General features: G+C 44.5%; 2 protein-coding genes across 6 annotated transcripts; one reads left to right on the top strand and one right to left on the bottom strand.

Moving 5' to 3' along the window:
* Window positions 1–3,507: 3,507 nt before the first annotated feature.
* On the bottom strand, window positions 3,508–41,094 carry HPS4 (HPS4 biogenesis of lysosomal organelles complex 3 subunit 2). 2 transcript variants are annotated; one of them, XM_040416554.1, is made up of 14 exons: window positions 40,991–41,094; window positions 36,479–36,629; window positions 33,710–33,800; window positions 31,367–31,510; window positions 26,670–26,777; window positions 26,361–26,474; window positions 25,532–25,626; window positions 23,204–23,270; window positions 10,609–10,636; window positions 8,865–8,961; window positions 7,335–8,229; window positions 6,623–6,755; window positions 4,700–4,805; window positions 3,508–4,044 (listed from the first exon to the last, which is right to left on the bottom strand). In XM_040416554.1, exons 2-14 carry the CDS (start codon window positions 36,517–36,519, stop codon window positions 3,873–3,875), a joined length of 2,091 nt encoding a protein of 696 aa, XP_040272488.1. In that variant the 5' UTR covers window positions 36,520–36,629; window positions 40,991–41,094; the 3' UTR covers window positions 3,508–3,872. The 2 variants fall into 2 exon arrangements, with proteins under 2 accessions (XP_040272488.1, XP_040272490.1); XM_040416556.1 differs by having other exon boundaries at window positions 36,479–36,626; window positions 40,987–41,061.
* Window positions 41,095–41,115: 21 nt separating this feature from the next.
* On the top strand, window positions 41,116–61,758 carry SRRD (SRR1 domain containing). Of its 4 annotated transcripts, none has more exons than XM_040416558.1 (9): window positions 41,157–41,266; window positions 42,857–42,954; window positions 43,623–43,781; window positions 44,340–44,380; window positions 47,729–47,946; window positions 51,507–51,605; window positions 58,331–58,482; window positions 58,564–58,609; window positions 60,872–61,758. In XM_040416558.1, exons 3-9 carry the CDS (start codon window positions 43,630–43,632, stop codon window positions 61,061–61,063), a joined length of 900 nt encoding a protein of 299 aa, XP_040272492.1. In that variant the 5' UTR covers window positions 41,157–41,266; window positions 42,857–42,954; window positions 43,623–43,629; the 3' UTR covers window positions 61,064–61,758. The 4 variants fall into 4 exon arrangements, with proteins under 4 accessions (XP_040272494.1, XP_040272491.1, XP_040272492.1 ...); XM_040416559.1 differs by having other exon boundaries at window positions 42,857–42,958; XM_040416560.1 differs by lacking the exon at window positions 42,857–42,954 and having other exon boundaries at window positions 41,116–41,266; window positions 47,750–47,946.
* Window positions 61,759–64,102: the final 2,344 nt, after the last annotated feature.

The raw sequence follows: 64,102 nt of genomic DNA, 5'->3' as shown, positions 1-64,102 counted from the left end.
CATATTACCCAGTGTGACACATGGACAGAAGTGAAAGTTCCCCAGTTTGGGCAACAGCTGATTAAGAAGAGTATTAGCCGGTCAGAGGAAGAGTCTACAAATTACAGAATAAGGGCTCATTCACACGATTGCGCCGTGTTTTGAGGATGCCGCCCACATGCGTTACGCAATTTGCGGAATAGAACAGGCAGCCCATTATAGAAATGCCTATTCTTGCCCACAAAACGGATAATAGGACATGTTCTATCTTTTTTTTTTTGTGAGGCCGCGGGACGGAACAACGGATGCGGACAGCCCACGGTGTGCTGTCCACATCTTTTGCGGTCCCATTAAAATGAATGGCTCCGCACCCATCCTGCAAAATTGCGGACCCGTTCATACGGTCATGTGAATGAGCCATAAGGATATTTTATAGTATAAGCCTGCCCTCAATACTTCAGCATACTAGAATTAGTCCCTTCTAGCAGTACTCTGGATCAATTACCAGCACTATTATTTTACTACTTTGAGAGTATTTTTCTTGTGTATTTTTTGGAATGTCACATTATTAATACATGCTGAATTTCTTCCATTTTTAGATATATAATTGTATACACTTGCACTGTATTTGTCTAGGAACTTGCATATATTTATTCGTGTTTTTAGGCCTGTTTCACATGAGTGATATGGAACTTTTCAGGGTTAGTTCTGTGAAAAACGGATGGTTTTGCATGCAAGTTGAGTTTTGTCTGCGACATCAGGATCGGATGCGTTTTCAGACGGACGTTAAGGAAAAACACATAGCATCTCCTAACCAGTGATGGCCAGTTCGCAGTGTTCGCCCGCGAACACATGCGAGCTGCCCTCTTAAATCGCAAGTCCGGCGATGCACAGGTAAGTCCTTACCTGTGCCAGGAGCCGGTCTGAAACAAATGCGGTCACCGGGAGCAGGCAGTTCCGAGAACAGCCTGATGAAGGCCCCCGTCTGCTGTTCTCGGAACTGCCTGCTCCCAGTGACCGCATTTGTTTCAGACCGGCTCGCGGCACAGGTAAGGGCTTACCTGTGCATCGTCGGACTTGCGATTTAAGATGGCAGCCCGCATGTGTTCGCGGGCGAACACTGTGAACTGGCCATCACTGCTCCTAACAACCATCAGTGAAAAATGGACTGCATCCGGATGCCATTGCATGTGGTGGCAGTTTTTTTTCAAGGTCACATTGACTTGAATGGACCAGTCCTCTGTGAAAAACAGATGATGATAGAACAGACTGCGACACAGCAGTGGTATTTGTCTGGCAGAAACCCACCAGATCCCATTACAGAAAAGGGGGATCTGGCTGTGCCCAGCTATGCCAGATAAGGTAACTCCGGTAGTCTGCTCCTCTGCCACAGATGTGAACCAGCCCTTAGGGATGGTGTCCAGCTTATTAGATCAAATACTGGATGAATTGGAGTCTTTTGCTCTCATGAAATTTTTGGCTCTTGTATTCATGTAAGGCCAAATGCACACGGCCGTGTCCCGCGGCCGAGTGCGGTCCGTGGTATGCCGGGCTGGATTCCTGTTCAGAGCAGGAGCGCACGGCGTCATTGGTTGCTAAGACGCTGTGTGCTTCATGCCGCCGCTGCTGTATAGTAATACACTCGTATAGATTATACAAGTGTATTACTGTAGTGCAACGGCGGCATGAAGCGCACAGCGTCTTATCAACCAATGACGCCGTGCGCTCCTGCTCTGAACAGGAATCCAGCCCGGCATACCACGGACCGCACTCGGCCGCGGGACACGGCCGTGTGCATTTGGCCTAAGACCTTATTTTCTGGACACTTTTAAGGCGCCTTCACACGTGGCAGAAAATCCTACGACTTAAAATCAGTTGCATTAAGATTAATGGAGCTTGCAGAAATCCATGTGCTTCCTGCCCTATTCAAGCGAATGGAACAGATTTTCAGTCGCAACATTTTCTGCCCCAAAATCTGCTGTGTGTGAAAGCACACTGAGAAGGGTGGACACTGAAGGTCATTAATGATCCTCCAGTAGCCTCTGTCTTATGCAACCAATCAGATTCCACCTTACATTTTTGACCGCTCCTGATTGGTTGCTATGGGCAACTAAGCCAGTTCTACTTTACACCAGCTTAATAAATGTTCCCCTTTATGTGTTTCGGACATTTTTCATGTGTTCTTAGTTGTCCATTACAAACACATCCTACACATACCAATTCTAAAGGCTCAAAGTAGATTCACGTCATATGAAGATATTAAAAAAAAAGACAAAAGTCCATCCAAATATGTAAAACAGAGTGGATCCCTTGATCTATTGCTCATAGGAAAACAATTAAATATATTATCTATCCTGTAGCCAGCGTTTCCCTTGGTATGTGAAGCAGACAGGGAATGATTTCATCTTCAGCACATTCAAAGGAAGGTTGGCACCCAGACTGACTATACATTCAACAGGTGTCAGTAAAGGTGCCCATACAGGTATGGCTGACAATACTCTAATGTGTAGGGGGCCTTGAAGCAGTGCTGAGGATTATATTGACAGCTTATCCACATCTGATCGGCAGTGGTTCAAAACTCCACCAATAAGATGTTTTCAAGTATCTCTGGCACTAAACACCCCCCCTCCCCCTTACAATCTGCTGTTCCCGAGTCTCTCGCGCGCAAAACTATACAGCTAAGGCTACTTTCACACTTGCGGCAGAGTGACCCGGCAAGCAGTTACGTCGCCGCCGAACTGCCTGCCGGATCCGTGAAAAACGTATGCCAACTGATGGCATTCGTAAGACTGATCAGGGTCCTGATCCGTCTTACAAATGCATTGAAATGCCGGATCCGTCTTTCCGGTGTCATCCGGAAAAACGGATCCATCATTTATTTTTGTCACCTTTTTTTCGGTCTGCGCATCATTCCAGTATTTTTTATGCCGTATCCGGCACAAATACATTCCTATGGAGAAAAAAAATGCATTCAGGCAAGTTTTTTTGGCTGGAGATAAAACCATAGCATGCTGCGGTTTTACCTTTTGCCTGATCAGTCAAAAAGACTGAACTGAAGACATTCTGAACGGATTGCTCTCCATTCAGAATGCATGGGGATAAAACTGATCAGTTCTTTTCCGGTATAGAGCCCCTAGGATGGAACGCTATGCCGGAAAAGAAAAACGCTAGTGTGAAAGTAGCCTTAGCCCAATGTATAGTCGGCGGAGCTGGTGACTGCAGCACTGCAGTAACCAGCTCCGTCCACTACAGGATCAATGATGCTGTGTAGTTTCAGCACTAGATACTTGGAAACAGCAAATCGTAAGGGGGGGTCTAGTGACAGAGATACTCGAAAACCGCACGGACCCCCACCAATCAGCAGATATTGATAGCCTATCCTATCGGTCATCAATATAAAAATCCTGGACAATGCCTTAACGCCAATGTTGAAACCTAAGATCATTGACCCAGGTTTACTAAACCTAATTAAGGTGTAAGCTTAGACTGTCTAGGCTGGATGATAAATGTGGTGCAGGGATAGAGAATTCTCTGGCTCTATACCAACTATTGGTTGGCTTACTTTACAGATTTTTGCACCACAATTGTGGCCAAATTTTGGCACAAAATGGTGCGTTATAGGCCCGCCCCTTCCTGTAGCTCTGTATTAATTGGAGACCATATGGAGCCATAAGGTTGTGTGCATGAGCCCTTAGGGTACCAACAATCATATTCAGTTACAAATCAATACACGGAGTCCTAACCATCCTTTCATTTATGGCGGAAAATAGAAAACCAGCTTGAACATTTCAGACATAGATACATAACAGAGTATGGTCCATGTAGTTATTGCTGCTATCCAGTCTTGGGCAGGGTCCCATCGTTGCAATCTGATGTCTTAGGTTATTGCACTGTTAAAGCAGGTTGAGCCCATGTTTCAGTAGCTTCTGCTTGGCTCTGCTATGCAGCATGAAGGCAGTGTCCTGTGGGTCCGGAGCTCCAGAGTTTCTGTAGAGAGGACTTAGTTGCTGGAAGTAAGTTTCATGGACAATACTCTGACAGCCGTAGACAGATGAAGAGGCGTTCCTGTAATGGTCATTCAGCATCAACATTAGTGCAGGAGACAACTTTAGGCCTAATTTTATTTTTTTAATAACAGCAATGCATTCTGGTCATCATATGCTGTCCTCCTCTATACAATTGTCCAAGGCAGTTTTACACTACAACTAGAAAGTCTGTACGACTGGAGGTGAAGACATAAAGGGGTTGTCTCACTGCAGCAAATAGCATTTATTATGAAGAGGAAGTTAATACAAGGCACTTCCTAATGTATTGTGATTGTCCATATTGCTTCCTTTGTTGGCTGGATTCATTTTCCCATCACACTATACACTTCTCGTTTCCATGGTTACCACCACCCTGCAATCCAGCAGCGGTGGCCGTGCTTGCACAATATAGGAATAAACGTCAGCCTATCGGGTGGCCGGGACTGTGGGACTGCACACTAGCTAGATCTTTTTCCTAGTGTGCAAACACGGCCACCATTGATGGCTTGCAGATTGGAAACGAGCAGTGTATAATGTGATGGAAAAATGAATCCAGCCAGCAAAGTAAGTAATATGGACAATCACAATACATTAGTAAGTGCCTTGTATTCACTTCCTCTACATGATAAATGTTATTTGCTGAGGTGACACAAACCCCTTTAACACCTCCCTCAAGGCAAACCCCATACTCTTACCTTACAGTCATCTCCTGTAAAGTTGAGCATATGCTAAAGTCAGAGTGGATTAGGTTGGCAGCTCTTTGGAACTGGTCACTTGTGCTCGACGCTGATGGCAGATTGGCTGTAAGACATAAAGAGCATTCTTTTACTGATGCTACACAGATTAACGGTTATTAGGGATTGCAGTCTCATGAAATGATGGCAAATCCTAGCGATAGACAATCAGTAGGAGATGGAAATAGGCCCAATCTGTCAGCTTGGATCTGCATTTTAAACTAAGCAGAGTGGCAGGCAGGGCTTGAATAGACAATGAAGGCTACTTTCACACTAGCGTTTCTCTTTTCCGGTATTGAGATCAGTCATAGGATCTCAATACCGGAGAAAAACACTTCCGTTTTGTCCCCATTCATTGTCAATGGGGACAAAACGTAACTGAACAGAACGGAACGCTCCAAAATGAATTTCGTTCCGTTCTCATAATTGGAAAGCAAACCATAGCAAGCTGCGGTTTTCTTTCCTTCATGGGATGCGAAACAAAACGGATCCAGCGTGATTCCCCAATCCAAGTCAATGAGGACGGAACAGTTTTCTCTGACACAATAGAAAACGGATCCGTCCCCCATTGACTTTCAATAGAGTTCATGACGGATCTGTCTTGGCAATGTTACAGATAATACAAACGGATCCATTTCGTTTTTATTCCTAGTTTTATCTATGCCCCCGTTACTCCAGAAATATAACTTTTATAATATGCTAAATAGCCTCTAGGAGCGGGGGGGGGGGGGCATTGCTCCTGCTCGTAGAGGCTCCGTTTTCCCACCTCTGTCACCTCCCTCCAAGTCTTGATTGACAGGGCCAGGCAGCATTCGTCCTCCTGCCGGCTCTGAGTGCATGGCAAATCTCGCGCCTGGGGCGTGCCATTCAGTAATTAGCGCAGGCGCAGTAAGGAAGTCGGCAGCCAGTGAGCGTCCTTCCTTCACTATGCCTGCGCCGAATACTTAACGGCACGGCGCAGGCACGAGATTTAACATGCACTCAGGGCCTGCAGGATGATGCGAATGCTGCCTGGCCCTGTCAATCAGGACTTGGAGGGAGGTGACAGAGGTGGGAAAACGGAGCCTCTAAGAGCAGAAACAACGCCCCCCCCCTGCTCCTAGAGGCTAAATAGCATATTATAAAAGTTACATTTATGGAGTAACGGGGGCATGGATAAAACTAGGAATAGGCTAGTTAGGTTCAGCTGACACCCTTTAAGCAGTACATTTGTCTCTGTGATCCGTGGCTGCATTAGGTAGAAAAATATTTTATTTTTTTCTTATAAATATACCGAGATGTTCTGAGCCCCTCCTTTACTTGTAGACTGACAGGGCCAGGTATCTGTGTCCTTCTCTTGTCTGGCCCGTAAACTTACAACTGCGCTGCCTGCTGGAATTTCGCCACATGCTTAGTAAGGCATCTGAGTCCTGCGCAGGAGAGAAGGCCTGTCCTGCGCATGAGCCCTAGTACATCACAGCGCACCTGGAAGTGAAGCTCCGTGGTGTGATGAGCAGAAGCCTAAATTCTGGAGCATACACACGAGATCATAGGGCCACACAAAATCGGGATAGTGTTGACAAGGCTTAGTGAGAAGAGGAACACTCAGTACTCAGCGAGACACTGGTACCTTTTAAAACTGTGATTTTTCAGACACGGATTTCAATGGCAAAGATACAGTTTTACATGTCCTTTATAACACTCTACTTAGTATAATATAGATAGAAGCTGACCGATTCATTTCCGACAGGGAGTATCAAAAATATAACACTAATGGTAAGGTTATCGTTCTAGTTTCTGGACATTTCATTTAGACTTTGACCCCCCCCCCCCCCCCCAACACCCTGTACAAAACATTTCCAGGGCCCTCTGCTTCACTGACAGGTGGACAGGTGGTATACGTACCAGTAAGCGTGTTCTGAATAGAGTCATAGTGGGTAAAGTTGTAGGTGCTCTTTGATAAATTATTATTGTCTACTGGTAAAGTCTCCTTCAGATGAACTTCTAAGCCATTGAGAGAAGCCAGTGTGCTGTCATACTAAAGAATGAGACATAATGGAAATGTTAGCAGATCTTGTGGAAAACTGTTACTTACTATCCCAGCAGGATCTACGCGCATTGTAGGCTACCATGTAGAGAGAGTCAAGTCCTAAGGCCTCATATTTTTGGATCGTGTTCAATCTGCATTTTTTCCGGGTCTCATGTAGACCTATTTATATTTCTATGGGGGTGCAAAAAACACGACACGACCGTGTGCCATCTGCATCCGTGCGGTCATTCTTCAAATTATAGAACAGGTCCTATTCTTGAACCAGCGGGATGCACACGTCTGGTGTCAGTATTTTACAGATCCTCAGTTCTGTGGACTGCATAAATGGCAATGGCTGTGGGCACGGAGCCTAACGCATAACCACCAAGATCCTTGTCCTTTTTGGTCAACCAATATTGCTGCCAAAGAGAACTCAAGGGCAGCCATATGTTTAGGGGTTGCCACCACATATAGAATTGTAAACACCAACAGTGTTGGCAGCAGGAAAAATTCTGAAATACTCTTTATACCCATGTTATCTATACAATGCTCAATCAAAAACGGCTGAGAAACATGCTTCATACTTACCACATCTTGAATGGTCTCCTTAATGTATTTAAAATCACTTTCTCCTATGAGAGACAGCACTAAGCCTTTCACGTTATGGACATACAAGACCATCTGCACCAGTTTTGAGCTGCTGCTTGGCGGGTTAGAGCTCAGTGTCAATGTCCAGTCTGTAAAATTACAAAATTTGGCCGACTGACTGTTTTCAGTGTTTGTGCTCTCGTAGGACTCTGTAATCTCCTTAGAAGTTTCAGCATCTTTCCCATCACCTTGTGTGTCACCCTCTGTAATGTGCAACATCTCCAGTCTGCTCTCTGCACTCTTAACTACATGGTGGTCTCCAGACTTCTCTTCCATGGTTAATAAATCATCTTTCTTGTTCACGGTGACTTGGCTTTCCTCCAGAAAGGAGCTGACAGATTCCTCTCGACTGCTTTTCTCCAACTCATTTGTAGAATAGCAAGAAACAAAACTCCCTGTAGACAAATGTTCGCATTCACTTTGAAGGTCTTGTTTCAACACAAGCAGCTTCGTTTGGTCTTCAGAAGTCATTAGAGATGAGTTCTTCAGACTGTCTACGAACACATCATCTGAGCTGCTGCATTCTTTCACATTTATTTTTTTGTCTTCACCACCTGTATTAAGCGTGTTTGTAGGTTCACATAGAGATGAGCTCTGCATTGGAACGTGTATCAGGGTTCCCAGAAGCTCAGAATCTGAGGCAATACTGTCATTCTTAGCTCCGACATCTTCTGCTGACTCCTGGGAAACATCTTCCATTAGTAATGAAGCAGATTCAACATTAATTTTCTCTTTATCAAAGGATTCCCCTTCTGAGACATGAGACTGGTTAACTTGGGCTTCTTCGCTGAGGCTGTTAGAAATACTTGAACTTCTTCTTGAGGAACTTGGTATTCTAGAGATAGACATGCATTTCAGTATGTAGAGTATATGTATGTACCAAGCTATGATTAGGTTCTACAGGAAACACTGACTTTTGAGCCTCATGCATAAAAACTGTTGCAGAAAATAAATGCCTACTGTGAGAAAGCAATGTTGACTGGTGGGGTTCCTGCTGGGTTCAGTGGCCTCAGAACCACTTTCAACAATGTGGGTGTTTAAGGGGTTTAGGCCATGAAAATTATTTATTTCCTATCCAAAAGAAGGGCAATAAATAATGGATCGTGAAGTGACTGCTGGGATCCCAAGGTGTTCCCCTTCTGAATGGAGCGGTAGCATGCAGTTTGGTCCACAGCTCTATTCACTTCTCGACTGACAGTGTGAAGAAAGAGTTTCTGCCATAGGCCTGTAGATCACATGCAACAGAAACAACTGGTTTGGTTCCCACAGCAACCCACAGTCAGCAACCATGGTTCGATATTAGAAACAGTCCAATGCTAAAGGATGGAGAGAGAGAATGAAACAGAAGACACATGAAAGTATAGTAAGAATTTCTAAAAATGGTAAAGGATGAAATACAACAATGAGCCTCAAATAGTTTCATGCATCTCTTTGTGTTTCACCCATCTACTTTTTCATGATCAACAGTACCTGGTCATCCACTGAACTGGGTACTGGCGAAGTGCAGTGGCTTCTTTTTCCATGACGAACACTGGGATCATGTAGACATCCTGAGGTAATAAGGCATCTGTAACATAGAAGTAGGAACAAATACCTGTTTTAGATTTACTTAGCTTTTAGATGCCTTGATTTGTATGGGAGGGGGTCGACGATTATTCGGGCATCATTTTGGGGTACATATGGATCATTTATGATTTTTTTTAATGACAAAACTGCCTGAAAAAGGCATTTCCATCCTTTTTTACTGCATTCATCATGCAGGATAACTAACATTATAATTGTATATATCAGGTCGTTATGGATGCCAAATAGGTGGAGGGATTTTTGTAGGGAAAGGGTAGATTTAAAAAATTTTTTTTTTAATAAAACTTTATTTAATTCTTATTTTTACCACTATTTAGCCCCACAAGTGGATTCTGACATAGTGCAGTGTATTATACTGTCAGTAGAAAATGTACAGGCAATTTGGCCTAATAGGCATACACAGAAGGCAGACCCGGGGGACTTCATTAGACCCCCTGCTGCCATGTAAAAACATCGGCACTCCACGATTGCATTTGCAATAGTTGACAAAGGGAGCCTCCTTCCTCTGAAACTACTTAAATGCTGCAGTCACTATTGACAGCAGCATCTAAGGGCTTATTATGGTCGTAATCGGTGGTTCCTTCGATTCTTGGAACAGATGTCACCCGCTCCACCTGGCAATAGGACACCCATGCCAGGCTAAACCTGCAGTGCAGTAAAAACAAGTGTATGTGCAGGTTTAAAGCCCGTTACAAAGTGGCAAAAAAAACACATATGGGCATAAACTAACGGGTTAAAGCTTATAAACACCGAATATGAATATTATTAATTAATAAATAAAAAAAAATTTATTGTATTTTTTCTCCAGTTATTTTAGGCTACTTTCACATGAGCGTTCGGGTGTCCGCTCGTGCGCTCCGTTTGAAGGGGCTCACGAGCGGCCCCGAACGCATCCGTCTGGCCCCAATGCATTCTGAGTGGAGGCGGATCCACTGAGAATGCATCCGCCTGCCAGCGTTCAGCCTCCGCTCCGTGAGCGGACACCTGAACGCTGCTTGCAGCGTTCGGGTGTCCGCCTGGCCGTGCGGAGGCGAGCGGATCCGTCCAGACTTACAATGTAAGTCAATGGGGACGGATCCGCTTGAAGATGACACCATATGGCTCAATCTTCAAGCGGATCCGTTCCCCATTGACTTACAATGTAAAGTCTGAACGGATCCGCTCAGGCTACTTTCATAATTAGAAAATTTTCTAAGTTTTAATGCAGACGGATCCGTTCTGAACGGATACAAACGTCTGCCTTATCGGAGCGGATCCGTCTGATGAAACATCAGACGGATCCGCTCCGAACGCTAGTGTGAAAGTAGCCTTATATATGCATCAGAGAACTTGGTTGCGTTACTGATGACCATTACTAATGCTCTTCCTTTAAAAGGTGCTTGGCAAGACACATGTGGAGGATTTTTTTTATTTTTTACAGAAAATTGCAGATGCGGAGACAATGCAACTTTATCTGGATTGCTTTCATCTACCTTTTTTACTGTCAAGGCTCATGTACATGAAAGTATGACAAAGGTTTTTATTTTATTTCTGCTGGATTCTATATAAAATCAGACACTGTAGGATGCTACATCAGATACCAGATTATGGAGGACTGCTATTAGGAAAGATAATTCTACCACAATCCTACCTTGTCCTTGGAAGGTGCTCGAGGGTGACTGAAAAAAAGAAAAAAAAAAAAAAAACATTAAAGGGGCATTTCTGGGGCATGATTTGTGTATATATATATATATATTATTTTTTCATCTGCACAATGTATCATTTTGTGTAAGATGTCCTTGTGGTGCATGCGGTCCGCCCCGGCATCCTCCATTGTACGCATTTTTTGCTGGGGATTGGCGTTATGTGCGGACCGCATGCGGAGGAATTGCTCCCCCGGTTATAGACACGCCACAGTGTCTGGGTTTGGAGCATTTCCACCCGTTTAGGCCACTTTTTTCAGTGAGTTTTTCTCATTAAAGGGGCATTCCAGAATTTTAATACTCATGACTATTAATGAGCGAAGAAAGCTTCGAATGTTAAATCCAAAGTAGCTTCATTCAAAACTTCGGATTAATACTGTACAGAGATCCGTCTCAAAAGTATTAAAATGTACGGTCTCCGATGAGCCAAAGTTAGTTAGTTATTCGCGAAGTTGGGCAAATCAGTATATTGAGCTACAGGCCTGTAATAAATTATAATCTTTATCATTCATTATGGTTTTCCAACTTGTCTGTAAAATATGTTGGCTTCAGTTATTTTGGGATAAGTTGTCCAGAAAAGAGAAAAGTTTGGATTGACAACCCTGGCTGGTAACCACAGGCTGCTCCCATTGAAGTGAATGGTAGCAGAGCTGCAGCTACAAACTCTATCCCCTGCACAATAGATGGAGCTGTATAGTTCCGGTGCTGGAGCTACTCTACAATAGCCAATCAGCGGGGTGCGGGGCGTCAGACCCCCGCTGATCGGATATTGATGGCTTATCCTGAGGATAGACTATGAGTGTTAAAATCCTGGGATACTCCTTTGAAGTCAATGGACATAACGTCACATATTAGCAATGCAGAAACAGTATAATTTGTGTTATGAAGGCTATAACAGGTTAATGGCAATCATACCGTAAACTTTGATTTACTAGACTAAGTACTTCCACTATACACTTGGAATATCTGTGTCATCATTCAAAAACCAGCAACTCCAGTGTTAATGTAAAACTTGGCAGATTTACCAATAAAGAGTTTAGAAAAGTTAGATGACAGCCCGTGAGGGAGCCATGATGGATGTTACCCAGAAACAGGCATATACTGCCGACGCTAGCTCCGCTAAGATGGCACCTGCACTGGGTTCAGTAACTCAGAGGCTGGCAGGAATGCAGCACTAAACCTCATAAAATGTGAGCTATTTCTAGACTCTGCCGAGAAATCAACATATCAATATTAATATAATATTATTGCCCAATTTATCTAGGAAGACAATATTCATGTTAAATGCTAGTCACTGGAGGATGAGAGAGAAAACAGAATAAAGAGGTGATTTGGATTATTAATATTATGACAAAAATGCATATACAGCCGTGTGCTCAACACGTCCTGAGATACGTGGCATAAGATGACCAGCTTTTAAAAAAAGAACATGATTTACAATAATGTGTTTCTAGAGATCTATCCTGTATGCGTCTACGTGCGGCCACCCAGTGGTTGTGCTGCGAATTGCAGCCTGTCAAGGGTGTTGTGCAATATTTTTTTTTTTACATTTTCTTTTCATGAGAAAATGGAAGTCTTTAGCTGGATTTGAGCAAAGGTAATGATGGAAACATCTGTAATGGAATGATTCTGGGAGCCATTTATTCTAATGAAATAGTTCATTAACTAATGGAGTGTAGTGGATTAGTAAAAATAAGGCCCATGTACAGAAAAATAGTCAGACTGCAGCACACAGCGATTTAAAGCTGCATGCAATTTGTGGTCATTATTTGACAACTATTATTTCCTACGAGAAAGTCCTGTGCAACCTTGTAAGGCTACTTTCACACTTGCGGCAGAGTGATCCTGCCGGATCAGGCAATCTGCATGCAAGTGGGCAGCATTTGTAGACTGATCCGGATGCGAATACGTCTCACAAATGCATTGCAAGAACAGATCCGTCTCTCCGTTTGTCATACGGACAAACGGATCCGTTTCTATTTTTTTTCCACATTTTTACCGAAGGACAGATCCGGCATTGCGGTATTTTTAATGCCGGAACCGGCACTAATACATTTCAATGTAAATTAATGCCGGATCCGGCAACTGATCCGGAATTTTGGACGGAGATAATACTGCAGCATGCTGCGGTATTTCCTCCGTCCAAAACGCTGTTCAGTAACTGAACTGATGACATCCTGAACGGATTTCTCTCCATTCAGAATCCATTAGGATAAAACTGATCAGTTCTTTCCCGGTATTGAGCCCCTAGGACGGAACTCAGCGCCAGAAAAGAAAAACGTGTGAAAGTACCCTAACTATGCAATTTATTTTCCTGTGGAAAAACCCACAGAGCTGCTTCTCATTGAAGTGAATGGTAGGCTGTTTTGAGGCATTTTTTGGACCAAATTTTGAGGTGGGAAAAAATAAATAAAAAAACTTCAGTGTGAATATCAGAATTCCTTGGGAAAACCCTGATTGAGAGCATTAACAGTAGTGTTGAGCGAACTTCTGTTTTAAGTTCGGCGTCTAAAGTTCGGCTTCCGGTTAGCGGAGAATCCCGATATGGATTCCGAATTCCGTTGTGGTCCGTGGTAGCGGAATCAATAATGGCCGATTATTGATTCCGCTACCACGGACCACAACGGAATTCGGAATCCATATCGGGATTCTCCGCTAACCGGAAGCCGAACTTTAGACGCCGAACTTAAAACAGAAGTTCGCTCAACACTAATTAACAGTCATCTGTACATTCTATGTTCAGATCTACTGCCCTGAAAACATACAAAAAAATGGCAACCATACATGTACGTGGGCGTCTGTTTCTAAGTTCAGATCTACTGCCCTGAAAACATCCAAAAAAACGGCAAGCAGCGCATGCGACCGCTCTACTGCCCTTTCATCTCCAATATGACTGATACCCAGATACTTATGAGGATGCCAGTCTGAGCTCTGCAGGTACACACAGCAAAGGAGAAAGTAAGAATATTCCGCAGAGGAGGGTTTTTCGTTCGGATAGGGAATATTCTATATAGGTCAGCTAATCTGTTCATTACAATACACAGCAATAAACCTCACATGGATAGACAGCCTTGATTCACCATCATTTTAATTTGCATGGGTTTTTGTAAAGGTCCCTCCTGCGATGTACAGTCACTGCCGCCCGTTTGAAGTGCTCGACCATAGGCTGGAACTTCAATCACCACCATCAAGGTCTGCTGTACAAATAGCCCTGATAGGATTAATCAGGAGGAGCGTAGATCAAAACACATTCCCGCCAATCACTGGTGTGCGGACAGAACAATGCCGCTCACAAGGTGGCCCACAAACCTCTCTCATCCTCTTGCAATAATCTGCTCATCACATGTGTGGAAATGACCACGGGTCATGCAAATCCAGGCGCAGTAATCCCATTAGCTGCTTGGCCAGCTTCAAAGGCTTAGGCAATCTAGCAGGATAAATGTTTAGATTAAGCCATTAACACATAACTCCTTCCAAAAGAGCAAATCTAAGATGGTGCTTGGAATTCATTAGGAACCAATTTGTTGCAAATGCCTTTATACGTTGTAGGAACATTACATTCTTATCAAAGTATACACTGGATGGGTATAGCGGTGACATAGTGTTATCACGGGCAGGTCAGAATTCATTTTCCAAGCAGAGCTCTGTCATACTGTATTGGGTGGTGGTCCTCATGGATTACAAGGACTAAGGGGTCCTGGCACTCTTCCAATCTCTGTACCCCTTCAAGTTTTAGCTCAGAGATTCTGCATCTCCAAGTTAATGCTGGCGCCCCTGCTCGTGCTAGAGGTTTACTATAGGGACAGGCCCACAAACCACCTTAGGGGGCATTTACACAAACACAAAAGCACACGGAAGACATTTGTGTGCTGTCCGCATCTGTATGTCCATCCCGCAAAAGATAGAACATGTCCTATTCTTGAGCATGGACTTATTGAAGTCAAAGTGTCCGCAAAAAAAAATGGATGCAAAATGGACATCACACGAACGTCATCCGTATTTTGGGGACTGAAAAATTGGTCGTGCGAATGCCTCCTTACTCTGCAAAGTACCGGCATACACAAATGGAAGCCGTAGTAGATGGCAATCATTAACCCATCATTTTGGCATGTGGGCAGAATACCACCTGACTCTCTCTCTCTCTGCAAGCTGTAGTTCTCTGCAATTCTGTACGGCGCTGCAATTGTAATCCAGTTCCAAAAAAGACACATCTTTGTAGTTTTGTTTTCCTCCCCAAGATGCTCAATATTAGTGCTTCCTCCCAATCCATTTGTAAGGCTACTTTCACATTGGCGTTTTGGTTTCAGTTTGCGAGATCCGTTCAGGGATCTCACAAGCGGTCCAAAACAGATCAGTTTTGCCCTAATGCATTCTGAAAGGAAAAGGAGCCGCTCAGAATACATTAGTTTGTCTCCATTCTGCTTTGGAGGCGGACACCAAAAGGCTGCTTGCAGCGTTTTGGTGTCCATCTGACGAAACTGAGCCAAACGCATCCGTCTTGACACACAATGTAAGTCAATGGGGACGGATCCGTTTTCACTGACACAATCTGGCACAATAGAAAACGGATCCGTCCTCCATTGACTTTCAATGGTGTTCAAGACGTATCCGTCTTGGCTATGTTACAGATAATACAAATGGATCAGTTCTGAACGGATGCAGACGGTTGTATTATCTGAACGGATCCGTCTGTGCAGATCCATGACGGATCCACACCAAACGCGAGTGTGAAAGTAGCCTAATAAGCGGAACATCCATCCTATCCCCCTCAGAAATAAAGTGCAAATTTGGTATGTAACTTATGGTTCCCACACTATAGCCCCCAAAAGAGGGAGCTGCAGTGTATTCAGCCGTGCGAGGACTCGGCATCACTATTTACATGGACAAGCAAAGAATAATACGTTTCTGTTCAGCCACTATAGCGAATGATAATCCAGAAGACCCGCCAGAGATGAGGAACACAGATACGGGACGGCGGACCCAGTAGGGAGGAAGGAGGGGGACCGAAAGCACTGTAGTACATTCTCAAATCTAATATCTCTGCATATAACCGCTATAAATTACAAAACAATTGAGCGTGGTGATATACGGTGGGTGCTATAAAATAGATCCCTTAATAAAAAAAAAAGGGCAATTTTTTATCTCCCTGCATTGTATGCATGTCGGAGTTGGCAGAAGACAGACCCTTTAAGAATATTCCAGGAGGCAGCGGTTATGGATGCAGCACTGCATACTAATTGGAATCATATTTTATTAAATAATGAATATAATTTGTTTGCAGTGCCTTTCCACAATTCCTTGCACCGCAGTGTTTCGCAGTCTAGCCTTTTTCATCCGAACTTACCCATGGCAGAGGACTAACCTACAGCCCTGCTCACGAGTTCTCAGAAGAAGCGGCAGAGGGAGAACAGGAGCAGAGAGGCAACAGTAGAAGACTTCACAAAAGAGGTTATTTCCGATGTTTTACAGTACATTACACTGTGTCCATGAAATAAACCCCTACAGGACTGTGTTCATATATAGTTTATGCTATGCATTAAACAGGAGAGGACACAGGCTAGATTCAAGTTCTCTCCCAAAGAAGACTGATCCAGCTCAAGGGGCTAAGAGATGATCCAAACATTATTACAGTAGCATTAAAAGGAATCTGTCACCTATCTGAGGGCAGCGTAAAATGGTGACAGAGATTCTGATGAAAAGGCTTAGGCCTCATTCACATGACAGTTGTGAGACGTCGGATCCCCATTGACTGCAATGAGGGTCTGGTGGAGATCCGGACGATATCCAACATAAGTGCCAGGTTTCAGCCTGACAAAAACCATTGCATGCAACATTTTTTTTTGTCCAGCCAACAGCAAAAATGGGATTTTTTGTACTCACCGTAAAATCCTTTTCTCGTAGTAGGCATTGGGGGACACAGCACCATGGGTATATGTCCAACTACCACTAGGAGGCGACACTAGACATAAAAAGTGTTGGCTCCTCCCCGTTGGGCTATACCCTCTCCACAGACACTAGGCAGCTCAGTTTGTACCAAAAGCAGTAGGAGAGAGAAGAAAGGCAAGGAACCAACAACTCCCGTACCGGGAAAGATCAAGAGACCATCCCGGAGAAGCGGAAGTAAAACAACATAGGGTGGGATCTGTGTCCCCCAATGCCTACTACGAGAAAAGGATTTTACGGTGAGTACAAAAAATTTAAAATTTTCTCGTGCATGGCATTGGGGGACACAGCACCATGGGACGTCCCAAAGCAGTCCCCGAGGGTGGGAAGAACAACCATGCCACCTGTTGGGCATACAGGTGCGGGAGAACCATATGACCCAGGAGAAAAGCACGGAATAGGCAGGAAGCCTCATAACAAGGGAGAAACCCCAAGGAGGCCACAGTGACGACTGCCAGCACCCCAGGACAAATGCCTGGGAGAAGGTCCCAAATGCACGAAGAAGGCAAAGGGGAACACCCAGCTCATCCAAAGGCTGAAGAGAAAGTAGGACAGCATCGCGTATCGGATCTACCTAACATCCCAATTGTCTCAGGCGAAAGCACAAACACCCTGAGGTCAACCCCTGAAGGGCCAGGGGAGCAAGGGAACATGGAATCACTGAAGGCCAACGAGTGAGGTAAGCCATAGCAAGGCTCACATGTGAGTGGAGCGGGTCTCCCCTCACCGCAAAGCAGGTGAAAAAATTAAGCGCCCTATTGAAAGGAAAAAATCCCAAAGGGAAACCGCCAACCCCTGGAAGGGGAGGGGGTAGAAAGTAAAAACCAGGAAAAGAGAAAAAATAAGACCTGCATCCCCAAACCAGGAGACGAGGAACGAGCCTCTGAAAACAAAATATCGCTGAGAAGCGCAAGACCGGAGAAACTCCGGCAAAACGAATTATCAGGGAAGAAGGGAACCAGATGCAAGCCCAGGAGATCTCAGCAGGGGCACACTGGAGTGAGGGAAGCCATAGCAAGGCCCCATAGAGCAGCAGGGCTGACCTATCTGACCCCGGATGCCACAGTTCCCAAGAGGTGCTGCAGCAGCAATATAGCAGGTGGCAGGGCTGCAGGAGAATGCAGCAATCGAGAGGGGAGAGAGGGAAAGGAGCCTGCGGAGCAATTCAGCCAGAGGCTGCCTACCGGACCCCAGGAGCTGTGCAGCGCACCCAGAGCAGAAGATGGCAACCGGAGATAGCAGGAGCCGACAGCCGGAGGAAGAACCGCCCCTCAGAGAGAGAGCAGGGAACCTAGGGCAGGCAGAAGAGGCCCCTCCCAGGCTCCCCCCACGGAGGGGAAGAGACGGAGTAAGCCCGTGAAGGGAGAAAGTGGGCGGGGAGTTGCGGCCTAGTAGGCCCGAAAAGCCGGGGACTAAATTAGTGGAGCGCGGCCGGGAGCGAACGGCCGCGATCGCGATAGTGCCCCAGAACTGCCGCGAACGGGGGCCTCTTCTGCAGGGGAGAGAACTGAACGAACGGGGGCCAGGTGGGGGAGAGAACTGAAGAAGAGACCCCCAGGGAGAGAAAAAAAACAGAAGGCCAGGGGGCTTCTGGGGCCAGAATACAGCTGAGAGAAAAACCCACAACCTAATGTAACAGAGGCAAGGCACTTATCAGAGTCAAGGCATTTACCCACACAGCAATGAGAGCTGTATTAGGAAAAGTTTCTCCTGGGATTTGAACTCTCAACCTTTCACATCAGAGGCAAGGCATTTTACTGTATTATCCGGGAAGGGAGTATGAGGGGGGAATGCGCCCAGGCCCGGGAAGGAGGGTGGGATCCCTAATCTAACATACTCACCCTCAGACGTCTTCAGGCGCAGCAGTAACCACCCCCTCGGCGGACTCAACACGGGAACCGTGGGACTGCCGGAATTCCACTGCGGAAGCAGATTTGGGGACTGGATGGCTGCCAGGTACCTGAGTACGCGCCCGCAGGGGGGCAACTAAAGTGGAACACGATGGAGCCACCCCTGCCGCAGGCCGGAACCTGCAGAGAAGAGAAAGAAAAAATGATTGAAGAAAAAAATAAAATAAAAAAGTAGCAGGAAGGTCTGCACAAAAAGCAGGTCAGGTCTGCCTCCTACGGACACTAGAACAAGACTGAGCTGCCTAGTGTCTGTGGAGAGGGTATAGCCCAAAGAGGAAGAGCCAACACTTTTTATGTCTAGTGTCGCCTCCTAGTAGTAGTTGGACATATACCCATGGTGCTGTGTCCCCCAATGCCATGCACGAGAAAAAGAGATGTGAACACAGCCTTACTAGAATTGATGCTAAAATCTGTGCTGGAGTCTGCTTAACACACTGCACATGCTAGGTGGTCCTCATACTCAGAAGCTCTCTTCTCTTGGCAGCCCTCTGTTCCTATACACAGTACACGGGAAGAGTTGTCCCTCATCCGAAGGAGGGGCAGAGACAGCCGGGAGCTCATGAATATCAGGACTCCTGGGCGAGTGCACTGCGGACTCCACCACTTAGCTCATGCTGGAGCTGCTCAGTGAAAATTCATGCCATTAACCCAGCTTGACAGATTCCGTTTAAGAACCACAACACATTTCCGGACAGCTCATCAATACCTGATCAGAGGGAGTCCGATTCCCAGCACTCCCCTTGATCAGCTGTTTGAATGGCCTCTTCATATTCTACCACGCACAGCACCATACATTGTACCGTGGCCGTGCTTGGTATTTCAGCTCAGTTCCCACTTGAATGGAAATAAGTTACATAAAGGCCATGTGACCGATGGTCGGGACATCACAGGCCTCTCACTGGAGGCAAGCACCAACCAGGAAAAACACTATAGATGGTACATGGCTTTCTGAGCAACTGATGTGTGCCTGGTGTAGTTTAGCCCTGACGTCACATATTCTCCAACAGGTGTGACCGCTACACTGCATTTGCACACTGGTGCACCATGATAATCATTTACAAAACTGAATTTTGGGTTTATTCCGTTTCTTAGGCCGCATGCATCCATTTTGCAGTACGCAAATGGCAGATCCGCAAAATACGTCTGCATTTTTTTATGCAGACTCATTGACTTCAAGGGGACTGTGGTGCGCATTTTTGTCCAAATCTTTTTGTGGAACACACATATATTTGTGGACCGTAAAATACATAAGGTTAGGGGAAGGTTGAAATCAAATATTTTCCCCATGCTTCTGATGAGATGCCCTTGGCATACACATGTACAATAGACTGAAAATACTGCTGCATGAGCGTTCCTTTAGGAATGCCTTATTAAAAGGGATCCCCCGGGACTGTATTGATGTCCTATCCATAGCAATAGAGCGGAGATGACGGGGAAAAACACAGATCTGCTTCTTTGTAATGATCTTTTATACCTGTAACCATGACAAGGGGGTATCCTCTACACCTGGACGCATTTCTTGAAAGTAATGATATCACAAGTTGGGGGACATTTATCAAGATCAGTGCTTGCTTTCTGCTGTGGTCTTGACATTCCCTGCTGGAGGAGGTGCTCGATTTATGGTGAGGCGCAGGCCTCGTCATAAATTAGGCGCACCCTCCGGCAGTCCGTGTGTCTAAACAGAAATCTGCGCCAGCTCAGATAAGTGAATAAGTGGCGAGGGCGGAGTAAAAAAAGGAGGCACTTGTGACTTTTTGAGGGGGAAAAAAAAAAAAGTCGCATTTAAAAAGTCACAAACATACAGGGGCACATTTATTAAGAACAGTGTTTTAGCCGTCAGTCTTAATAAGCCCTATAGCTGGTGGCAGATCGCCGAAGTTATGTAGAGGCGCAGGCTGATTCTAAATGAAAGACCGCTTCCTAGCAGAGACCGCTGGCCCGTTCCCTTCTCCGTCCCCCTTTTTTAGGCCTGGTGTGAGCGGGGAAGAAATTGCAGATTCTGCCGCTCCGTGGTGTGTGACAGAATCTGTGCCAGATATACGCTAAAAAAGTGGCGTATATGTGGACATAATGACCCCCACAGTTTGTGACTTTTTAAAGCCACTTTTCTGGCACATGTGAGACAATATATTTTAGGAGGTGGGACGTTGATCCAGGGATCTATTAAGATTGATATATGTGGAGTCGGGAATTACTTTTTTACTGTGACATGTGACAACTGGCATCTGCCTCAGTTTTTTTTTTATTCCTCTGGATCAACACTGTTTATAGGTTGGGCTTAATGGCCCGTCCTTAGCAACGTCATCAATTATTTAACTGCATTTCTAGAATATTAATTTTATTTTAATAAATTATATGGCACTAACATATTTTGCAGCGCTTTGCTGTCTCCAGTGGAGCTCACAATCTAAACCTTTTAAATTACTAACTGGTGGTCACTGAGGACCTATTTACGTTTTTGGATCATGTACTGTTTCTTAAAGAGGACCTTTCACTTGTAAAAACTATGTGAACTAAGTATGCTGCCATGTAGAGCGGCGCCCGGGGATCTCACTGCACTTACTATTATCCCCGGGCGCCGCTCCGTTCTCCCGTTATGCCCTCCGGTACCTTTGCTCCTTAAATTATAGTAGGCGGGTCTTCCCTTGTCCTGTGGGCGTCTCCTTCTCCTAGGCTGTAGTGCTGGCCAATCGCAGCGCACAGCTCACAGCCTGGGAGAAAAAAACCTCCCAGGCTGTGAGCTGTGCGCTGCGATTGGCCAGCGCTACAGCCTAGGAGAAGGAGACGCCCACAGGACAAGGGAAGACCCGCCTACTATAACTTACAGAGCAAAGGTACCGGAGCCTATAACGGGAGAACGGAGCGGCGCCCGGGGATAATAGTAAGTGCAGTGAGATCCCCGAGCGCCGCTCTACATGGCAGCATACTTAGTTCACATCGTTTTTACAAGTGAAAGGTCCTCTTTAAATTAAAATTTTACTTTTATTTTGTTATTTAATATAAATTGTCCTATATTTTCACTTATATCAACTATTAAACTAAAGACTTTAAAACTATCAGTGATGCGGAGCTGCTCACTCCTAGTGTTTATTATATTATATATATATATATATATATATATATATATATATATTATTCTCCTGTATATTGCATGTACCACAGTTATAGCTGGTTTGTTGTTATATAGGATTTGCTACTTCCATCTCTTATATTATTTATATTTTTTATTTGTTATATAAAAGGAAAGAAGGAAGAGTTGGGAGGGAGGGGGGGAAATGGGGGAAGATGGAAATAGTTTTAAAGTCTTTAGTTTAATAGTTGATATAAGTGAAAATATAGGACAATTTATATTAAATAACAAAATAAAAGTAAAGTTTTAATTTAAGAAACAGTACATGATCCAAAAACGTAAATCGGTCCTCAGTGACCACCAGTTAGTAATTTAAAATACTAAAACGTTGACATGCACTGTGAGGTCAAAGGTTTAAAATAATTGAACACAATCTAAACCCACACAAACTCCACGCAGATGCTGTCTTTGGTCAGAATAGAATCAAGGACCCCAGCGCAGCAAGGAGCCAGCTCTCTCTACTGAGCAGGCATGGGATTCAGCCAGTTCCTTCCACTTCTCCAGATCCAGTTTTTAAAATTGCAACCAGATCTGAGAACAGGGTTAGGCTACTTTCACATCTGCGTTTTCCCTTTCCTCTATTGAGATCCGTCATAGGATCTCAATACCGGGGGGAAAAACGCTTCAGTTTTGTCCCCATTCGGTACAAAACTGAACTGAAGGGAATGGAGGGCACCAGAATGCATTCCGTTCGGTTGCGTCCCCATCGCAGACAGAATAACGCTGCAAGCACCGTTTTTCTGTCCGCTATGTGGTGCAGAGCAAGACGGATCCATCATGACTCACAATGAAGTCAATGGGGACGGATCAGTTTTCTCTGACAATAGAAAACGGATCCGTTCCCCATTGACTTTCAATGGTGTTCATGACGGATCCGTCTTGGCTATGTTAAAGAGAATACAACCGGATCCGTTCTGAACGGATGCAGACGGTTGTATTATCAGAACAGAAGCATTTATGCTGATCCATGACAGAACCAGGAAAAACACTGGTGTGAAAGTAGCCTTACCGGCTGAGTTCCGATCCGGAGTTATGGCGGAGGCAGGACAGATAGAGATGTTCACTTCTATTGCTTCATGCGCCACTGTTTAGTTTAGCTCCTTATTTGGGTGGTATGTGTGTGTAGTGTATATATGGTGTATTTATGTATGTGTACCATGTATATGGTGTATTTATGTGTGTGTGCGTGGCATATATATGGTGTATGTATATGTAAACATGTGTCGTGACGCCGTGTGTCCGCTGTTGAGTAGGGAACCTGTTAAAAATTTGAATCCCACCCCTGCCACTGAGTCAGTCTGCTGCCCATATAATGACAGGGAAAGCGATTGGGGGTTGTAAGATTTTCCCATGATTTCTCATATGTATACTAAGCTCCAGGAAGTATCTATCCGTATAAAGTGAACATAGCACACAAATGTTTTTACTAGCATCCTCGGTGTAGGTCAGGAGAGCTGAAGGGAGTCCTTCTGGGCACATATGGGAAGAGCGACAGTAACTGAATATTGCTATACAAGCAGACCCTTTATACCTATTCGTTTCTTTTGGGGACATACTCACTTTTTGCACAAGGCTCTGAAAGAGAACCCTGGAAGTCAGCGCAGGAGGCAGCTGGGTACTCACTATTCTAAAATGCAGGAGACAAACATTTTATAATATGGCATATCACAATCATTTTCAGTTTATCGAGATGGGCTAAAGCTTTGCGGTCATGAAGAGGGATGCAATGATTCAGTCATTAGTTCCGACCTTGCATAGGCCACTGCCTATCATACATCCAGAAACTAAGACGATCCTCAAATAAGGATTATTTCCTATACAGGGCGACTCAGAAAGAATGGTGCAAAATGATAGCCTCAGTATTTGTAACAGAGAGAACACAAATATATTAATGTGAAGACACACTATCCATCCACGGTTTATCTATACTACAAATGATCCATGTGAGCTCCACTGGCGGCACGGCGGCTGTCCAGTTCTGTCCAGATACGTCAGAAAATCCTGGGATATGGGCTCCACTATTTCAGTCGTCTCAGGTCATTCGGATCCTGTGGCTGGGGAGAGATACACTGAGTTCCTGGTGGAGTCACACAGAAAGAAGTCGCAGGGGGTTAGATCTGGTGATCGAAGAGGCTGGCACAACATCAGTAAATTGTTTATTGCGGTGCAGATGATCCAATGTTCCGGTAGAGTTTTATCCAACTGGAAATGAGGAGGATCCTGCTGATAGAGGACAATCTGCCAAACAGTCTACCTGTGGTAGAAGCCATTCCCTTAACATTTCCAGGTAGCAGTGGCCAGCGACCGTACCCTCAGCAAAAAAGGAGGGACCGTAGACTGTGCCTACTCATTGCATGGGGGGGGGGGTCTGAGCCCCAGATTTTAACATTGTGGTGAATGACCTTTCCACTGAGGTTAAAGGTCACCTCATCACTGAACACCAGCCTGGCAGCAAATTCCTCTTACTCCAATCAGCTCTGCAAGTTAATGCAAACGTCACGGCATTTCGGTTTGTCATCCAGTTTCATCCCCGGAAGAATTTGTCCTCTGTATGGTTTACAAGCAGACATTTTCCTAAGATGCACCATACAGTGGCTTGTGGCACTTGTACTTCCATACTAGTCAGCCTGCTCGACTTTCTAGAGCAGGGATCAGCAAACCTTCAGCAATCCAGCTGTTCTGAAACTCCCAGAAACCGTGCTGGAGTGCCAAAGGTTGCTGATCCCTATTTTAGCACTATGCTCGTAAACAGCTGAACCCGGACATCCCTCCATTTTCACCCAGGCAGCCCCCCCTGACTTGAGCATCGGAGCAGTCCATACTCTGATGCTCTCCTTTGTCCTGCGCTAAATCGCGCAGGACAAAGGAATTTTCAGGAGTTCCAGTGAAGAACCGGGCTCTCCATGGGGCTGCCAGGAAGTCCGGTGACGTCACCGGCACTGATGGGCGAGCTTTAGCGCTGCCCTAGCCAGTAAAACAGCTATGGCAGCGCTAAAATACGCCCATCTGAGCCGGTGACGTCTCCGAACACGGTGCCGGGCGGATGCCTCCACCAAGCAGTGTGTTATTGTAAACAAAAGCCCGTGCCCTGCGCGATCTAGCGCAGGGCAAGGGAGCGGATCGGAGCATGAGATGCTCCAATGCCAACATCAGGGGGGCTGCCTGAGTGAAAATATGGGTATGTCCGGGTTCAGCTCTGAACTCGGACAACCCCTTTAAATCCTTTTCACTGTCTCTTCTGAAGTCTTGCTCGGCCCGGACTTTCCTCATGACAAACAGCCAGTGGTTTCAAATCGCTTCACCAAATGCGGAATGCAGTTTCTATGCAGAGAACATTTACCAAATTTATTCTGAAAATGTCATGACAATGACAGAGGCAAAACACAGCCACAAGATCAACACATGAAGTCACAGTGTTTTACCTCGGCCACTGATTTCTAGGTTTAAAAGGATGAATTCTACCCATTGATTACCTTGTGCGTTCGTACGATTATATTCATGTTTGGTCTATATGCTGTAATGTTGGCGTTTCATGTAATCTGGATAATAGCAATGGACACATTTGAATTTGATCTTTGGGAAAATCCTGCTTTGGTGTCTATGTACTGTCAGACCTTTCCATTCTTGCAGATTCCAGCACAATAAAAGCTTGCTGAGATGTCACCATCTTGAACCCGCCCCAGATTCATGAAAACGGTTGCCTATACTTTTACTTTTGCACCATCCTTATCGAGTCACCCTGCAGTTACCATTCAGGAGTTATGGAGATAAACAAGGACATTACAGGACTCTGCGCAGCATTTCATACTAATCATACAGTGCAGCTATTCTCATGTAAAACTAATGATATAGAAATAATAGAAAAAGCGCTAGGATTACTTAGCGTACCGATTGTTATACATGATGCAGCCAGCGAGAACATGGGGAAAACGCTGACATGTCTGCAGAATCAGGGCGGCTTTCAGTAAGAGAAGTGGATCTACCTGCAAAACAAACAGTTCTACATTTACTTTTATTAGATCCTAGGATTTTTAGGCAAATGTAAGAAAGATGTACCATATTCACTGCTTTACAGATTCAGATTAAAGGTGCCACTGAAACAGAATGCCATTTTCTTCACGTCAATGATAAATCAGACAAGCTGACCATCACCATGGCAGAATAAACCAGCAGATCACAGTTGCAAAAAATAAAAATTATTATTGGTGAATGGTTGGCCAATCATACCATACTTGACTAGTTTAAGTTAACATATTAAAAAAAACTCCAAAATCACATATCACTTTTTTGGGCAGATGGCAATATGGCACTGGGAGTCACAAATTCTTTTTAAAATAGAATTTAAAAATTCCCCATGACATTACAATTCTGGAGCATTTTTTCTCATAACTCTGCCAGTCCTCCGTCGTCTCTCCTAAAAATGTAAAAAAAAAAATTGGCGTTTCCATCCTCTTGTCAAAGGGTTGCGTCCCAGCACAGTCTGATACTGTAGACACCGACTGGACAGTATCGGACTGCATAGGGACACACCACCCAACTGGTAACACCCAGACGGACAGCACAACATCAAGTTCTAAGAAAAGTTACTCCAGGATTGTTATTTCATGAGGAATGGACACGTCAGGAGTTGTGACCGATCCTCTTTAGTGGCCGCTGGATAAGAACACTGTGCATTATAACGACATATAATGTGACATGACAGACGGTGGGGCCATACTTTAGTTTTATCCACATGGCTGAGGGAGTTGAAGATCCTGTGCAGGTCTGAGGTGTTCTGTATGTGTTCTAGGTAAAGATTCCATTCCTCGCTCAGCTCCACTTGGGAACGAACCTGAGAAGAGACCAGCTAATGATATACATTTTTAGAAAAAATATCCTACTTCAACATAATAAATAGTTATGTACAATACTGGATTCCTGAAGTATTATACCATTCTTTCTGCGTCTCTCCCACCATCTCATTTAGTTGTCCGATAAAAAAAAAGGAAAATAAATTTACATAAAAATAATCAGGACTCGTATTTACCTGGTAAGCATGCCATAACGGTCCATTATAAAACCGGAACAGTCCAATCAGATCCTCCAAGAAACACTTACAAGTAACATCAGAAACATCCACCGAGCATCCGAGGACCTGACAGAAATTAAAATGCAAAAAGGAAATTAGATCTGAGCACAAGTCATCATAGCCATTAGATTGTCAGTGGATACAGCCAAAATTGGCACAGTCCGCCTACTACTACTACATGTCTCAATAATGCTTGTTTTGATGTTAAAGGGCATCTGTCAGCAGACTTGTATCTACGAAACTGTCTGACCTGTTACATGTGCTCTTGGCAGCTGAAGGCGTCTGTGTTGGTCCCATGTTCATATGTGCTCTCATTGCAGAGAAAAATTATGTTTTAATATATGCAAATTAGTCTCCAAGAGCAACGGGGGCGTTGCCATTACACCTAGAGGCGTACAAGGCTAGGCAGGCGTGATCACGTTTTCACTGCCTGGCCATATGAATTTAAAGAATAACTCAACTTTTATAATAATTTTAAATATGTTGTCCCTAATCCCCTAAATAAAATGTTTCTAATACACTTTATTAATTTTCTATTTTTACTGTACTTTTATATCCCAGAAGGGCACCATTCAGTGTGCGCCTAAAACTCTGTTCTCCCTACACCGCTGGCGGTGTACGGACTACTCATTTTATGAATGGGACGGCAGCAGCACAGGGAGTACGGGCAGGGGCGCTCATTGCTGCTCCCGCCTGTGCTCCCCAGACAATTACTAACTCTTGGCATAGCACATGGGTACCCTGTACCCATGTGCTATGAGTCAGGGAAAGAAAAAAATTAAAAGAGTGTTAATCAAAGAAACCCCTGGGTGAAACTCCAGAGGGATCCGAGAATAACTGCAGAGCGCCTAAAAAGCTGGACTAGGTGAAAAAGTGAAAAAGGTTGGAGATAAGGGAAGGCTGCCAACAGTGGTTATGTATGTACGAATAATCGTGACATAAATGAAATGAGAAGAGTGAAAAAAAAGGAAGTATAACCAGAACAACGGCGTCAAACACCTATTCATGATTTAGAGCAGTTAGAGGTAATAAGAAGACTGACTTCACCAGGGAGGTGTTTTACGGGATGAAGCTCAAGACACCCGCAAAAACTAACCTCCCTCACCTGGATCGCCTGTAGAATCTTAGGAAGAAACGGCAGTTCCACAATGGGTGCTTCTTGTTAATTCCTGTAATGATAAATTCAGGTCTGGCTTAATGCGTTTCGGGGTCTTATTGGTCCCCCTTCATCAGGAGAAAACATAGAGCAATAATATACAACAGACAATATATAGTATGTATAGAAAAAGACAAAAAACACCCAAACATGTGGCACATGACGTCCCTTCCGGTTCCGGTCATACAGGAAGTGGTGCGTTCCACTGTGGAACGCACCCATTTCATAAATGTATTGGCAAAGTATTTCATTAGACAAACATATAAAAAGCATAAAAAATATATTCTATAATGAGAAGCCTCCATAGGGTTCATTTGATCCGGTTAGTGGGGGAAGGAGACTGGGATCGGCGCAGTTTCCCGGAGTCCGCAGTACCGGTGGAACGCATTGTTGGAACTCCTAGAGGCCAGGAAAGGCGCGAGGGTTCTAGTGCGCTTCTGTCTGAGCTGGTCTCGGAGATGGAGAGATTAACCCTTTAGTGTATGGAACAAGTTATTTTCTCGCCATATGTATGAGGGAAAAAAAAAAGGGGAGCATAATGTAAAATAAACATATGGATCTTAACTTCTCATAAGAAAGGCCACAATATTAGCTTCTTATATATGATTCTATAGAATATATAGGTGTGAAAAAAATCCCTGACTGAACTGTTTAATTAATAAAAAAGAAAAACAATTCCTCTCCACACTTCACCCTTCAGTAACACGCTTCTACTTTCTACCCAGAATACATAAATCCCTCACTAATCCCCCCGGGAGACCCCATTATATCTGGTATCGGTTCCCTCACATCAAATCTTTCAGCCTATGTCGACAGATTCCTTCAGAAGTATACCATGCTACCATCCCACCTGATTAACCCATCAGACTCATTTCAATGGCACAGTAAATACATTTGGGTCACCTTAGATGTCACTTCCCTGTATAGTAACATCCAGCCTTTTAGCTGTCAAACACTTCCTTGGAACCGATCCCACCATGCCAGACTCTTGGCACTTATTGGCACGTTTTTTTATACCATTTTACTCCTGATATTTTTTTATATCACTGATACCTTTTTCCTTGCAAAAATTGCCCTTACGCTTTTATTTTATCTGCCATACAACCATATAAATATAAATATATTCACACCTATATATTCTATAGAATCATATATAAGAAGCTAATATTGTGGCCTTTCTTATGAGAAGTTAAGATCCATATGTTTATTTTACATTATGCTCCCCTTTTTTCCTCATACATATGGAGAGAAAATAACTTGTTCCATACACTAAAGGGTTAATCGCTCCATCTCCGAGACCAGCATGGACAGGAGCACAAGTGCGTTCCATTGATGAGCTCCACGCCTGCGCACTAGAACCCTTGCGCCCTTCCTGGCCTCTAGGAGTTCCACCGGGTCCGGACTGGAAGTGACATCACTTCCAGTACTGCGGACTCCAGGAAACTGCGCCGATCCCAGTCTCCTTCCCCCACTAACCGGATCAAATGAACCCTATGGAGGCTTCTCATTATAGAATATATTTTTTATGCTTTTTATATGTTTGTCTAATGAAATACTTTGCCAATACATTTATGAAATGAGTGCGTTCCACAGTGGAACGCACCACTTACTGTATGACCGGAACCGGAAGGGACGTCATGTACCACATGTTTGGGCGTCTTTTTTTTTTTATTTACAATATATTGTCTGTTGTATATTATTGCTCTATGTTTGCTACTGATGAAGGGGGACCAATAAGACCCCGAAACACGTTGAGCCAGACCTGAATTTATCATTACAGGAATTAACAAGAAGCACCCATTGTGGAACTGCCGTTTCTTCCTAAGATTCGACAGGCGATCCAGGTGAGGGAGGTTAGTTTTTGTGGGTGCCTTGAGCTTCATCCCGTAAAACACCTACCTGGTGAAGTCAGTCTTCTTTTTGGGTCTCGTAATTCATCCAATTATGGTTATCTATATCCCCCTCCTCAGGGATGGTTTGATGATTTTATGCTTTATGACCCCATGATGTATTTTCCTATATTATACTTACATACCACGTGTAGGTATATTGGTGGACTAAAAGAAGTAGCTGTTATTTATCAGCTAGACTTCATATTATTTCTAGTATTACCTCTAACTGCTCTAAATCACGAATAGGTGTTTGACGCCGTTGTTGTGGTTATACTTTCTTTTTTTCCCACTCTTCCCATGTGCTATGCCAGGATAAGCTGAGCGGAGCGGGCTCCTGCCTGTGCCTGCTCCGCTAAGCGGTCATGCAATTCTCTTAGCTTAGCGGAGCAGGCAGAAGCAGTAGCCCGCTCAGCTAATCCTGGCATAGTAGATGGGTACAGGATACCCATGTGCTATGCCAAGAGTACAGTACAGTAAAAATAGAAAATTAATAAAGTATATTACAAAAATTTTAATTATTAGGGACAACATAATTAAAAATTATTATAAAAAGTTTAGTTACTCTTAGTGCAGAGAGCATATAGGTTTTCCAGCTTTTTAAATTCCAAGCCCAGCCTGTTGTACTTGTTGGGGGAAGAAAAAAAAACAAAAACAAAAAACAAACACTCTCCACTGCTTCATTCCAACTCCACCTCTGACTCCCTTCTGCGATCTTCCGGCCCCCATCCTGTAAACTTCTGGACGGATGGGTTCAAGTGTGCCACTGCAGCCAATAACTGGTCTCTGTGGTGACGTGTCCCCAAACAGTACATACCCACAATTATCCATACCATACAATATTTAGCATTTTTTTATGAAAATTGTAAAAAATAGGAAACCCCAAAACTGCCATTTTATTTTGTTTATTCCAGTCCCAAAAAAATAATGCAATAATATATTTTTTATATATATATCTATGTACATAATATGGCACCAATGAAAACTACAACTTGTCTTGCTAAAAACAAGACTCATACAGGTTTTTTTCATGCACAAATCTAAATGTTATGGGTCTTTGAATGCAGCGACAAACAAAAAAATAAATACATTTTTAAGCATAAATTGGGCAAAAGTAGAAGGAAAAAAAACAAACAAAAAAAAACACAACTTACTGACCCAGGAAATATAGTTAAGCCATTTATACCATGGTGATATTGCTATGTTTTCATGCCATCACCCCAAAGAATTATTTGAAAAGTACATTCCATTAGAAGTACCCCAAATTGTCATTCAAAAATACCATGTGTACAAAAAAAAAAAAAAAAAAGGTACAGGCTTTGAAATGCGTTAAAAGTGCCCAAAAAAAATAAAAAAAATCACTGTGTCCTTGATGGGTAAAGATACACCAAATGTATCAAATAACACATGACGTTTGATATATTTTGGGCAAATTATGACAACACTGACTCAACCAGAATGGATTTAAAAAGTTCCTCAAGTGGTAAATTTTGCCACAAGCATCAGAATCCACTTTTTCAGATCCCCTAATTGAGCAATGTTTAGACTTTCTTGGAGATCCATCTACCTTACGGTCACTTTAATGACGGAAACAAATAGGGTATACTCACCCACAAATACTCCCCATGCACCTGAATTGCAAATTTTTGTTTTCGTAACCGAATAAGATTGGGAGGAGAGCCGGATATCTCAGTCAGGCAGCGAACAACTCCAGCTATCTGTCCACACAGCAACTCCTGCTGGTCAACAACTGTCTGAAAAGCACAGAAGATCAGCAAATTAGTTATCGTATTAGTTAAAGAGGTTGTCTCATTAGGGTAACCCCTGTCCATGTGCCCTACTAGGGCTTAGACATCATTGAGGGGAGGGGGGGGGGGTCTCCCACTAGGGAACCCCTTCTACAAGTCAGAATGGAGAGCAGCTCATCTGAATAGTCATCACGTAATTCCAATTCCCTGCATCAGCCACTGCAGGAAGAAATGTTGGGCTGGCAGAGGCTTCCCGCTGCCAAATCAAGTGTGTCGACAGTGGGACCTGGGACGATCAACTGATAACCCCAGGGACCAGATTCAGAATGGAGTTGTCTCTCATTAAACTTATGTGTTCAGTTTTATGTACATACAACTCAGTTATGTCTGTCGATTTCTCCATTAATGGAAAGACCCTCATTTAAATGCAGAGGCAGAACACGCTTCTGGATTACGTCTAATGTTAGCTGAAGTCGTCTGTGTTGTTCCCATGTTCATATGTGCCCTCATTGCTGAGCAAAATTATGTTTTAGTGTATGCAAATGAGCCTCTAGGAGCAATGGGGGTGTTGCCGTTACACCTAGAGGAGCACCCTGTGCCCTGTAAATGACTGGGTCGGGCAGTGGCCCTGTTTTGCATATATTTCTCAGTAATGCGGACACATATGAACATGGGACCAACACAGATGCCTTCAGCTGTCAGGTGCACATGTAACAGGTCAGACAGTTTCATAGGGACAAGTCTGCTGACAGATGCCTTTTAACCCATTCTGAACTGCCAAGTTCTACTATACAAGCCACCCACGTAGAAATGCTGTAATGTGCAAGGATTATGAGTCTTTTCAGAGGCTTACAGAATGTCACAAGGCTTCCCGTGGGAATGAAGGGCTTTATCTTCACAGTTTAGTCTTCGCTATCATGGTAGAGAAGATCTAGAAGGGTCACTATGCTGGAACCATACTGGCCACAGAGAGCTCTTTTTTGCATGTATATAAAAGCTTTAATGCTTCTCTATACACAAACGAAACAAGATAAACTAATATACAAGACAGAAAACACAACATAAAGACTGTGCCTTCAAACAGCTGATCGGGTGTCGGACCCCGGCGGATCAGGTCTATATAATGGATACACTGGAAACCTTATATAAAACACTAATGGGGGGTATTGTCACAGAAAGTACAAAGTCTATGGGCAGATTTATCACAGGCCGACGGTGTACGCTGATCTGTGATAAACGTGGTCCAGCGCACACCCGCCCGCCGTCACTGCCAGATCATATACCGCTGAAGAAGGCCGATACAGGCCAAAACGTACAGTACTCATACAATGTGACTCTGATATATAGGCATCCACTGGATCATGTATGCAACATGAAGTAATTGTGAATAATACATTTCACTGATCAATGGCAAATTGAATTAGCTGTGTGCAGCAATTTTTTCTACTACGGATTACGACTAACAAGTCTTTTGCGAGCACCAGCGACAGCGGTGTGCGGTACTTCATTCTGTGATTAGTGTACGCTGGTCTGTGATAAATGGACGCGCTGCCGCAGCATCCGGTAGTCTATGCGCCCCGACTGATATCTATGCCAGCCCCTAGTTGGTGTAGACTTCAGGGTTCTGGCATAGAAGATGATAAACGGATGGAGCTGCTGCCCCCCTCCAACCACTGTTTTGTTTTTTTGGGGGGGAGGGGGGGGGGGGGGTTCAGCTGCCGGAAAGAAAAAAGAAAAAAAAAATAACAACGGATAGATGGGTGTGTTGGACCCCCATAATCTGAGACTGATGACCTCCCTGAGGATAGGTCATCAATATCTGTGGCCCAGACAACCCCATTAAGACAAAGGGGGGGAAAAGCGCTCGGTTAAAAACTGTGCCCCTTAATTTCCAATCAGCTCCCCCCAAAATACGGATGACGTCCGTGTTGCATTTTTTTTTTGGCGGACCCGTTGTAACAATGCTCATGTTCTATATTTTTTGCAGGACTGCGGAACGGACATACGGATGCGGACAGCACACAGTGTGCGGTTTTCTTTTTTGCGGACCCATAGTAATGAATAGGTCGGTGTGCGATTTGAAAAATAAATGTGGATCGGATTCGGACTAAAAGTACGGTCGTGTGAATGGGGTCTAACACGTCAAGGGTTTCCTAATATAAAAATGACCTATATAGCAGATAGCGTTGATGGTACATAACTTACCTGAGTGGGATAGAAGTAATTAATTCCATGCCTTGTGGGGTCTCCTTCTCCCTTCACCTTTGATCCATCATAGAGGAAAAAATAATTCATCCTGCATATAAGCAAAAAAAAAAAAGACACCCTGTAAAGATTTTTTACAGCCTGACAAGACGGGAAAAGCTCCTGTAATATGTAGATGGCTGGGACTGGGTAGCACGTATTTCACTGTGTCTGCGGCTATAGCCCTCTATAACGAGCAGATACGTTCCCTTCCCTTGAAGGACACAGCACCAGTATAGACGATCATTTGCTCTTCAGACGATGACACTGATGTCCACGCACAGATCTGCTGACAGGAGCCTGGGATCTGAAAACTATACAGGATGAACAGACAGCTCACGTGACACATGCACATTCCAAATCACTGGAGGCTAGAACCTAGAAACATAATATAAAAGGACAACTTGATTCCTTTTATCTAAAATGTTCAATTAATGGGTTTTCTGGGATTCATATATGGATCTAGGTTAGGTCATCAATAGCAGATTGGTGGGGGTCCGACTCCCAAAACCCCCGTGGCGCTCCAGCCTTTTCCTAGGCCACCGACGTCACTTCATCGGTCACATGGCCTACGTGCAGCTCAATCCCATTCAAGTGAATGGGCCTGAACTGCAATACCAAGCACAGCCACTATACAATCTACAGCACTGTACTTGGGAAGCTGTGAGGAGGTTACAGCGCTCACCAAAGCGTGGCCTCTTCAGAGAGCTGTAGTGGGAAGCGAACGGTGAAAAAACTCCAAATGGGGTGGAATTGGAAAAAAAACAACGCAATTCCTCCACTGGGTTTTGTTCCCACAGCGTTTCATTTGCAGCAAAACTGACCAATGTCCTCCATTCTCTGGGTCCAGTACGATTACAACAATACCACATATGTATAGGTTTTATGTCTAAATAGTGGAAAAATACATTTAAGCTTTGAAAAAAAAAAAAAAAAAAAAAAAAAATTTTTTTTTTACATCACCATACTCTGACCCCCATAACTTTTTTACAGTTATGTCTGAGTTGTGTGGGGAAAAAAAAAACACAGAAAAAATGCACCAAACGGATATGCCACTGACTTTACTGGCTAGTCATAAATGCAGATATTAAAAGCTGAGACTTTCGCCAATATATTCCTGTCAGGAAAATATCGGAGCCCTTCATGCACCACGTCACGGTCACTCAGCATGGCAAAGGGTCCTACCACTACGCTAACTGTGGTGTGAACAAGGTCTGAAGGTGATGTAAACCAGCTCACAGCCAAGCTTCCACACAACCGCATAGCAGGACAACTAGTGCAATGTGAACAAAGCAAGACTGTAAGCCACACTCATATCAGACCATGTGATGGAGGTTACCAGGTGCAAAAGAGTGTTTGAATGCCAGGTAACGGCACATACACTACATATAAAACAAGACAAAAACACAGAAATATAGTGGCAATACTGGAGGAGCGGCTCAACCCCTAAGGGGTTGAGCCGGTCCTCCAGTATTGCCACTATATTTCTGTGTTTTTGAGTTGTGTGGGGGCTCATTTTTTGAGGGACAATCTGTACTTTTTGATCACACATTATCACTTTTTTGGGTAAGAGAAGAAATGAAAAAAAAAAAGGCAAATTGGCTATTTTGACCCTTTTTTTCGTTACGCCATTCGCCATATTGGAAAAATATGGGGTTAAAGGGAGTCTTAATTACTAAATACAATTAGGATATTTACACAAGGCAAAGACTATGCACACCTTCAGAGGCAATTTCTTTTTACGATTGCATCTTACTCATTTTGGGCTAAAAATATATACAGTATTTTTTAAATGGTCTTTATCAAATATATTGAGCCATTCTGTCACAAAGGGTTAACTGTCTAGCTGTGTGAATTGTACTTTTTATTTTCACTGTGTGTAGGTCTTCTAATAACCCTTATCTCTAATTTACTAAGAGGTCATAAACATTTATTTAACCCACATTCTTATCAGTAAGATAAGAACGGAGCTATATGAGCGTTTAATGTCAGGGAGCAGAGATAAGGAGCCCGTCAGATTCAGATCCCTCTATTGGAGCATCCCAGTCCTGTACAAGAAAAAAGGGTTCCATATTTTTAATAAAGACCCATTTAAAAAAGATTTTTAGCTCAAAATGAGTAAAATGCCATAATAAATAAAATTTTCCCCCAAAGCCTTTAATATTACTCATGGATTCCATGTTGAAATCCATGTCAAACTGTTTCTAATGGGAATCTATGTTTTTCTTCATATATGGAGGGTCGGCCTTGGATTTCTATTGCAGATTTCAAGGGAAAAATCTGTCATATATTGCCCATTTGTTGACATGGCCTAAAACTTCTACAACTCACAATTTTCGAGGTAATTATTTAAGATCTGACTGAAAAGGCAGAGGCTGCTCTCAGCCGAGAAAAGGACACTACAGTATCCTGCCTAGGCAATGTGCAGTAGGCTAAATATGGAGAAAGTATTTTTATCATACGGAGCACTGTAAATGGCTGTAATTTGGGTGCACAGTTCCTTGCATTGCATGGGGAGTATTGTGGGCGAGAGCGCCATGGGGGGCCCTGTGGGCGAGAGCGCCATGGGGGGCCCTGTGGGCGAGAGCGCCATGGGGGGCCCTGTGGGCGAGAGCGCCATGGGGGGCCCTGTGGGCGAGAGCGCCATGGGGGGCCCTGTGGGCGAGAGCGCCATGGGGGGCCTTTACGTTACAGTGGAGGGTACATACTTCATGAATAATACTGACTCACCATGACACCGCTCTGGGCTCAGAAATAAGGGGAGATGCCATGGAGGAAACACACAATTATTCCATCGTCATCAGGGTCTTCACTGAGAACAAACACAACATTTACTGCAAAGCTTCATATCCCCCAAATTCACTGGACTCCGATGCTCCTGGCAAGAGAAAAGGTAGAAAATGTGCATTGATCAGGAGCAGCATCATTTACATACACCTCGTAGATTGCCATAGTGTACATCCACATGGACAGGCCATAGGCAGACAGACAAGCTTCCATCAAAACCTTTACCCCTGAGTTTATTCGTTTTGTATGAAACAATTTTCTAATGTTCTTCAAGTATGAATTCCTCAACGTTTTAAAGATCTCTACTTGCAGTTACAGAATGGAAACCCCTAATGGTTTACTAGCAGAGGATGAAGATCAGTCCTGGTGATATGATGACCACACAAGAGTACGGCTTGTTACCATTACAACACAGTTATCTGTCCTGTGACACGTCCTGTGTGATCATCACATGCCCAGGACTGATCTTCATCCTCTAGAAGTGAACAATGAGGGGTTCCATTCATTTCACACAAAACATGGAAACCCCTTCGAAGCAGATCGGTGGCTATGAACATTAACCATAACTTGTAATGTACTGATTTACATCCCTATGGACTCTGGGCTTCCACATCAGCTCCATCATATGACTCCTAGGAGCCTTTCACTACAAAAGATGGAGTCTGGCACACAAGAACCTACAAGGAGGCCGTTATCCTGCTGTAAGGCCCCTTTCACACGGGCGAGTTTTCCGCGCGGATGCGTTGCGGGAGGTGAACGCATTGCATCCGCACGGAATCCTGACCAATTCATTTCTATGGGGCTGTTCACATGAGCGGTGATTTTCACGCATCACTTGTGAGTTGCGTGAAAATCGCAGCATGCTCCTCTTTGTGCGTTTTTCACGTAACGCAAGCCCCATAGAAATGAATGGGGTTGCGTGAAAATCGCAAGCAAGTGCGGATGCGGTGCGATTTTCACGCATGGTTGCTAGGTGACAGTCTATTTACTGTATTATTTTCCCTTATAACATGGTTATAAGGGGAAATAATAGCATTCTGAATACAGAATGCTTAGTAGGTGATCAATTGAGGGATAAAAAAAATATAAAAAAATTAACTCACCTTCTCCTCTTGTTCGCGTAGTTCTAAACATGCGTGATTTTTCTCACGCGAGTGCAAAACGTATTACAATGTTTTGCACTCGCGCGGAAAAATCGCGGGTGTTCCCGAAACACACCCGCACCATTTTTTTTTTCGACTGATGTATATCACTGGGCGATGGCTGCATTCCCCAGCCTAATTCTGTTGTGGGCACTTCTATACATTTGGCATATCAACCCACAATGTATGGAGGTTGCACCTGCGAGGTCAGGCAGCCTCTGGCACTGTGAGCTGTGTGCGCCCAAGACCGCCTGACTGCACAGGTGCAACCCGCAAATTCTGTGGGTTGAAACCAGGCTAGGCTCATATGCCCAAATCTATGGAAGTGCCCACAACAGAATTAGACCGGGGAGAGCAGCGCTTGCGCAGTAATGGAACACACATCATCATAAGTCACTTCTTGTAAGTCTGGGGCCTTATATTAAAAAAAAAAAAAAAACTGGGGTGACACAGCAACGTGTTGAGCGACAAAAAAACATTTGTCCGACTTGTCCGCCACTTGCTGCGTATCTACTTTAGAGGTAAGTCGCAGTTGACTTGTATTGTGGTCTATGAGAACAACGTCTAGTGCAACTTCCATCCAACTGTTTTCTGCGGTTGTCGCGTCCTGTTACATGTCGCAGTGCAAAACCATTGATGATCACTAGATGCAATTTTCATGTCGCCATGAAGCCCCGGCCTAAAGCTTGGAAAAAGATGGGAATGTGGTGTCAGCAGCCACAGCTGCCGTGTGCGGGGAACGTACATTAGAAAGCAGAGAATTACCTAAGGCTACTCTCACATCTGCACTTTCCCTTTCCGCTATTGAGATCAGTCATAGGATCTCAATACCGGAGGAAAACGTTTCTGTTTTGTCCCCATTCATTGTCAATGGGACAAAACTGAACTGAAGGGAACGGAGGGCTCCAGAATGCATTCCGTTCTGTTTCATTGCGTTCCCATTGCAGACAGATTAACGCCACAAGCAGCATTTTTTTTGTCCATGATGTGGTGCAGAGCAAGACGGATCCATCATGATATACAATATAAGTAAATGGACACAATAGAAAACGGATCCGTCCCCCATTGACTTTCAATGCAGTTCATGACGGATCCGTCTTAGCTATGTTACAGATAATACAACCGGATCCGTTCATGACAGATGCATGCGGTTGTATTATCAGAACGGAAGCGTTTTTGCTAAACCATGACGGATCCTGCAAAATTGTTTCATTATTCAATTTCATTCCCGATATTCTACATGTGCTGCCCACGTTCAGCGATGCACCAAACACAAAATGATGTGCCCAAAATGCCAAAGGCAAACCAAGAGCTACGTACAATAAATAAAGGAATAGCTTTAGGCCGTGTTCACACTGCATTTTATCTCTGCGTTGGGCCTTCCATTGGGAGTATACATTTCAAGATCGGACCTGAAATTCAAACATTAAGGCCCCTTTCACACGAGCGTTATTTCGGTCCAGATGTGATGCGTGTAATGAACGGATAGCATCCAGACTGAATCCTGACCCATGAGCGTTGTTTATCTCGCATCATCTCTGCGTTCAGGGAAAAAAATAAAAATAAAATCACAGAATCTTCTATAGTGTGCGTTTTTCACACAGCTCTGGCTCCTTAGAAGTGAATGGGACTTGTGAGAAAAACAGAAGTCATTTGGATGCAATGCGTTTTTCAAAGATGGCTGCCAGGTGATGTCGATTGTACTTCTTCAGTTTTTCTTCACACACACATGAAAAACGCATCAAAAACTGACATGGAAAAAACTGAAACGCTGAACCCAATTGCAGATAAAACTGATTCCACCTGCATGCAAAGCCATCCGTTTTTCTTTACACTCGTGAAAAACGCATGCAACCTGGGCAGAAAAAACGCACACACTGAAAGCAATCCAAGAAAAAGCCGATTTCACTTGAGCGCAAAACCATCAGTTTCCCCTGAACAGATGTGGACACAATCGATCTCGCTCAAGGCCTTAGGCTAGGTCTACACGACGACACATAGGGCACAACTACACTGCAACATGTGCCGTGCGACAATATTTGGTGGTCTATGGTGTCGCACTACGACATACTGTGACGCTCGCAGAAAAATCCATCTCGAATTGATTTTTTGCGACTGTCGTCTGTCACAGTGTGACACCATAGACCACCATTATAAAAATTGTCGCGCAACATTGGTGCGACAACTGTCGCCGTGTTGATCTAGCCTTAACGGAGTTCTGCAGTAAAGCCGCATTCACACAGTCAGTGTTTCGTCAGTTATTGTGAGCCAAAACCAGTGAACCCTTGACAGAAGAGGTGCAGATCTTTCCATTACACCTCATCTCGGTGTAACCTCCACACCTGGTTTTGGCTCCTAATCACTGACGTGTGAAAGTGGCCCAAGTGCCTGATGACTAAATTGGAGACAATCCGTCAGTCAGTCTCGCTGTGCTGCTCCTGGGGGGCATCCCAATCTATTCTCTAAACCTGACTATGGGACTATCCCTAAAATGTCCCTACACCTCAGAAGTCACCTGCTTCTATAGACATGAGGGGACCTCTGAGGAAACACTGCTAAAGCATGACAGGACAGGACCTGCCGTGGAGCTAATAATGCTGCCATCCACATGGCCCACGTAAGATGCCAAAACAGAATCCGTTTGACGGGCAAGGATCAACAAACGTGGCACCATGGCGGACATAAATTAAAGTATTTTATCGCAAATGACAGAAAAATCTGAGTTTCCATCAGTTTCATGCATACAGCAACAAATATACGTAGACTACATACATATCGTTATATATATATCCCAAATGACGTCATACCGAGCGAACACTGACATACCGCACCGCGTCCTAAATGTGGAAATCCACAATAATAATAATAGATCAGGTCTATGTTCTACCCACCTCTGCCACAGCCTGGAGGATGCCAGCTTCTTCAGATAACAGATCACAAGGCACTTCTCGTGATCCCCCCACCCCCCAATTCTAACTCCAAGAGACCACTAGGTGGAGCCCGAGCAGAGTCATGTACTGCATCCACTGTAATGGTTTTCTGGAGAGGGAGTGAAATACATATTCGTGCAGGGAACAGGCGTCCGCTGCCCTCTGGATCTTATCAGAACCGTCTTAGAGAAAGCAGCCAATCAGCACTCATCTTACATTGCTCCAGCTCAGTTTACAAGATGCAAGCTGAAACTGGATTGGCTGCTTATGGCTAACAGGGGGGCACTTTTCCGGAAACACCTCTGAGTCTCATGGAAGTTCACACTGAAATCAGCAGCTGCGATAGAGAGAGCCCATATAATGGAGCAGCGCTTCTTACCTGTCCTTCTGGTTATAGTTAGGTAACACTGCTGTCTAACGATTTCCCCAATCTTGTCCTACTTTCAAAACAAACGTCGCGTGATATATACGTCCGCCCACCACTAACTACGTCACATTCCTGCGTCCGTACTCTCAATGTGGGAAAGAGGTTTGGAACGCACGTCAACTTCCGGTCACGAAGACTTTGAGACGCAGGATGAGCATGTGAGGGTTTTTGAGTGGAACGCAAGAGTTTTGTGACTGGTCCAGACTCCAGAGCAGCTGGTCTGAGCTGACAGGTATACAGCGCCTCTACCGCCTGCTGCCTTGTGGTGGCGCTCTGCTCAAGTCCCCCGTTGGCTGTGTCTCCTTTTAGGCTAGGTCTTAAATTTACATTAATGTCAATGATGACTTTTAGGGCACTTTCTCAGGGCGGATCTTTGATGAGGATTGCAGGCACCTTCTGAAATCCGAGTTAAGACCGCTTCACAACCGCCTTCCATTGTTTTTAATGGAAATCCGCACCCTAGGGGGAATTGCATAGCAGAAAACACAATGGATATCTCCTTTTTGCACATTCTGCCCCAAAACCTCGCTGAGCAGCCACATTGAATGGCGTTAATCCGCAGGTGGATTCTGTGGTAATGCATGTAAACACGGGTGTGGGTGAACAGGCAGAAGATCCGCATGAATTTCCGTTCCACACTAAAAGCTGCATGTAGTCTTTGGCGCGGATCTCAGGATGAAATCCACACAAAGGACTGACACGCTGCAGATTTCAGAATCCACACGGCAGGTCAATTTCTGCACCAAAGAGAAAAAGTAAAGTGTCCATGAGATTTGTCTTTTCTCGTACACTTTGCTGGTACTGGAATCCGCTGCGTTTTTTTTGCATAAGAATCCCAGCGGAAATACCGTGTGGTGTGCAGGTGACCTAAAAGGGAAGTATGATTTCTTTAATTTTGGGTTTTATTTGTACATGTTAAGGGTCAATTCAGACGACTGTGCTCGTATTGCGGCCTGCAAACAGCCTTCAATGGGTCTGCGATCCGCAAGATATGGAAACCGATGAGACATGTCTAGTGTTGAGCGAACTTGTATTTTAAGTTCGACGTCTAAAGTTCGGGTTATCAAAGAATCGCGTTATGGATTATAAATTCCGTTATGGTCCGTGGTCGCGGAATCCATAACGCGATTCTTCGATAACCCAAACTTTAGACACCGAACTTAAAACACAAGTTCGCTTAACACTAGACATGTCCCATCTTTTGCGGAACAGAGGCATGGATTGGAAGCGCTCGGAGGTTCTCCGTGCTTCCGTGGGCTTTCAGGTCCTTGCCTCTGCACTGCAAAAGATAGAACATATCTAGTGTTGAGCGAACTTCTGTTTTAAGTTTGGCGTCTAAAGTTCGGCTTCCGGTTAGCGAAGAATCCCGATATGGATTCCGAATTCCGTTGTGGTCCGTGGTAGCGGAATCAATAATGGACGATTATTGATTCCGCTACCACGGACCACAACGGAATTCGGAATCCATATCGGGATTCTCCGCTAACCGGAAGCCGAACTTTAGACGCCGAACTTAAAACAGAAGTTCGCTCAACACTAGACAAATCCTATCTTTTGCCGTATCTTGCGGATCGCGGACCCATTCAAATCAGTGGGTTAGCATCCACAAACAGTGCACACGGATGGTGCCTGTGCCTTGTGGACTGCAATTCGTGGTCTACAGCAACAGGCATGGAACCCTTTTGCACCTTATGTTGTGAGATGCAAAATATCCAAACCCCCCTGGCAGTGAAAGGTTAAAGAATGTTTTCTGAAATTTTGTTATTTTTAATTATTAACTTGTTCAGTTGCTTAAAAAAGATCTACTCGCCCATTTTTCCAGAGCTGTTCTGTGCAGTACTGATCCAATATCTCCTGGTCTGGGTACAGCATGTGACCACTGCATCCAGTCGCTGTCCTCAGTGATCTACAGCTGGAGAAGCAGGTATTTATATTGTGTTTTTTATATTTTAAGTAATTGTACAGGCTGACTGAGATTTTTAAAGAGGTTTTCCGGGCTTTTTAATATTTATGACCTATCCTCAGGATAGGTCATCAATATCAGATCAGCGGGGGTCCGACACCCGGCACCTCCGTCTAGCAGCTAGACGGGGAGACTACGTGCACAATGCGCACGTGCTGTCTCCCTTCTCTGTTCCTGCCCGCTGCTGCTGTGCCATAGACATACAGCAATGGACAGGAAGAAAGTAGGGAGACGGCAGGTGCACACTGCGCGCGCCGTCTCCTCCTAAAACTGATCGACGAGAGTGACGGGTGTCAGACCCCCGCCGGTCTGATATTGATGACCTATCCTGAAGATAGGTCATCAATATTAAAAAGCCCGGACAACCCCTTTAAGTCTCTTGGACAACTCCTTTAAGGAAAACTGATAGACATTACTACTCAAATGAACACCCTGCCTCAGTCTTGTAGTTGTATGTTTTACCCAGTTCTATATCTTGTCCCTTCCTGCTTGGTTTCCACTAGTTTCTCTCCTTCCATTCATGGCTTGAGATATGGATTAGTGTGAGCCTATAGCAGACAGGCACTGGTGAGTGATGACAGTCTGTGGAATGGGATAAATCCTGCCCATATTTTTCTGCTTCCAGGTTCAGGATGGAATCGGGCACGTGGCAGGTAGTCAGCAAGAAAAAGGCCATGAAGAAGTCCTCCCGGCTAAAGGAAAATCCAGCTGGATCTGAGCGGCTTCATAACTTGGATCCAGACATGGGTTGCTCTAATGTAATCAAGCGAATTAATGAAACCATGTAAGTTACGCGTCTTCACAGTATATAATAAGTGTGATAAAAGTGGAGAGAAAACATGAAGGTAAGGCTTTGTTCACACCTTGTTTGATAGGACCAAGCGTATGCCCCTGACATGGTGTGAACCTAGCCTTACAGATTATCACAAAGCAGCTTCCACCAAATATCCACCAGCCAGGTGGACTCCCATCCTCACTATTTTGGCCACAAACTGATAGAACTGAAACCAGGCAGATCCTGTTACAGTCAGTGGGGGGGAGGTATTTTGGGTGCCATTGGTGTCTGGCACTTCTTTTTCTTTTTTCTGTTCCTGTATCGGAACAGAACGTCAGCAGTTATGTGAGCCAAGCCGGGCGGTGAACCGTCAGCTACTTCCTCTTGGTCTTTTGTAATTTACACGCACAGTGGCTGCTTTGTAGATGAAACTTATGTTATATCATAAATCATATCATGATATGGAGACATCGGTGTCTCATCATTGATGAATGTATCAGGAACCCTCCCATAGCTCAGAGTATCACCACGTCTCTTATTTTTTTAAATTCTTGCTGTATTTAACAGGGCAGATTTGCGAGCGTCTGACTTTTGGGACTCTTGTCAAGGTGAGAACAGTAATATGTGGAGTATATAGATTAATATCAGAACAAATGGGGAAGAATTCAGCTACAAGGTTTGTCACAACATGTAGAGGGCTTGTTGACCTGTTGAAGGGTCAGCAATCTCCGGCACTCAGCTTTTGTGAAACTACAACTCCCAGCATGTCTATTCACTTCTGTTCGAGTTACAGGAGCAGCATGCCTACTGGGAGTTGTAGTTTCACAAGAGCTGGAATGCCAGAGATTGCTGACCCCTGCTGAGTTGGTCCTACCAGGACGTCATATTCATTTCATAGATGATAAATAATAAAGCCTATTTCCATTTATATTCTGTTGTAAAAAAATTAACCATTTCAAATTGATGACTTTTATTTATATATATAATATAGCGCCACCTGGTGTTCAAATGCTCACCCTCCCCACAGCCACGTCTCGGCATAGTGCTGTTCATTGCACAGCAGGTAACAGAAGTAGCTTTTTCCCGATGTTCACTGCAGAGGAACAAATAAAAAAGTCTCCCTTCCTTGCGGCAAACAATTTCTACTAGCTGCTCTGCAGTGAGCAGAGGATCACCGTGCAGGGACCTGGCATATGTGACCGGCAGCCCACAGCTCAGTAGATGGACGTGCAAGCTGCAGTACACTTTGACCAGCAGGTGGTGCCATACTATGTAAGTAAATGTCAGGATAATGTTCTAACTCACTTGGGGATCACTCAATGACGTTAAACGTTGGAGTGGTCACCTGTTATCTGTTGAATATAAGATGAATTTGCAGAGGCCGGGTGGCGCCTCTGAGCCCTGAATGCTGTTGTACCGTACAGCAGCATTCACAGGGAAGACCAAGGAGGATGGTACTGCTGCATTAACCTCTTAGAATCTATGGTGACCTGCAATCATGACATCTCGGTGGTTAGACAGAGAGGGCTCCCTCCGTCACCCCATAGGCACCATACAATGCAGTCACAGGTTACAGCTTGCTATGGGAGCTACTGAACCAGTTGCCATGACCACCGGTCACATCCAGGCAGGACGAGGTCTGGAGAGCCCCGTTTTAAGATGGGAGGGCCCTGTGTACTGTATGTTACTATCCAACTGATGGTAATGTAGTGGATACAGCTTATTGGGCTGGAATAGCACAGAGACCAGCTATTACACCTGTAGGTAATGGGACTGATTGCCATAAAGGCACCATGATGTAAAGATGTGTCATGAGGTTCACACAGGCATCATCAGCAAGAGAAACCTCTGCTTCTGGCCTTTCCAGCCCTTAGATGTTGGCTTCTGTAAGGAGCTCGACCGAGGGTGGAGGCTGCCCAATAGTGTCCTGTGAAGTGAGGATCACAGGATGCCTTAGGCTGGGTTCAGACCTGAGCGTCTTTGATATGCGCGTTCAACGCGCGTTTTTGACGCGCGTTTTTTATGCGCGTTTTTTGCAATAGTAAACGCGCGTTTGACGCGCGTTTGTGTGATTGACTGCAATGTCCTATGGCCACAAACGCGCGTCAAAACGCCCCAAAGAAGCTCAAGTACTTGTTTGAGCGTAGGGCGTTTTACAGCGCGTTTTTCAGCGCTGTAAAACGCTCAAGTGAGAACCAGGGCCATAGGGAAGCATTGGTTTTCATGTGTTGAGCGTTTTACAGCGCTGAAAAACGCGCTGTAAAACGCTCAAGTGTGAACCCAGCCTTAGGGTTATCACAGCACCTGGAGCCAAATGGAAAACTAACAGGGTAACTGACAGGCAATAATGCTTGTGGTTGGCTGAGTAGACAAATAGTGGGATATTACATATAAACAGTGGCCTTTGGAATCAATGGTCTACCAGTATTAAAGGGGTTTCTGGTAATATTGATTTTTAAAAGTGCTCGCAGCCTGCCCCCTGAAATAGAAGACTGTTATACCTACCTGCTCCACGCTGCTCCAGTCCTTCTCACTGCCTCCATTTTCTTCCATCTCCCACACTGTTTACGTCGAGTAGTGCATGGGCATGGTCACATACACTGCTCCAACCAATAACTGGCTTCAGAGGGGATGTGGCCACAAGCTGCATGTTACTGCTGAAGCCAGTCATTGGCTGGATCGTTGCATGGGCATGGTCACATACACTGCTCCAACCAATAACTGGCTTCAGAGGGGATGTGGCCACAAGCAGCATGTCACTGCTGAAGCCAGTCATTGGCTGGATCGTTGCATGGGCATGGTCACATACACTGCTCCAACCAATAACTGGCTTCAGAGGGGATGTGGCCACAAGCAGCATGTCACTGCTGAAGCCAGTCATTGGCTGGATCGTTACATGGGCATGGTCACATACACTGCTCCAACCAATAACTGGCTTCAGAGGGGATGTGGCCACAAGCAGCATGTCACTGCTGAAGCCAGTCATTGGCTGGATCGTTACATGGGCATGGTCACATACACTGCTCCAACCAATAACTGGCTTCAGAGGGGATGTGGCCACAAGCAGCATGTCACTGCTGAAGCCAGTCATTGGCTGGATCGTTGCATGGTCACATACACTGCTCCAACCAATGACTGGCTTCAGAGGGGATGTGGCCACAAGCTGCATGTTACTGCTGAAGCCAGTCATTGGCTGGATCGTTGCATGGGCATGATCACATGCGCCAGTCTAACCAATGACTGGCTTCAGCGGTGACGTGCTGCTTGTGACCACATCACAGCTGAAGCCAGGATGTAAACAGTGTGGGGACCGGAAGATGGAGACAGCGTGGAGCAGGTAAGTATAAATCTTCTGTTTCAGGGGTCAGGATGTGGACACTTCACTTGTTTAAAAATCAGTATTACAGGAAAACCTCATTAAGGCCTCATGCACACGACCGTTGTGTGTTTTGCGGTCCGCAAATTGCGAATCCACAAAACACGGATGGCGTCCGCGTGCGTTCCGCAATTTGCGGAACGGCACAGACAGCCATTGATATAACTGCCTATTCTTGTCCACAAAACGGACAAGAATAGGACAGGTTATATTTTTTTCTTGCGCACCACGGAATGGAGCAACGGATGCGGACAGCACACGGAGTGCTGTCCGCCTCTTTTGCGGCCCCATTAAAGTGAATGGGTCCGCATCCGAGCCGCAAAAACTGCGGTGTGCATGAGGCCTAAGCATGGATGCGCTAGGTTCATTCAGAGCTCTTCTTTGTAGCTGCCCTCTTTTCTGGCATATACTGGAAGAGTCCTGAACAAATTCATGGTGTCAATCATAGTTTTAACCTGATTTGATCATATTTCTCAAGTTGTACAAAATGTTTTCTTTAACTACATTTCCAAACTCGCGTCACCAAGACAATGGTTTCACTAGTTTGTCACCAGCTGCTTATACAGTGTATTTCTTCTAGGTTGTCTTCTCAAATTTCCAGATATATCACCAGCAACTTCAGACGCCAGCAGTATTAATGAGGAGCTCATGAAGAACCTGCACCTTGAGGGCTCCAGGTCTACCTGCATTTCTCTCCAGTCCTATGACTGTGTGTGCTATGGTCTGGGAAATTTTACCTCCTGTGTTATATCTCGACATCAAATGGCCTTCTTACTGTTATTCCTGGAACAATTTAAGGTGATGATTGAACATGATGAGACAATAATTGCATTTACATGGCCGTAAGTGTGCATGCCGCCATTTTTATTTATTTTTTACTCCTGCAGAAATGCCCTATCCTTGTCCGGACAAGAATAGGACATGTTCTATTTTTTTTGCGGGGCTGCGGAATTGGGTTGGATATAGACTCATTGAGATGAATGGGTCTTCACCTGATGCACAAAAAATGACAGCAATGTGCATGAGCCCTAATTCTGATAAAGCTTGAAGGGGTTCTCCTGGGGGAATAATGAATAAAAAAAAATCATGGTATTATGAATACATTTCTAAATCACTTTAGGGGGTGATCACCGTGGTTCATTTATTAAACAGCCCTGGAACGTAACTGTAATGGGAGCTTGAGACGTGTGGGGAGGAGGGAGCTGTAATACATTGCTCCTGTGCAGGATGACTGGATATGAAAAACTGTGTTCGTCAGCCTGACATCATTTTGCAGGCACAGTAGCTGATTGTGGAACAGCACAAAATCCCTCCTTGCTTGTTCCTCAATCAGCTACCTGATGCTGTAGTTCGCGGTCCGTACCTTCGAAATCCTGTCAGGCTGACTGAGCACAAGGTTCATGTCAAAATAGGCCATGCAGGAGCAATGTATTATTTCTCCCCCAACCCCTTCCTCCACTGTCCTGGTTACATTCTAAGATTGGTTTCTAACTGCTTAGCTGGGCAGTGGCCATTTTAATTTACTTCAAGGGGTTCTGCAGTTTTTTTTAAACTGATGATCTATCCTCCCGCCGATCAGCTGTTTGAGAAGGCAGCGGCGCTCCAGCAGCGCCATGGCCTTCTCACTGTGTACCGCAGGCCCAGTGACGTCACGACTAGTATCACTGGCCTGGGCGCGGCTAAGCTCCATTCAAGTGAACAGAACTTGGCCCCAAACAGGCCAGTTCATACTAGTCGTGATGTCACTGGGCCTGCGGTGAACTGCGAGAAGGCCTTGGCGCTGCTGCCTTCTTAAACAGCTGATCGGCAGGGGTCCTGGGTGTCGGACCCCCGCCGATCAGATGCTGATGATCTATCCAGAGGATAGATCATCAGTTAAAAAAAATAAAAAATGCAGAACCTCTTTCAGTGATTACGTCTCTAGATAAGCAAGCATTCTTTGCTAATTAAAGTTATTTATAAATTTATTTATAATGAAATATCATTTTTTTTGTCACTAAAATTATTAGGATGACACTATGTGGTCGGTGGGATTTGACCACCAGGACCTCCACTGGTCTCTAAAATAAAAAGACTACCTATCCTCTTCTGCTCTTTCTGTTCACAGAAGTCTTGCTCTCTCTGTATAGCGCCAGGCCAAAAGTTGAACCATGCAGAGGAAACATCCAAAGGGCCCACCCACATCCCATCTTTCTAGGGGTCAGTAGAGGCTCAGTGGTCAGACCTTCACCACTTACATATACACAAGACCATACTAAGTGTTACTTACTTGTACAGTGGTCTTTAAAGGGGTAAACCAAACCCTATAATGCCCCCTCTAATGCCCAGGCCCCTCACACAGGTTGTATTTACTTTGCTCCCCGCACCCACATCGCTTCTGAGGCCAATACGGCTATTAATATATCTCCCCGTTTTAAAACCGCAGATGCCCGAGGCTAATGTTTACAATCAGCGATAATGCCAATCGCAGACATTTAACCCTTCAGATGCTGTGAAATGTGACCAGAGGCATCTGAGAGCACTAAAACCAGAAGCCGTACGCTTCCTGGCCTGGGATGCCTTCTCTGGCTGAGATTGGGGAAGACTTTCCACACAGCTATAAATCTGCACATGGTGGCAGGGATTTTCTTTTAGTGTAAAACAATTCACTTAAAAGTCATCATATGCTGCTTACCGATCCAAGCTAAATGGGAACGAGACGTTGGTAGAACGCAGGAACAATGGGACGCTGTTCTGGCTTTAACCCCTAGCCTAACACTTAGTGAGGCTCAATGAATACCTCAGCTATACCTAGTACATAGAGTACATAAAACCCCTGTGTTTTTATACAAGATAGGTCTTCGGGCGAACTCGTGCTGCCCCGGTGTGGGGAAGAGGAGGCTTCCCTGATGCATATGGTTTGGGAGTGTTCTCCCTTAGGGGTCTATTGGAAGGAAGTTTTGCGCATAGTTGCCCAGACGACTCAGATACAGTTGCAGAGAGATCCCAGAGTATGTGTGTTAGGTCTCCTAGACTTGACGGGAGATGATGGCAGAGTGTCTTTGAGTATTCACAGAATGCTCCTCCCAAGCTAGAATATTGCTATCCAAACACTGGATAGAACAGAACCCACCCACTAAACGGGAGTATATTTGAAAAAAAATTGCTCCGCTAAGTTTATGGTTATTTGGCAGGAATGGTTTGAAGTCCCTGGATTGGCGTTGCGGGCTTTGACAAGAGATTGTTTATGGGGGCAACTTTCCGTGCTAGGGCAAATGATATAAACCCTGGGCAGTCCTGTTACATCTCCGACATGTAGCCGTGGGCAAATCTGGCATTCTGGACTATGCAATTAAATGTGCAAATAATGTCACTTTGTACCTGCCATGCTCTCCGAGGGGAAGTTGGGGGGGGGGGGGGGGGGGGGGGATTTCTAAAGTATGTACTATGTGTTTTGATACCTTTATGGCAATCGCTATAACAATAATGACAAAATAAGCAATATTTGTATTACTGTAATACATCATATGACAAGCAGAGAGTTCTTGTCTCTGCTTGGGACATTGCATTATTTTCATTCCCAGGGAAGATCTTATTAAAGGGGTTCTGCAGTTTGTTTAAACTGATGATCTATCCTCTGGATAGATCATCAGCATCTGATCAGCAGTTTGAGAAGGCAGCGGCGCTCCAGGAGCGCCGCGGCCTTCTCACTGTATACCGCTGACCCAGTGACGTCACGACTAGTATCAACTGGCCTGGGCGCGGCTAAGTTCTGTTCACTTGAATGGAGCTTAGCCGCGCCCAGGCCAGTTGATACTAGTTGTGACGTCACTGGGCCTGCGGTAAACCGCTCCTGTATCACCGCTGCCTTCTCAAACAGCTGATCGGCGGGGGTCCCGGGTGTCGATCAGATGCTGATGATCTATCCAGAGGATGCAGAACCCCTTTAAGATGGATGGATTTACATTTTTACAGTCCCTCATTTTTTCTTGAGGTGTTGTGCTTTTCCTGACGTATTGTAAAATGAAGAAACAACCTGCGGCACTCACCGGAATACTTTGCAGCTCTTTATTCCATCTTTAAAAACATAATATTATTAATATAACATTATTGCTGAATTTTTGGAACTTTCCCTGATGTCTGTTTCATGGGGGTGAAGTGTTCTGGGATTTTGGATTACGTTCTGGTTTAGTTGTCAGATAACAGCTGGTGGGCCGCAGGGTGGGCATCCCTGTTGTAGAACATCTGTCTTCAGCTAATTTGCTGCTGTCCTTGTACTTGAAGTATGGCTGTTTCAAGGAAGCCAATGCCACAAATCAGAAGGGACAGATTACAGTGACAGGTCTGGTCCTTGAAATAATCTGTGTATTTCTTTTCAGATCCCCAGATGCCAGTGCTATGTTTTTGATCCAGTATTTTCTCCATTGGAGATCGCTGTACTGCAGGACCTAGGGCTGACCGTTTTGCTGACAAACGAAGTAAGTTGCGCTGAGTGCATTTCTTTGGATTGGCCAAGCACATGTTTTTTTCTGAAGAAATTAGCCCCTTCTGCAACGTGCCCTCTATGCCCCAAACTTTCTGGATGCCCTCATACACATTACTGCAGTGCTGTTCCCATTCACTTCAGGAGAAGCAACATTGTAGTAACCAGCTCCATTCACTACACAATAACGGAGCTGTTTAATTCCTGTGCCTATATCTGGGGTGGAGGAGCGGCCAGGAGTCAGACCCCCACTGATTAGATATTGATGACCTATCTTAAAGGGGTTGTCTCACTTCAGCAAATGGCATTTATCATGTAGAGAAAATGAATACAAGGCACTTACTAATGTACTGTGATTGTCCATATTACCTCCTTTGCTGGCTGGATTCATTTTCCCATCACATTATACACTGCTCGTTTCCATGGTTACAATCACCCTGTAATCCATCAGTGGCGGCTGTGCTTGCACACTATAGGAAAAAGTTCCAGCCTCTCTGGTGGCCGGTAGTGTTGAGCGAAGCTAGCTTCGGATGCTTCATCCGAAGTTGCTTCGTTCAAAACTTCGGAATACTACTATACAGAGATTCGTCTCCGTACAGTATTAGAATGTATAAGCTCTGATGAGCCGAAGCAAGTTATTTGTGAAGTCACGCCTGACATCGTTGAATAACAGAACTCTGCTTCGGTTCCAACTAGTATCCAGCCGAGTTCAGTTTCAAGTTGTAAAGTGGTTTTCCACTTTAAAAATCAACTACTGAAGTTATTCAACGATGTCAGGAGCGACTTCACAAATAACTTGCTTCGGCTCATCGGAGCCCATACATTCTATGAATCTCCGGACAGTATTATTCTGAAGTTTTCAACTAAGCGACTTCGGATCCAATCCAATAATGGATTGCAGGGCGGGCCTAACCATGGAAACGAGAAGTGTATAGGCTGATAGAAAAATGAATCAAGCCAGCAAAGGAATCAATATGGACAATCATAATACATTAGGAAGTGCCTTGTAGTAATAATAAATGCCACTTACTGAAGTGACACAAACCCCTTTCAGGATAGTCCATCAATGTAAAAGTCATCAGATCTTGCCAACTACAGCCAGTTCAAGCATTACTTACGTAGTGTGTATGGTCGTCTTAAGAATAATCTCCAGTGTGATAATGATCTTACATATATCATCTCCGCCATGTAGCAGATGGGGAGGGGGTTCAGGCATCTTCTTGTTTTTTATGTTTGGTTTTATGGTGCAGTAGCATAGATAGAAACCTCAAAGGGGAGAGGGTGCAAGGTCGGACTCCAAGTCTTGTACCAAATTCTGATAGAAGAAGCAGCACAGCAAAGAAGTGTTTATTCATCCAAGTCACTAGCGACGTTTCAGTCCTTCTATGGAGCCATTCTCAAGCAGTATTAGAGGGGTTGTTTCATATCGCCAGTACAAAGGTTCGATGGGACCAAGCCTTGACCACCAGGTCGTTGGAAAACACCAGAGCAAGCTGGTGCTCCACTGTTTCAGTAGCTCCCATTGCAGTGCGTAGGAGCTACGGAAACGGCGTAGCACAACAAGCTATACTGTTTTCCAACCACCGGGTAGTTGGGGCTTGCTCCCATCTTGCCTTAGTAACGGCGAGATGACACAGTCTGTTAAAGCTGTACAACCACAGCTATTTATACTATATTATATCATACAATGAAGCTCAATTATCATACAGTAATTCAAGTAGAAGTGTAATTCCACAAGTGCAGTATAAGTATAAACAATAGTGCTATAAAATAATTCCTTATAGGTTGTTTGAGATCATTTAAAAATCTCAGATGTCAAAAAAAATGTCAAGGTGCGTTCGCATGGCGGAATTTGCCGTTGGAATTTTGGCGTGGACACTGGGACAAAATTCCGGCGGCGGCTCCCATTGTTTTCACTGGGAGGCAGCAGTGCAGTTCACGATCTGGAAGTTTAAGGCCACTACTGCATGTCCCTTCTCGATGTGGTGTTCAGACAACCACCGCTTGAAGGTGAGCCAGGTGTCCTCCCACAGTTTGGCTCCATTCACTGGAGCTAAGCCATGAGCAGGTCTGCAGCATCCAAAGTGAACAACCACCCTAGAAACTGTGGTGGTTTCTGATAAGGTATATGTCAAAATCCGCTGCATGAACGAGCCCTAATGCTCACCTCTTTATGTGGTGCTGGTCTGGTTCTCCTGCGAGTGACGTGCCTGGACACGGTGTGTACCTGCACATCACCGTGTCAGTGACGTGCCGGGATACAGCACTGCGGAGGACAGTGATTGGCTGCGGCCAGCATGTCCCCTAAAAGCTGCAGGAGAACGAACCAGAACCGCAAAGAATAGCGCTGGAGAAAGCGGTGCATATAACATCTTTCTGAGATCTTTACTTATCTCGGAGAACCCCTTTAATCATCATTGAAATATGTATGAAAAAAAGTGATCAGCCTTTTAAAAGACACATTAATTTCTGCGTGTACCCTATGTCTGGCGTCCTGCACGTGCACCTGCGCATGTCAGGCAGGAGAAGGAGAGGCAGATCCAACAGTGGAGTTAAAATGGGCGCATCACAAAAAGGTAAGAAATGGCACATACTGTCTCAAATCAGCAAGACGGTATTCAGTGTTTGGGCAGTAGTGTTTAAGATGTCACTCACACCATCTTTCAACTGTACTGGGCTTGTTAGAAAATAGATCTGATTGTTTAAGGCCCAAATTAGGAGCAAGAAGTGATCAAATACAAAGATCCCTCAATACCAATGTAGGATATGGGGCATTGATACGTAGGGCTGAAACATCAGCACCATCTACTGTTTAAAACTGGAATAACACCCTCAATGGAACTTAGCACAATGCAAGATAAATAGTGGGGATTATCAAACATAAGACAACTATTAGAGGGTAATGTCCATGCCATGACCTCACAGGGACCATGACGGGAATGAAGACCAATTAGCATATAGTCTTAACCTTATAAATAGATAGAGCCACTGATTTACATAGGATCAGGGAATTGTAACAAAACCCCATGGTTATCTACCTTCAATGATACCCCAGTTAACCAAAGGCTCTCACTTCTCCAAGGATGTATGTACAACACTCTTGGTTACTAGATGCAAAGTCTGGTATCTTTCTTAGGCTACTTTCACACTGGCGTTTCTGGGTCCGCCTGTGAGATCCGTTTCAGGGCTCTCACAAGCGGCCCCAAACGGATCAGTTCAGCCCCAAGGCATTCTGAATGGATAAGGATCCGCTCAGAATGCATCAGTTTGGCTCCGTTCTGCCTCCATTCTGCTCTGGAGACAGACACCAAAACGTTGCTTGCAGCGTTTTGGTGTCCGCCTGGCGATGCAGAGCCAAACGGATCCGTTCTGACTTACAATGTAAGTCAATAGGGACTGATCCGTTTTCACTGACACAATATTGGTGCAATTGTAAACGGATCCGCCCCCCATTGACTTTCAATGTAAGTCAGGACGGATCCGTTTGACTTACACTTAGACTTTTTTTTTGACTGAGTTATGCAGACGGATCCGTACTGAACGGATACCAACGTTTGCATTATAGGTGCGGATCCGTCTGTGCAGATACCAGACGGATCCGCACCTAAACGCAGGTGTGAAAGTAGCCTTACCCAATATGGTGGAGGAATAAACCACCATCTTACTAGGGTCCCATGACCGTCACTTACTTGTTATATAACCAAGCACAGTACACTGCCAGGCAAGAGGTCAGTTACTCAAGGTCCATGCACATCTCTAGGCACCCTGTAACACAAGTTGTCTTGGATCACCCTACATACATACTTATAATAGTGATCACCTATATTGTCTTCTAATATCATAAAGTTTATTTTATTATTACTTTTTCTATATAAATTAAGTACCGTATACACATTCTTACTTCTACCATCCAGTCCACCTTATCCCATAATAAACATCAGAATATTTATCAATTAATTCAGCCTCCTTTTTTCCTTAAAGGCGTTATCCCATGAATAATGTGATAAATGAAAATCAGACATCATCTAATACATGACAATACCTTTCTAAGGCTACTTTCACACTAGCGTTGTTTTAATCCGGCGTTCAATTCAGACACCGGAACTGCCTGCCGGATCCGGAAAAACGTGTGAAAACAGATTACATTTGAATCCTGATCAGGATTTTGATCACAATGAAAAAATGCATTGGAAAAAACGGATCCGCCATTTATGGACTTTAACTTTTTTTTCACATTTTTTGGGTTTAACATGCAAAAGACGGGTCCGGTTTGACTGAACACACAGCGACAGATCCGGCGTTAATGCAAGTCAATGGGAAAAAGACCGGATCCGGCGTTCAGTCAAAGTGTTCAGGATTTTTGGCCGGAGGTAAAAATACTTCATGCTACGTTTTTCTGAAAAGCCTGATCAGTCAAAAAGACTGAACTGAAGACATCCTGATGCATCCTGAAGGACGGACTCTCCATTTAGAATGCATGGGGATAAAACTGATCAGTTCTTTTCCGGATTTGAGCCCCTAGGACGGAACTCAGCGCCGGAAAAGAAAAACGCTAGTGTGAAAGTACCCTCACAAACTTAGAACCAGCCCTGGACCTCATATGGATCCAGAGATATCTACATTCATTTCACCAATTGCTCTGCTAGATTTATTTTCAGCTAGTTACTCAGGGGCGTGTACTTTCTCAGGAGGCGTGTCCTTTCTGTGGGAGCTGAAGGATGGAACGGAGCATGTCCTTCCATCTCGGTGAGCAGGACAGCAGGTGGCGCTATACAGATACATTTCAGTGAATAGTTCACCGGTCACACTATATTTGTGATTAAATGCCGTTAGAAAAGTATTCAGATCCAGGTGCTGGTTAGAAAAATGTAGAATATTTTTCGTGGGACAACCCCTATAAGTGCAGTATGTTCAGTGTTCATCAATTCTGAAAAGATCATAGACATAAAATATTTTAAAAATATATAACTATTTCTTCTGTCTACGTTACAGGACAGACACACATCACCCGTGTCCATCTCCCTGGCTGTAACACAGTCCACTCACAGCAGAGAGCGTCACAGCCAGGGACAAGGTGAGCAGTTTTTTCCCTTTGCTGTGACGCTCTCTGCTGTGATTGGACCGCGCTACAGCCAGAGAGAAAGACACGCCCACTGAGAAACATGTACGTCTCCTCCTCTCTGTACCGAGGCCATTGATTAGCATACAGGGCAGCAAAACAGAACGGGGGGCACAGCAGGGAAATAGAACAACCCATCGGAAAAAAGATAAGCATGAGGACATGTCCTCAACATGCCCTACAGTGCCAGGTATTGATATGGTAATGTCGGAACACTGCTGGTTAATGGCTCCATGGAGGTATAGAATCGTGGCTCGTGCATTGGGTGAATAAACTCACTCCTTAACAGAAGATCTTTGGAGTGCTGCTTCTGTTGCCAAGGTTTGGGGTCCGACCTTTAAGGCTTGAACCATCTCCCCTTTCAGTCTTTGGTTTTAGCTGTGCTGCTTGGTTCAGAAGTCAGTCTATGAAAAACGATGAGCCTCCCATTGAGGCTCAGAAGAACCCATCTAGAGACTGAGTTCTGGCCCACATAGCGGACACTGTAGGGTTCATGTAGTCGGGGCGCTCATTCTGTGACATCACTTCCTTTTATCTGCTGTACTTTACAAATGGAGGCAAAGAGAGAGACATTTCCCTTCCCAGTGTGCGTCTTTAACTGACATTTTTCTGTGACCTTAGAATTTACTAGATCGTATTTAGGCTCCATTCACACGTCCGCAAATTGCGCATCCACAAAACACGGACGCCAGCCATGTGCGGACTATGATAGAAAGGCCTTTTGTTGCCCGTGGCTGCGGACAAGAATAGGACATGTTCTATTTTTATGCGGGGCCGCGGAACGGAAGTGCGGATGCAGACAGCAGACGGTGTGCTGTCCGCATCTTTTATGGCCCCTTTGAAAATGAATGGGTCCGCTCCCATTCCGCAAAATTGCAGAACGGATGCGGACCCATTTTGCAGACTTGTGAATGGACCCTAAGACGGAATCACATTACTTTTTAAAAGTTTTGTCTTCTCAATTCTTCTTGATAAATTGTTGAAAACCTGCATTTTTCAGGACTTATAGCCTGTCCTCAGGATAGGTCATTAATATCAGCTGATGGTGGTCCAACCCCGTACCCCCACCGATCAGCTGTTGGACCCAGACTGATCTGAGTTCCAGAAAACCTTTAAAGGGGTTCTCCAGTTTGTTTAAACTGATGATCTATCCTCTGGATAGATCATCAGCATCTGATCAGCGGGGGTCTGACACCCGGGACCCCCGCCGATCAGCTGTTTGAGAAGGCCACGGCCTTCTCGTTGTTTATTGCAGGCCCAGTAATGTCACGACTAGTATCAATGGCCTGGGCGGGGCTAAGCTCTGTTCACTTGAATGGAGCTTAGCCCCGCCCAGGCCAGTGATACAAGTCGTGACGTCACTGGACCGGCGGTAAACAGTGAGAAGGCCGCGCCGCTGCCTTCTCAAACAGCTGATCGGCGGGGGTCCCGGGTGTCGGACCCTCGCTGATCAGATGCTGATGATCTATCCAGAGGATAGATCATCAGTTTAAACAAACTGCAGAACCCCTTTAATACTATGGCATGTAATGGGCGAATATGATGCATAGTATGTATGCTGCTAGTATGTGCGTCTGTTATCTGTTACCGTTTCATTCCAGGAGGGTAAGCACGCCGTCCGTAAGCCCACCGTCTTCTACATGCCGCATTGTGGAAAGGCGCTGTATAATAACTTGCTCTGGAGGAACTGGTCGTGTGATGCTTTGTCGCAAATGGTCATTATAGGCAACAGTTTCAAAGGGATAGAAGAAAGGTAATTAGAGCAAATCCCTCGTTAGAACAGCACAAAATAAGGAAAATATATTTCATTTTTCTAAATGTTCTTTTCTCACAGATTGGTTTCCAGAACCCTCCAGAGAGATTACATTTATATATATAAGGTAAGCCTGTTCTATACTATTGTAGTCCGTCCTAATAACCATCATATCTGGTCTTCTCTATCTGAACATACACCTCATTAGCCTTACAATAAAGGGGCATTTATTAACCTCTTTACACCACTATGGTGTTGAGCAGATCGAATTTATACTAATGGAGTTCGATCCAAATTTCTGGAAAAATTTGATTTGACACAAAGCCGAATTTGATCGCGCTTCGTGGTAACAAATCTATTTTTTCTGAAATGGCGGTAAGAAAAATACATACTCGCCTCATCCATTTACTTGCAGAAAGGCCATCACAGGCATCTTTAATTGGAAAAAAAACACACGAAATCATGCACACGGTGACATCATCACATCACCACCTAAGATTTTGCTCAGTTTCTTCAGTGAAGATGGTCGCGACGGCCTCTCTGCGAGCAAATGGATAAGGTATGTTTTGTTTTTTTAACCCTGATTAACCCCTGAAAGGCCTAAATTTTAATTTAAAATGCCGCAATCCGCAATGAACGCAGTATCTGAGCTGTTCAATGATGGGAGGCAGCGCGATCTCAGTTTCCCATCATTGCACCCGCTACATACAATGATATGTGATTCATAACAAATTGAATTTCTTTGTAAAATTTGGCGAAGCAGCCAAATAGAATTTTTGATAACTTTGCTCATCTGTAATTGTGGCGATACTAATTCGCTAATTATGGCGCTCTCTGTATTTGCTCCATAATTTGCAATCTTTTGAGATTGCCACTTTTGTAAAGTGTTGAGAAAAGGGGGGCAAGGCTTAGCAGGAGGGGGCAGAGCCTCTTGCGGCCGCCTGGACTTACTATAACTTGCGGCAGAAAGCTGCTGTACATTTGCGCTTCTGGTGCACAGACTGCTAGAGATGCGCCATATTTTTTAAATGGCATCTGCCTTTTAATAAGTTAGATGCACTTGCTTTTAACAATTCTGCACCGATCCCAAGATGTAGCCACATGACCCCGATGTGTGAAACTGGATCACTTCCGCTGACATTCTATATGCAAACTCCCATGAGCCTTTGCAGCTCCTTACATGGAACATCATGACTATGAAGTGAGCTGGCCTTTCTTCATCATGCAGTTGTCTGGCCGATGTCTCTGCTATTTGTAGTTTTGGGCTGGAGGGACCAAGATGTCATGGGCAGGTTTGAGGTAGTGGGGTGCCGAAGGAAGACATAGGGAGCTCCCTCCCTCTAAACCACTATTGACTGCGGCATGTAAGGGCTTAAATGGCCCGGATCTGAGCTTCTGCCAGTGCGGGCCATTAGATCATACGCATGGAGCCCCCGCTCTCCACTTCACGCGAGACTTAGCCTAAGCCGCCTTAAAAAGGCAGCGGCTTAGCCTAAATCCCACTAGTGACCACAGGAAAAAAGGCGTATTGGTGATCACTTAATGGGTTGTTACAGGTTAAGGGCTCGTTCACCCGACCGTATGTCTGTTTCAGTGTTTTGCGGGCTGTTTTTCCCAGATCCGTTTTTCCATTTTTTGTTTCAGTGGTGTTTTCGGTTCCGTTCCGTTTCTCCGTATGGCATATACTGTATACAGTAATTACATAGAAAAAATTGGGCTGGGCATAACATTTTTAATAGATGGTTCCGCAAAAACGTATATTCCGTATGTGTTCCGTTTTTTTTTGCGGACCCATTGACTTGAATGGAGCCACGGAACGTGATTTGCGGGCAATAATAGGACATGTTCTATCTTTCAACGGAACGGAAATACGGAAACTGAATGCATACGGAGTACATTCCGTTTTTTTTGTGGGAACCATTGAAGTGAATGGTTCCTTATATGGACCGTATAAATCGTTTGTGTGAACGAGCCCTAAGGAGTAAATCCTGGGTTGCAGATTAGGGCCACCTAATTGTTAACATCAGCACTGAGTATATATTGTGTTACAAGCACTGCTACAAAGCAGGGTCTTGTTAAATCATAGCACCTGAAAGGGAATCTGTCACTAGCGAACTCCCTATCCAACTTAAAATGCAGGTTTTTTTGTTGATTGGGGGCTCCTTTCTCGAGTTTTGCTACTTTTTCTTAATATGCAAATGAAGCTTTTGGTGCAGTGAGGGCGTCACCGTTGCTCTTGTGCACCCAAGCTCGGTTCTTTTCTGTGGCCAGACCCAAAAAGGAGCAGAGTGCCCTCTAGTGGTGGCTGCAGAAAAATAAATGCAATAATTGTGTCTCTGGAAGCTATGCTGTTTCTACAAAGTGATTAACTAGTCTTTTATTTCCACAGAGTTTACAGGTTGTAGAAGAAACGTCACTTCCAGAGAGTATTCACTATAGCGATGTTTTCAATGACACCTCCATTCATAGCTTTCCGACTGCAAAACTAAAATCTTTACCTAAGGAAACATGGCAGTCTCAAGATGAACCTCAATATCTAGACTGTGAGGACCTGGAAATCATTGTCAGTCCCACAAGATAGCGGGTGGGTGATCAAGGGAAGACATTGCGTGCACCAGTAAAAGAGGCTTCTCTGGAAGTGGGGGCTGGTCCTCTGCACCGGACGCATGGCCACCAGTGCACAAACAAGAGCCTACAGAGCGGTGTTTCTGGGAAAACCAGTGTATGGCTACCTTCTCCATATATGAAATTAGTTTATAATGTAAAAATTTTATATTAGTTTTATATTCTAACAACTTAAAAAGAAATGACATTTATTTAAAGGGGTTGTCCAACAGATAAAAAGGGGGCATAATAGGTAAAAATAAAGCTAAAACAAGTAATACCTCACTGATCCCCCACCACTGCTGCATACCAATTTACATGCTGGTCTCTGAGTGGGGCCAGTAATTTCCTGAGTGGGCATTTCCTGCCTGTTGAGAGACACGAGGAGCTAAAGACAAGTGGGGCACTTGGTAAGCATTAGAATGGCAGAAGTGAGGGATCAGTGTGGTGGTATTACTACTTTTTGTTTTGAACCCATTCTGCCCCCTTTTTGGATTTTTTTTCAGCCACTGGACAAACCCTTTCATTCTTTTTTTTTACCTTGAAGTATTTTCAATTGTACACTGGTATTTTCACTGTTCTGTAGAATGTTCTATCAGAAAGCAGTGCTGGGGGGGTCTGGTGGCTTCTCACCCTGTTGTGAATGAATTTGATTAAAACATTTCACTTATTGCCCATTGTTTATGTAGCGCCAAGATACTGATACCAAAGCGGTCATCACTCGTCATCAGTCTATGTCCTCAATGGGGCTCACAGTGTAATTTCCCTATATAAGGGTACTTTCACACTAGCGTTATTTTTTCCCGGTATTGAAATCCGGTTAAGGGTCTCAATACCGGGGGAAAAAAAACGCTTCTATTTTGTTCCAATGCATTCTGAATGGAAAGCAATCCATTCAGTATGCATCAGGATGTCTTCCGTTCATTGTACGGTATTTGACCGGACAAAATACAGCAGCATGCTGCGGCCAAATCCCGGAACACTACCGCACTTGCAGGATCAGGCATTAATTTCCATTAAAATGTATTAATGCCAGATTCGGTACCACGTGTTCCTGAAATTGCTGCATCGCCGGATCCGGTTTTCTGGTCTGCGCATGCGCAGTTCTTTCTTTTAAATTTTTTTAATACCGGAGCCGTTATTCCGGATTATGCCGGAAAGACAGTTCCGGTATTTCAATGAATAAGTCTAACGGATCTGGAAAAAAAAAAGATGTGAAAGTACCCTTAGACACCCACACTAGGGCTAATGTCATAGAAGCCAATTAAACTCTCGAAATGCTTTTGGAGAGTGGGAGGAAATCGGAAAACCCCAAGGAAAAGTACACAGCCACCGATGTGCTATGCCAGGCTTCAGCAGAGCGGGCACAAGAAAGAGCAGTGATGTACTGTGTCAAGCCCCTCTCTGTGCTCGCTCCATTCCATTAAAGCCTTACCTAGAACATCAGTACAGAGTCTTTTGCACCAGTGCGCTTTGCAGAGCGGGCACAGGCAGGCGCAGAGATGTGTACCCCTGCCTGTGCATCGCTCACTGCCACTCCACAGTGGAGTCTGCCCACCACTAACATGCCAGTGCTGTACGAGTGCAGTAGACGCCTAACTTCGAGTGCGTATTATGTCACATAAATAGTAAAATAAGTATAGAAAGTATGTTACAAAAATGAATTAAAGGCCATTTAGAATACTTTAAAACAAAGTTAAAGGGATTATCCGGGAATTGAAGATATTGAAGACCCTATCCTCAGGACTGTGACCCCTGCCTGTGGATAGGTTATCAATACTATTTCCTAGATAACCCCTTTAATGTCTATGACATGTCTCCCTCTAGTTATATATGAGCCAGGTTCTCTTCTGATACTTCAGTTTTATCTTACCTCACGACCACAACAGTAATGTTTTCTGGAAGGAAAAAAATCTGGGAAAACTGAGCATATTGGAGGAGAACCGTAAAATATTAAAATGTGAAAAATAATATTTTGTCCAATTTCATTCACCACGATATAGCAGCGTTGAAAATTTACGCTTCAATTCACATTGCATTTTATTAATATTTTTAGCAAATAGTCCAAAAAAGGTCAGACTGCCAGGTTTATTAAAAAGCATATAGTAAAGTCTTTAGACAGTACAAAAGAAGTAAAAATTACAATAAAACACAACCAACATTTTGCATAGTTAAATGTATCTCTCAAACCTGTTAAGCCTCTTCATTCCTGTGTCAAAAGGCATCTGATTGACCGCACCGCACATGTAAACTCATCATGATCCAAAGCCATGTAACGTGTAGGGGAGAACACTTATCTACAGACCAGTCACACACTCTACCGTCCAGTTAATACGTTATTATAAAATGTGAGCTAGTTCCCGACAAGGGTGAAATAATCATAATTTCTGGGCTGCATATCATGCTGTGTGAACAGTGACCAGAAACAACGAAAAGCAACAGCCATCGCTCGCCCCCTTAGGCTGGGTTCAGACCTGAGCGTTTTACAGCGCGTTCCTTCGCGCTGTAAAACGCTCAACAGGCAAGAACCAATGTTTCCCTATGGGAAGGGTTCTCACCTGAGCGTTTTACAGCGCGTACGATCGCGCTGTAAAACGCCCGACGCTCAAAAAAGTTCTTGAGCTTCTTTGGGGCGTCTTGTCGCGCGTTCCCGTACATAGACTTAGCGGGAACGCGCGACAATAGGCGTTCGCTTGTTCCGGAGCCGCGTATGTCAGACGCCCCTAGAATCGCGCATACAGAGCGCGACATCCAGAACGCTCAGGTCTGAACCCAGCCTTAGAGTTGGAGGTGACCGCGGCATCTAAATGCAGCTCTTCACCTCCTGCTGAACAGTTCCTTCCTGATAATTGTCTGCTAGTCAACGCGGTGTAAGTGTGCCTTTAGCCTGCCTTTCAAGGTGCAGTCCTGTAATCACTGAAATTGTTCCATCTAGTTCACAATGATGAATATTAGATGGGTTCACTTAGTAGACTTTTTGGCTGGCAGAGAAGTAGTCCTCTTGGCCCTATTGACT

Source organism: Bufo bufo, chromosome 2 (assembly GCF_905171765.1).
Source record: "Bufo bufo chromosome 2, aBufBuf1.1, whole genome shotgun sequence".
NCBI lineage: Eukaryota > Metazoa > Chordata > Amphibia > Anura > Bufonidae > Bufo > Bufo bufo.
This window is presented reverse-complemented; position numbering and strand designations above follow the sequence as displayed.

Excerpts from the sequence above, each read along its gene's own strand:
- SRRD (XM_040416557.1), top strand. The coding sequence starts at position 43,630 with ATGGAATCGGGCACGTGGCAGGTAGTCAGCAAGAAAAAGGCCATGAAG. Across the intron at positions 47,947-51,506 it reads TATTCCTGGAACAATTTAAG|ATCCCCAGATGCCAGTGCTA; the intron begins GTGATGATTGAA and ends ATTTCTTTTCAG. Across the intron at positions 51,606-58,330 it reads CCGTTTTGCTGACAAACGAA|GAGGGTAAGCACGCCGTCCG; the intron begins GTAAGTTGCGCT and ends GTTTCATTCCAG.
- HPS4 (XM_040416554.1), bottom strand. The coding sequence starts at position 36,519 with ATGGCATCTCCCCTTATTTCTGAGCCCAGAGCGGTGTCATG. Across the intron at positions 10,637-23,203 it reads TTCAGAGCCTTGTGCAAAAA|TCACCCTCGAGCACCTTCCA; the intron begins GTGAGTATGTCC and ends TCTTTTTTTCAG. Across the intron at positions 6,756-7,334 it reads AGGAGACCATTCAAGATGTG|TATGACAGCACACTGGCTTC; the intron begins GTAAGTATGAAG and ends CTCATTCTTTAG.